The sequence below is a fragment of the Aegilops tauschii genome, chromosome 1 (assembly GCF_002575655.3).
Source record: "Aegilops tauschii subsp. strangulata cultivar AL8/78 chromosome 1, Aet v6.0, whole genome shotgun sequence".
NCBI lineage: Eukaryota > Viridiplantae > Streptophyta > Magnoliopsida > Poales > Poaceae > Aegilops > Aegilops tauschii.
In genome coordinates this window covers 204892292-204964380 of record NC_053035.3, presented here as the reverse complement: position 1 = coordinate 204964380, position 72089 = coordinate 204892292, and the positions used below count along the sequence as shown (strand labels likewise).

The 72089-nt window shown below is 45.3% G+C and overlaps 2 protein-coding genes across 3 annotated transcripts; one reads left to right on the top strand and one right to left on the bottom strand.

Moving 5' to 3' along the window:
* Positions 1 to 43939: 43939 nt before the first annotated feature.
* On the bottom strand, positions 43940 to 58949 carry LOC109763369 (uncharacterized). 2 transcript variants are annotated; one of them, XM_020322209.3, is made up of 14 exons: positions 58384 to 58949; positions 57847 to 57905; positions 56584 to 56692; positions 55853 to 55962; positions 54659 to 54727; positions 53854 to 54540; positions 52385 to 52902; positions 52169 to 52233; positions 50382 to 50461; positions 49475 to 49579; positions 45534 to 45673; positions 45324 to 45452; positions 44991 to 45143; positions 43940 to 44711 (listed from the first exon to the last, which is right to left on the bottom strand). In XM_020322209.3, exons 1-14 carry the CDS (start codon positions 58535 to 58537, stop codon positions 44570 to 44572), a joined length of 2520 nt encoding a protein of 839 aa, XP_020177798.1. In that variant the 5' UTR covers positions 58538 to 58949; the 3' UTR covers positions 43940 to 44569. The 2 variants fall into 2 exon arrangements, with proteins under 2 accessions (XP_020177798.1, XP_040257507.1); XM_040401573.3 differs by lacking the exons at positions 55853 to 55962; positions 56584 to 56692; positions 57847 to 57905; positions 58384 to 58949 and adding an exon at positions 55571 to 55805.
* Positions 58943 to 60805, top strand: LOC109763370 (rubisco accumulation factor 1, chloroplastic). The gene has a single exon (XM_020322212.4). The coding sequence runs from the start codon at positions 59151 to 59153 to the stop codon at positions 60570 to 60572; it is 1422 nt and encodes a 473-aa protein (XP_020177801.1). The 5' UTR covers positions 58943 to 59150; the 3' UTR covers positions 60573 to 60805.
* Positions 60806 to 72089: the final 11284 nt, after the last annotated feature.

The following is a 72089-nucleotide window of genomic DNA, read 5'->3' as shown; positions in this document are numbered from 1 at the left end:
GTTATATCTGGCACTTGGAAGGGTGTGTTTTATTAAGTATCCGGTTCTAGTTGTCATAAGGTCAAGGTACAGCTCCAAGTCGTCCTGTTAGAAGATCACGACTATTCGAATAGATAAACTTCCCTGCAGGGGTGCACCACATTACCCGACATGCTCGATCCCCTTTGGCCGGGCACACTGTCCTGGGTCATGCCCGGCCTTGGAAGATCAACATGTTGCAGCCCTACCTAGGCACAACAGAGAGGTCAGCACGTTGGTCTAAATCCTATGGCACAGGGGTCTGGGCCCATCGCCCATTGCACACCTGCATGTTGCGAGGGCGGCCGGAAGCAGACCTAGCCCCCTTAATACAAGCGCAGGCTTATGATCCAATCCGGCGCGCGCTGCTCAGTCGCTGACGTCACGAAGGCTTCGGCTGATACCACGACGCCGGTTGCCCATATCTTGTCCCACGTGGCGGTTAGTGCGGATAAGGTCAACGACCCAACTCAGATCAAATACCAAGATCTTGTTAAGCATGTTATTATGAAGTAACCGCGGACGCCGACCAGGGCCAGGCCCGCCTCTCTCCTAGGTGGTCTCAACCAGCCATGTCGCTCCGCCACAAAGTAACAGTCGGGGGCCTTCGGGAACCCAGGCCCACCTCTACCGGGATGGAGCCACCTGTCCTTCCAGCCCCCACATCGAAATCACATGCTGGTACTCAATGAGCCGACCCGACTTTAGTCACCACCTGTATAGTATGTATGTATATATATATATACCCGTGATCACCTCCCGAGTGATCACGGCCTGATAGTATAGCATGGCAGACGGACAAGAATGTAGGGCCACTGATGGATACTAGCATCCTATACTAAGCATTTAGGATTTCAGGTAAGAGTAACAACTGTAGCAACAATGACAGGCTATGCAGCAGAATAGGATTAACCGAAAGCAGTAACATGCTACACTACTCTAATGCAAGCAGTAAAGAGAAGGAATAGGCGATATCTGGTGATCAAGGGAGGGGGGCTTGCCTGGTTGCTCTGACAAGGAGGGGTCGTCAACAACATAGTCGATCGGGGCACCAGCAGCGGCGTCAGTCTCGTAGTCGACCGGAGAGAAGAGGGGGAAGAAACAATGAATACAATCCAAACAGATGCATAACGATGCATGACATGACAAGCAACGGTGCCAGGTGTGCCCTAATGCAGTAGGAGGTGATACCGGCGAAGGGGGGAAACATCCGGGAATGTATCCCCGGTTTTTCGCATTTTCGGACAGATGGACCGGAGGGGGAAAGTTGCGTGTTCGCTATGCTAGGGATGTGTGGCGGACGGACGGGCTGTGTATTCGGATTCGTCTCGTCGTTCTGAGCAACTTTCATGTACGAAGTATTTTCATCCGAGTTACGGATTACTTTATATTAATTTTTAAAGTTTTTAAAACATTTTTGGAATTAACAGAACTAATTTAATTCAAAATTCAGTTTATGACGTCATCATGACGTCAACATGACGTTAGCGATCAACTGTCTGTTGACTTGGTCAAACTGACGCGTGGGTCCTATATGTCATAGGCTTAGGTTAATTAAATTGGTTTAGTTAATTAAATAGGTGATTATGTTAACTAATTATGCTTAAATTAAGTTAATTAATTAATTATTATTTTGAATTATGTATTTTTTATCTCTTTTTTTAACATTCTGGAGGCGGGGCCCTCCTATCATTGACCCCAGGGGGCCTAGTGGATCGGGCGCTAGCGGGGCCACGGGCGCCAGCCCGTCTGGGCGATGGCGGGGACGCCCGTCGGGGCGGGATCGAGTGCCGGCCGCGGCCCCGAGCGACGCGCGCGGGCGCTGGGGAGGAGGGCTGCCGGCACCGGCGGCAACGGGAGGCGCCAGCAGCGGCGGCGCTGGAAGGCAGCAGACGGGCGCGGCGCGGAGCGTGGCAAGTCCGCGGCGGCAGAGGTGGCACGGGCGGAGGCAGGGCGCAACAGCGGCAGTGAGCGGCTGAGCTAGGCGAGGCTGTGGCCGGAGCTAGCGGGAGCGGCAGGCGCAGCCGGCGAGGTCAGAGGCGGAGCAGGGGCACGGCGCAGGGAGGGGGGTGCGCGCGCGGTGGAGGTCAGGGAGGCGGAGGAGGGCCGCGGCCGTAGGCGGGCACGCCGGCACGCGGTGAGCACGCGGGCGACGCGGGTAGCGGTGAGTGGGACGGGCAGGCGAGCGCGAGCGCGGGGGATCGACCACAGGGGCGCGAGAGAGCGCGGGCACGTCGCGGTGAGGGAGAGAGGAGGAGAGGGAGGGGCTCACTGGGGCCGTAGGGTAAGGGGCAGCGTTGCTCGGGGCGGAGGACGGGGACGAGGCCGTCGACGGAGAGGACGGCAAGGAGGAGGTTGACGGGGGCGCAGATCCGGCGAGGGGGTTGAGGTAGAAGAGCTCCGGTGGGGGGGGGGGGGTTGCCCCGGCGAACAACGACGGCAGGGTGGTCTTCTTTGCGGCGGCGGCGGGCGTCGAGCGAGGGGGATCGGGCTCCTCCCGATCCAGATCCAGAGCGAGGGGGAAGTGGTGGTCGGAGAGATTAGGGTTTCGGGGATGGGGGGGATAAGGGGAGTGGGGTGGCCGGTTGGGCCTTTTGGGCTGGTGGCCTGCTGGCTAGCTGGGCCATTAGGCCCAGGGGGAGGGGGGTTTCTTCCTTTTCTTTTTTTTGTTGGTTTTGTTTTCTGTTTTTGTATTTTCTTTTCTTCTATTTATTTCCCTTTTTTGTTTTATTTAATTTAGGGCATCTTAGCATTTTCTGAAATATGTGTTTTCTTCACAACAATTACCTATGTAATATTTGGCACTAACCGAACATTTTTGTTCTAATGTTTGAAAACTTTTGATGTTTGCCATATTTTTGAATTTGAAGTTTGAATCGGTTTCGAACTAACGCGAGATTAGCAACAGTAATCGAGGTGACGTGGCATCATTAGCAGAGGTTACCATAGCTTGATCATCCGGGCGTCACAATTCTCCTCCACTACAAGAATCTCGTCCCGAGATTTAAGAGGGGGTCTAAGGGGGGAAGGTTTGGTTATGAAATTCTAACGAATCTTCTCGGTCTTGGTTGCTCTTCTCGATGAGGTCGATCCATTACGTTGATGTCTTCATTTCTCTTCTTCAGGTCATCGTTATGAAGTCGGGTCCTTTCTTTGGGAACTCCATTGTACTTATGAAAGAATAAAGGGTGGATATTCCAGAAGAACGGACCTCTACAAGGTTGACTATCTGGTCGATAGCATCGAGGAAGGTGGCGGAAAGTAACTCTCGAATTGAAACTTAAGAAGATATCGAGAGCAAAGTAAGAAGGTACCATAAGAAGTTTCAAGCAGCCAGGCAATCATTCAATGCCTAGTCAGAAGGTGAAAGGGTTTCAGGGCAACGTGTATAAGTATTGCGTCTGATACCAGAATAGATCACTAGGAATGTGGCTCGTGAATTAAATACAAAGCCAAGCATGGGGAAAAACCATGAGAAACAGGGTTGTACAGGAGAGTCAGGTTTCGATCCTGTGGAACTGTGGGTTATGGGCCCACCATGTGAGTTAAAAGTAGGAAAGGCGGAGACGTCTTGCGTGATCATGCAAGCAAGGCATGTCAACGGGTAGCTTGTCGATTATGTCGGCAACAACGTCGGTACCAAGGGCGAGGGACAAAGAGAACCATTTTCCTGCTCGTTGAACGAGGCGGGCCAATAGGCAAAGTTCTCGTCCACCGGTGGCTACCGGAATGTCATCAACAATAGTAATAGGGTCTTGCTGACAGAATTGTACAATGAGGTGTTTACATAAGCAGGGAAATATTACTGCTTAGATCATATAGATCACAAGAAAGGTTGAACAAACCAATGGAAAGAAAGATGTGATCATCAGACTAAACAGAACAATGGAAAGGAAAATGTGTTTAAACACATATTTCAGGGTTATATCCTTCCCAAGGACAAGCAGAGCATGATATCCATGACATGATATAATATAGAAAAACCTTTAGGTAAGGGGATAGAAATTTCATGACATTACCCATACAACGGTGTTTGGATAATAGAGCAAGAAAACATTTAGCATTGGGCTTCAAATGTTCTTGTCGAAAATCGGAGTACCACAGACATGCTTCGAGATAGCATTGACATGGTCTTCAAGCAAAGGTCGGACTTTGGATACTCAATGGATTCATCAGGAATAACTTGTAGAATAAGTCTTATAATTTCCTCATGGAAGAATGGATAGCCTTGCTAACAAGGAAACTATAACAATAGGTCCTCCGGCCAGGTGTACTAGGCATGACACCATCTTACCGGGTCATATAACGACCAATGTTATAACTCTTGAAAATATGTTCCAACCATCATATCTGACCGAGATTCAGATCTGGTTGGTGTCAGGATAAATCAGACTCGGGATGCCTGAGAAGAAAGGTGCAACACAAATTGTCGAGATGACATTGTAATATTCTCGGGAATTGAACTATGGAAGTGAGTTCCGAAACAAGAGTTCATCATTAAATCAAGGAGAGGTGAGGAGGTGGCTGATGGACTCAGCGACAATTCCTCGAAATTTCCAAGAAGATGGAGTTCCACAATTATGTGAACAAGGAGATAACATTTGTCATATCAAATGATATAATGATGTATGCTTGAGGAGAACATCCACGAGCAAACACTGGTTGGAAGGTGCACCCAAAATATGGGCTTTAGGTAGCATGATCAATGTTAGTATGGTGATTTGATAACCAATACACAAAGAATGAAACTATCGACCATTCACTATAAAGCAAATGGGGCTGCTAGAAGTTTCGAATTCACACATCATAGTTCAATTGTCGGTATTCCGGGTAGAAACAACACGGGACCAAGAAATGAACAGAGATGGCGAGAAGTATTACTATTTCAAGAAATGATGGGTGGAGAAATTCTCACAACATCCTTGACATCAAAGATGGTAATACTCCAAGGTAGAAAGCAACAGAAGCTGAATAGCAAGGAACTCAAGGTACAACACAAAACATGAATAAGTTTGTGTCGGAGGGAAGGCAATAATGTTGTCGATGATAACACAAATCATCGAGGGGCAAGGAAGATATTTGTCATAATGAGTTCGATTGATATCCTGGAAGAGCTCAGAACGTTCATGATGATCACGACACATTTGTCGAGAGGTTTCATGAAGATATAATCGATCAGCAGCGACATCAAGCCAAACGGATGGTGAAGCGAAAAGTTGTCGAAACCACAGATAAGATTACAAGCTCAAAATCAAAATAGCCTTTTGAGACAAGGAACATAGTGTTGAAGGCTCGATTTAAGTTTAGTGTATTGATGTAATGGTGTTCCGGGGATGAAGGAGATAGATAGCATGGTCAAGCTTCAGCATGATGATACGTCCATTTTGCATCATGCTTTTATATCGATATTTATTGCATTATGGGCTGTTATTACACGTTATGTCACAATACTTATGCCTATTCTCTCTTATACAAGGTTTACATAAGGAGGGAGAATGCCGGCAGCTGGAATTCTGGGCTGGAAAAGGAGAAAATATTAGGGACCTATTCTGCACAACTCCAAAAGTCCTGAAACTCCACGAAAGTTATTTTTGGAAATAATAAAAAATATTGAGTGGAAGAAATACGTCAGGGGGGCCTCCACCTGTCCACGAGGGTGGGGGCGCGCCCTACCCCCTGGGCACGCCCCCTGCCTCGTAGGCCCCCTGTTAGCCCTCCGGTGCCCATCTTCTGCTATATGAAGTCTTTCGTCCGAAGAAAAATAATAAGCAAGCTTTCGGGACGAGACTCCGCTGCCACGAGGCGGAACCTTGGCGGAACCAATCTAGGGCTCCGGCAGAGCTGTTCTGCCGGGGACACTTCCCTCCGGGAGGGGGAAATCATCGCCATCGTCATCACCAACACTCCTCTCATCGGGAGAGGGCAATCTCCATCAACATCTTCACCAGCACCATCTCCTCCCAAACCCTAGTTCATCTCTTGTATCCAATTCTTGTCTCTAAGTCTGGGATTGGTACCTGTAGGTTGCTAGTAGTGTTGATTACTCCTTGTAGTTGATGCTAGTTGTTTTATTTGGTGGAAGATCATATGTTCAGATCCTATATGCATATTAATACCCCTCTAATTATGAACATGAATATGCTTCGTGAGTAGTTACATTTGTTCCTGAGGACATGGGAGAAGTCTTGCTATTAGTAGTCATGTGAATTTGGTATTCGTTCGATATTTTGATGAGATGTATGTTGTCTATCCTCTAGTGGTGTTATGTGAACGTCGACTACATAACACTTCACCATTATTTGGGCCTAGAGGAAGGCATTGGGAAGTAATAAGTAGATGATGGGTTGCTAGAGTGACAGAATCTTAAACCCTAGTTTATGTGTTGCTTCGTAAGGGGCTGATTTGGATCCATATGTTTCATGCTATGGTTAGGTATACCTTAATACTTTTGTTGTAGTTGCGGATGCTTGCAATAGAGGTTAATCATAAGTGGGATGCTTGTTCAAGTAAGGACAGCACCCAAGCACCGGTCCACCCATATATCAAATTATCAAAGTACCGAACGCGAATCATATGAACGTGATGAAAACTAGCTTGACGATAATTCCCATGTATCCTCGGGAGCGCTTTTCTCTATATAAGAGTTTGTCCAGGCTTGTCCTTTGCTACAAAAAGGATTGGGCCACCTTGCTGCACTTTATTTACTTTTGTTACTTGTTGCTCGTTACAAATTATCTTATCACAAAACTATCTGTTACCTATAATTTCAGTGCTTGCAGAGAATACCTTGCTGAAAACCGCTTATCATTTCCTTCTGCTCCTCGTTGGGTTCGACACTCTTACTTATCGAAAGGACTACGATAGATCCCCTATACTTGTGGGTCATCAAGACTCTTTTCTGGCGTCGTTGCTGGGGGTGAAGCGCCTTTGGTAGGTGGAATTTGGTAAGGAAAAATTTATATAGTGTGCTGAAATTTACTGTCACTTGTTACTATGGAAAGTAACCCTCTGAGGGGCTTGTTCGGGGTATCTTCACCCCGACCAGTAGAGCAAAGAGTTTCTCCTCAACCTACTGAACCTACTGAAAATGAAAATGTCCACTTTGAGATTCCTTCGGGTATGTTAGAAAAACTGCTAGCTAAACCTTTTGCAGGAGATGGAACAAAGCATCCTGATGAGCGCCTAATATATGTGGATGAAGTTTGTGGATTATTTAAGCTTGCAGGTATACCCGGTGATTTTATTAAGAAGAAGGTCTTCCCTTTATCTTTGAAGGGAGATGCATTGACATGGTATAGGCTAGGTGATGATACGGGATCATGGAACTACAAACGATTGAAATTGGAATTTCATCAGAAATTTTATCCTATGCATCTTGTTCATCATGATCGCAATTATATATATAATTTTTGGCCTCGTGAAGGAGAAAGCATCGCTCAAGCTTGGGGGAGGCTTAAATCAATGTTATATTCATACCCCAATCATGAGCTCCCAAGAGAAATAATTATTCCGAGTTTTTATGCTCGGCTTTCTCATAACAATCGCACCATGCTCGATACTTCTTGTGCTGGCTCTTTTATGATGAAGACTATTGAATTAAAACGGGATTTATTGGATAGAATTAAACGCAACTCTGAAGATTGGGATCTCGAAGAAGGTAAGGAGTCAGGTATGACACCTAAGTTTGATTGTGTTAAATCTTTTATGGATACCGATGTTTTCCGTAAATTTAGCACTAAATATGGACTTGACTCTGAGATAGTAGCCTCTTTCTGTGAATCTTTTGCTGCTTATGTTGATCTCCCTAAGGAGAAGTGGTTTAAATATCATCCTCCCATAGAAGTAAAAGTAGCTGCACCTATTAAAGTTGAAGAAAAGACTATCACTTATAATGATCCTATTGTTCCTACTTCTTATGTTGAGAAACCACCTTTCCCTGTTAGAATAAAGGATCATGCTAAAGCTTCAACTGTGGTTCCTAAAAGCAATATTAGAAATTATACACCTCCTGAGCAAATTAAAGTTGAACCTAATATTGCTATTGTTAAAGATCTCTTGTCTGATAACATTGATGGGCATGTTATTTATTTCTGTGATGAAACTGCTAGAATTGCTAAACCTTGTGCTAAAGATAAACATAGACCTGTGTAGGCATGCCTGTTATTTCTGTTAAAATAAGAGATCATTGTTATCATGGCTTATGCGATATGGGTGCCAGTGCTAGTGCTATACCTCATGACTTATACAAAGAAATTATGCATGATATTGCACCTGCGGAGATAGAAGATATTGATGTTACCAAGCTTGCCAATAGAGATACCATATCACCCATTGGAATTGTTAGAGATGTTGAAGTCTTGTGTGGGAAAACTAAATATCATGCTGATTTTCTTGTTCTTGGTTCCCCACAAGATAGCTTTTGTCCCATTATATTTGGTAGACCCTTCTTGAACACTGTTAATGCTAGGATAGACTGCGAAAAGGATATTGTTACTATTGGTTTGGGTGATATGTCTCATGAGTTTAATTTCTCTAAATTTAGTAAACAACACCGTGAAGAGGAATTGCCTAGTAAGGATGAAATAATTGGTCTTGCTTCTATTGCCGTACCTCCTAGTGATCCTTTAGAACAATATTTGCTAGACCATGAAAATGATATGTTTATGAATGAAAGAAGGGAAATAGATGAAGTATTCTTTAAACAGGAACCCATCCTGAAACACAATTTGCCTGTTGAAATCCTAGGGGATCCTCCTCCACCCAAGGGTGATCCCGTGTTTGAGCTTAAACCGTTGCCTGATACTCTTAAATATGCTTATCTTGATGAGAAAAAGATATATCCTGTTATTATTAGTGCTAACCTTTCAGAGCATGAAGAAGAGAGATTATTGAAAACTCTGAAGAAGCACCGTGCTGCTATTGGATATACTCTTGATGATCTTAAGGGCATTAGTCCCACTCTATGTCAACATAAAATAAATTTGGAGAAAGATGCCAAACCAGTTCGTGATCATCAAAGACGGCTGAATCCTAAAATGAAAGAAGTGGTAAGAAAGGAAATACTAAAGCTCCTTGAGGCAGGTATAATTTATCCCGTTGCTGATAGTCAGTGGGTAAGTCCTGTCCATTGTGTCCCTAAGAAGGGAGGTATTACTGTCGTTCCCAATGATAAAGATGAATTGACTCCGCAAAGAATTATTACAGGTTATAGGATGGTAATTGATTTCCGCAAATTAAATAAGGCCACTAAAAAAGATCATTACCCCTTACCTTTTATCGATCAAATGCTAGAAAGATTATCTAAACATACACATTTTTGCTTTCTAGATGGTTATTCTGGTTTCTCTCAAATACCTGTGTCAGCCGATGATCAATCCAAGACTACTTTTACTTGCACTTTCGGTACTTTTGCTTATAGACGTATGCCTTTTGGTTTATGTAATGCACCTGCTACCTTTCAAAGATGCATGACGGCTATATTCTCTGACTTTTGTGAAAAGATTTGTGAGGTTTTCATGGACGATTTTTCCGTTTATGGATCCTCTTTTGATGATTGCTTGAGCAACCTTGATCGAGTTTTGCAGAGATGTGAAGACACTAACCTTGTCTTGAACTGGGAAAAGTGCCACTTTATGGTTAATGAAGGTATTGTCTTGGGGCATAAAGTTTCTGAAAGAGGTATTGAAGTTGATAAAGCCAAGGTTGATGCTATTGAAAAGATGCCATGTCCCAAGGACATCAAAGGTATAAGAAGTTTCCTTGGTCACGCCGGTTTTTATAGGAGGTTCATTAAGGACTTCTCAAAAATTTATCGGCCTCTGACTAATTTATTACAAAAAGATATACCATTTGTCTTTGATGATGATTGTGTAGAAGCATTTGAAATACTTAAGAAAGCATAGATCTCTGCACCTATTGTTCAGCCACTTGATTGGAATTTACCCTTTGAAATTATGTGTGATGCTAGTGATTATGTTGTAGGTGTTGTTCTAGGGCAAAGAGTTGATAAGAAATTAAATGTTATCCAATATGCTAGCAAAAATCTAGACAATGCTCAAAGAAATTATGCTACTACTGAAAAAGAATTCTTAGCAGTTGTATTTGCTTGTGATAAGTTCAGACCTTATATTGTTGATTCTAAAGTAACTATTCACACTGATCATGCTGCTATTAAATATCTTATGGAAAAGGAAGATGCTAAACCTAGACTTATTAGATGGGTTCTCTTGCTACAAGAATTTGATTTTCATATTGTTGATAGAAAGGGTGCTGAGAACCCCGTTGCAGACAACTTGTCTAGGTTAGAAACTGTTCTTGATGACCCACTACCTATCGATGATAGCTTTCTGGATGAACAACTAAATGTCATAAATGCTTCTCGTACTGCTCCATGGTATGCTGATTATGCTAATTACATCGTTGCTAAATTCATACCACCTAGTTTCACATACCAGCAAAAGAAAAAGTTTTTCTATGATTTGAGACATTACTTTTGGGATGACCCACATCTTTATAAAGAAGGAGTAGATGGTGTTATTACACGTTGTGTACCTGAGCATGAACAGGAACAGATCCTACGCAAGTGTCACTCCGAGGCTTATGGAGGACACCATGCTGGAGATAGAACTGCACATAAGGTATTGCAATCCGGTTTTTATTGGCCTACTCTCTTCAAGGATGCCCGTAAGTTTGTCTTATCTTGTGACGAATGTCAAAGAATTGGTAATATTAGTAGACGTCAAGAAATGCCTATGAATTATTCACTTGTTATTAAACCATTTGATGTTTGGGGCTTTGATTATATGGGACATTTTCCTGCCTCTAATGGATATACACATATTTTAGTTGCTGTTGATTACGTTACTAAGTGGGTAGAAGCTATTCCAACTAGTAGTGCTGATCATAACGCTTCTATTAAGATGCTTAAAGAAGTTATTTTTCCGAGGTTTGGAGTCCCTAGATATTTAATGACTGATGGTGGTTCACATTTTATTCATGGTGCTTTTCGTAAAATGCTTGCTAAATATGATGTTAATCATAGAATTGCATCTCCTTATCACCCACAGTCTAGTGGTCAAGTAGAATTGAGTAATAGAGAGCTCAAATTAATTTTGCAAAAGACTGTCAATAGATCTAGAAAGAATTGGTCCAAGAAACTTGATGATGCATTATGGGCCTATAGAACTGCATATGAAAATCCTATGGGTATGTCTCCGTATAAAATGGTTTATGGAAAAGCATGTCACTTACCTCTCGAACTAGAACATAAGGCTTATTGGGCTATTAAAGAGCTCAATTATGATTTCAAACTTGCCGGTGAGAAGAGGTTATTTGACATTAGCTCACTTGATGAATGGAGAACCCAAGCTTATGAGAATGCCAAATTGTTTAAAGAAAAAGTTAAAAGATGGCATGACAAAAGAATACAAAAGCGTGAGTTTAATGTAGGTGATTATGTATTGCTATACAACTCTCGTTTAAGATTTTTTGCAGGAAAACTTCTCTCTAAATGGGAAGGCCCTTACGTTATCGAGGAGGTCTATCGTTCCGGTGCCATAAAAATCAACAACTTTGAAGGCACAAATCCGAAGGTGGTAAATGGTCAAAGAATCAAACACTATATCTCAGGTAATCCAATAAATGTTGAAACTAATGTTATTGAAACCGTAACCCCGGAGGAATACATAAGGGACACTTTCCGGAACGTTTCAGACTCCGAAAAGGAATAGGTATGTGGTACGGTAAGTAAACCGACTCCAAAACAGTTTTTATGGCAATATTTCTCCGTTCTGGAATATTTAGAAAAATTAGAAGCAGTCCGGGAAGGACACGAGGCCTCCACGAGGGTGGAGGGCGCGCCCTACCCTACTGGGCGCGCCCCCCTACCTCGTGGGCACCTCGTGTGCTCTCCGGACTCCGTTTTCTTGCACGATACATATTTTGGTCGGTAAAAAATCATTATATATTCTCCCGAAGGTTTTGACTCCCGTATCACGCAATTGTCTTCTGTTCTTGTTTCGAGTCGTTGCCGCTGCAGATTAGAGCAAGATGTCTTCTCAAGAGTCAGTCGGGGAGAGCCGGGTGTCTCATCCGGCATCGAGACCAAGGACAAACAACGATGCTGACCACTTTGGGCCAGCCATGGAGGAAGAGATGGAGGCTGATTTGATGAGGATAGATGCCATGGAGGAGGATCAAGAAGTCACTTCTCGCTTCCGGGCTGGATTCACGATGGGGGAACTACAGAGCTCAGCTATTCCAAACTCGGTTATCCCTTCCAATGTTAGATTTCTTTCTTATGAAAATATGAAGAAGAGTGTCACTTGTTCTCCCGCAGCTATGCAGCACCCTTGGGTGCAAGGAGCTTTAGCCATTACAGGAAAGCTTCGTAAGGAAATAATGGACCTCAAGCAGCAAGTCAATAAGCTCGAGGAGGAGAATCGTATCCTGAGGGGCATTATCGCCAAGAATATCACATCACCATCCCCGAAGAAGGAGACATAACCATATGGGTATGGGGACTCCCCTTGGCAACTGCCAAGCTTGGGGGAGATGCCCCGGTATCGTATCACAACCACATCTCCTATCTTTACCGTTTTTCTTAGTTCAATCCTATTTAGTAATATCTTGATCTAGTAGAATAAAGTTTTGGTATGATCTAGTTTTGAGTTTTGCTTTATGATCCCTCTATGTAATCGAGTCCGTGAGCTATATATAATAAAGATTAGTGTTGAGTCAAGGGCTTGATTATCTTGCTATGATCTTGAGGGAATAAAAGAAAAAGAAAAGAATAAAAAGAAATAAAGGGATCATATTGATCTTATTGAGAGTAATGACTTCACATAGAAAGAGTATGATGATTAAAAATTGTTGAGAGTTGAGAAACATAGCCTTGGTCATCGTTGCAATTAATAGAAAGTAATAAAGAAAGAGAGGTTTCACATATAAATATACTATCTTGGACATCTTTTATGATTGGGAGCACTCATTAAAATATGACATGCTAAAGAGTTGATGTTGGAAAAGGAAGACAACGTAATGGGTTATGTTTTCTTATATCTGAGATAAAGTATATTGTCATGGATCATCCAACATGTTGAGCTTGCCTTTCCCCCTCATGCTAGCCAAATTCTTTGCACCAAGTAGAGATACTACTTGTGCTTCCAAAAACCCTTAAACCAGTTTTGCCATGAGAGTCCACCATATCTACCTATGGATTGAGTAAGATCCTTCAAGTAAGTTGTCATCGGTGCAAGCAATAAAAATTGCTCTCTAAATATGTGTGATTGATTGGTGTGGAGGAAATAAGCTTTATACGATCTTGTGATGTGGAAGAAATAAAAGCGACGGACTGCATAATAAAGGTTCATATCACAAGTGGCAATATAAAGTGACGTTCTTTCGCATTAAGATTTTGTGCATCCAACCCTGAAAGCGCATGGCATCCTCTGCTTCCCTCTGCGAAGGGCCTATCTTTTATTATTACCTTCTATTTTATGCAAGAGTCATGGTGATCTTCACCTTTCCTTTTTATATTTTATCCTTTGGCAAGCATAGTGTGTTGGAAAGATCCTGATAGATATATCTAATTGGATGTGGGTTAGCATGAACTATTGTTGTTGACATTACCCTTGAGGTAAAAGGTTGGGAGGCGAAGCTATAAGCCCCTATCTTTCTCTGTGTCCGATTAAAACTCCGTAACCACAAGTATTGCGTGAGTGTTGGCAATTATGAAAGACTAAATGATAGTTGAGTATGTGGACTTGCTAAAAAGCTCTGACATAGACTCTTTCTGATGTTATGATAAATTGCAATTGCTTCAATGACTGAGATTATAGTTTGTTAGTCCTCAATAAAGTTTCTGATTCATACTTTGCATTGTGAATAGATTATTACTTGAGCATAAGAAATCATATGACAATATCTATGTATGTGGCTGTTATGAGAATAATCATGATGCCCTCATGTCCGTATTTTATTTTATCGACACCTCTACTTCTAAACATGTGGACATATTTATCGTTATCGGCTTTCGCTTGAGGACAAGCGAGGTCTAAGCTTGGGGGAGTTGATACGTCCATTTTGCATCATGCTTTTATATCGATATTTATTGCATTATGGGCTGTTATTACACGTTATGTCACAATACTTATGCCTATTCTCTCTTATTTTACAAGGTTTACATAAGGAGGGAGAATGCCGGCAGCTGGAATTCTGGGCTGGAAAAGGAGCAAATGTTAGAGACCTATTCTGCACAACTCCAAAAGTCCTGAAACTCCACGAAAGTTATTTTTGGAAATAATAAAAAATATTGAGCGAAAGAAATACGTCAGGGGGGCCTCCACCTGTCCACGAGGGTGGGGGGCGCGCCCCCTGCCTCGTGGGCCCCCTGTTGGCCCTCCGGTGCCCATCTTCTGCTATATGAAGTCTTTCGTCCGAAAAAAATCATAAGCAAGCTTTCGGGACGAGACTCCGCCGCCACGAGGCAGAACTTGGCGGAACCAATCTAGGGCTCCGGCAGAGCTGTTCTGCCGGGGACACTTCCCACCGGGAGGGGGAAATCATCGCCATCGTCATCACCAACGCTCCTCTCATCGGGAGAGGGCAATCTCCATCAACATCTTCACCAGCACCATATCCTCCCAAACCCTAGTTCATCTCTTGTATCCAATTCTTGTCTCTAAGTCTGGGATTGGTACCTGTAGGTTGCTAGTAGTGTTGATTACTCCTTGTAGTTGATGCTAGTTGGTTTATTTGGTGGAAGATCATATGTTCAGATCCTATATGCATATTAATACCCCTCTTATTATGAACATGAACATGCTTTGTGAATAGTTACGTTTGTTCCTGAGGACATGGGAGAAGTCTTGCTATTAGTAGTCATGTGAATTTGGTATTCGTTCGATATTTTGATGAGATGTATGTTGTCTATCCTCTAGTGGTGTTATGTGAACGTCGACTACATAACACTTCACCATTATTTGGGCCTAGAGGAAGGCATTGGGAAGTAATAAGTAGATGATGGGTTGCTAGAGTGACAGAAGCTTAAACCCTAGTTTATGCGTTGCTTCGTAAGGGGCTGATTTGGATCCATATGTTTCATGCTATGGTTAGGTTTACCTTAATACTTTTGTTGTAGTTGCGGATGCTTGCAATAGAGGTTAATCATAAGTGGGATGCTTGTTCAAGTAAGGACAGCACCCAAGCACCGGTCCACCCACATATCAAATTATCAAAGTACCGAACACGAACCATATGAACGTGATGAAAACTAGCTTGACGATAATTCCCATGTGTCCTCGGGAGCGCTTTTCTCTATATAAGAGTTTGTCCAGGCTTGTCCTTTGCTACAAAAAGGATTGGGACACCTTGCTGCACTTTATTTACTTTTGTTACTTGTTGCTCGTTACAAATTATCTTATCACAAAACTATCTGTTACCTATAATTTCAGTGCTTGCAGAGAATACCTTGCTGAAAACCACTTATCATTTCCTTCTGCTCCTCGTTGGGTTCGACACTCTTACTTATCGAAAGGACTATGATAGATCCCCTATACTTGTGGGTCATCACATGACGATGATGGTTTAGACAATCGACTGAGAATGACATGATCGAGTACAAAATCATAAGCAACAAAGATTACTAAGAGTTGTTAAATCGTAGTGAGGTCTCGATTCACTTATCGATGTCCTCGAGTGATTTACCACTCAGAACCCCGGGGAAAATTGGAATCGTTAAGAATTAATAGTTGATGAACTCATAAGAAGTTATGTAGTTCTGTGATATTCTCGAGATACCGAGGGTAATACTCGAAGGCATATCAGAATAGAGGTTGAAGTGGCGTATTTATCCGCAGAAGGCAAGTACTTCAACTTGTCCGAGAATAGGATAAAAATGGTCAATCATGTTCGGAACCACGGTTGCAAAGGCCCAACTTAGATACAAGATGAACTTATAACAAGGGGACCATTATTAATACAAGAAACTTCCATGATAGATTCCACATCGGATCCATGGGCATGAACACAAAGTTCAAGGTCGACTCCCACTTCTCCAAAGCACAACCTTACATTCACTTCTCGTTTTGATAAGGGCATTAGTGTTGAAAGTTTTACCTGGTGGAATACCAGATGAGTATGGCCCGTGAAATCTGTCGGGATCACATAGATTAGGTAAGGCATTGGTTCAACCCATCGAGGCATCTTAGGAACATATACCACAAATTTTAGGAGTAATTAACACAAGCTCGAAAGTAGAGCGTGGTTGTCAAAGCAGAGGATACAATTTACCAAAGGCATTATGTATCATGGAAAGAACTCACAAGATTTTAATGTGAATGATACCATCGGATAACAACCCAGCAATGGGTTTGGCGGTCCATAACGGAGCTGACGTGAGTATCGGTACTCAATCAGAGGAAGAAAGAATGCAAGGGCATCAGATTATGGGAATAACTAACTAATTCAAATCTCAAATGCAAAGGAATTGTGATTTCCAATTCAAGGGATCAGAAGAAAACGCTCTGATTAAGGATGGATAGGTTGAGTAGACTTAGGGGTACAACCGACGGCAATTTGGTTGGTCGAGAACCAGTTCATGTTTAAAAAGACGTCTGATCCGGAAGGATGAATTCTAGCATTTCGACTGAGGATTGCGAGCATTCACCACATCTCAAATCAAAGGCTGAAAATGACGATGACAAGGGATACTAATGAATATTGCTACACATATGGAACGCAACCATAATGCAAGCAGACAAGTATTTGCACAGCAACAGCTGGCAGAGAATTACCGGAAGACTGGATAGTATATCAATGTACCTTGTGGATCATATGATCAACTAGTACTGAACAGTTCCTCGATCAGGGTGAAGAATTATTCGTAGGGGTGTCAAAACCGGCGGATCTCGGGTAGGGGGTCCCGAACTGTGCGTCTAAGGCGGATGGTAACAGGAGGCGGGGGACACGATGTTTACCCAAGTTCGGGCCCTCTCGATGGAGGTAATACCCTACTTCCTGCTTGATTGATCTTGATGATATGAGTATTACAAGAGTTGATCTACCACGAGATCGTAGAGGCTAAACCCTAGAAGCTAGCCTATGGTATGATTGTTGTTGTCCTACGGACTAAACCCTCCGGTTTATATAGACACCGGAGGGGGCTAGGGTTACACAGAGTCGGTTACAAGGGAGGAGAATCTACATATCTGTATTGCCAAGCTTGCCTTCCATGCCAAGGAGAGTCCCATCCGGACACGGGTCGAAGTCTTCAATCTTGTATCTTCATAGTCCAACAGTCCGGCCAAAGGATATAGTCCGGCTGTCCGAGGACCCCCTAATCCAGGACTCCCTCAGTAGCCCCTGAACCAGGCTTCAATGACGATGAGTCCGGCGCGTAGATTGTCTTCGGCATTGCAAGGCGGGTTCCTCCTCCGAATACTCCATAGAAGATTTTGAACACAAGAATAGTGTCCGGCTCTGCAAAACAAATTCCACATACCACCATAGAGAGAATAATATTTCCACAAATCCAATCTGCTGACACATTCTGTAGCGTGACATCACACCACAGCCCGGTCATTATTCGAACCTTTTTCACAACCAGCCACGGCACATATCGCGAGGTGGTTTTCTTGGCACGTCTTGTCGAAGCAGAGATCGTGTCCCCTTATCACGGGATTCTCATCAATATCTATCAGCCCTAAATTCCTTAGCCATACGACTCTTCCTTAGTTTCCTAATGCTGGTGGCCTATAAGAATCAGAAGAACAATCCACACTAATGTAACCATAAATGGGTGTGGGTAACCCAACCGCGCCATCAATTACGGCGCTTGGGGAATAAGCGAGTTTACCAGGTAGGTGGGGAGGCGCATAGCTTCTTCCGCCCTTATAAAGGGACAAGGATTCACCCTTTTCACCCACGCCTTCTTCCTCCTTGCTCATCCATTCTTGCGCACTCGAGCTCCAGCACCCAAGTTCGCGTTTTTCTCCTCAAACCACTCCAAGCATGTCTGGAGCGGGAGGCAAGTGGATGGTCTCCTCCGTTACGGAGGAGAACATCACAAAGCTGCGGGGAGCTGGATATCTGGCCGCGGATATCGCACACCGGCTGCCAGATGCGGGGCAGATCATCCCTACTCCAGAACCCCATGAGAGGGTGGTTTTCCTTACCCACTTCATCCGCGGACTGGGATTTCCCCTCCACCCGTTTGTCCGCGGGCTCATGTTTTACTACGGGCTGGACTTTCACGATCTGGCCCCCAATTTCATCCTCAACATCTCAGCGTTTATCGTCGTGTGCGAGGCCTTCCTCCGCATCAAGCCCCACTTCGGCCTGTGGCTGAAGACCTTCAATGTTAAACCGAAGGTGGTGGTCGGCCAGCAAGCGGAGTGCGGAGGCGCCATGGTGGGCAAAATGCCCAACGTCACCTGGCTCGAAGGCTCCTATGTGGAGACCATAAAGGGGTGGCAATCGGGGTGGTTCTACATCACCGAGCCGCGTGACACCAACTGGGTGGCGGCCCCCGAATTTTGATCCGGAATCCCCATGCGGCTCACCTCCTGGAAAGAGAAGGGCATGTCCTGGGGTTCCCTGGTAGAGCTGACCGGACTCCAGACATGCATCAAAAACATGATGAGCAAGAAAATCAAGCTCGTCAACGTGGTCCAAGTCATGCTCTTCCGCTGGATCCTCCCGTGTCAAAGACGGGCATTCAATTTGTGGGAGTTCGACCCGGCCGAGCACCAGACGCTGCGAGAGCTCTTCGACACGACGCACAAGGACGTCTGGAAGGTGCTGTTCAAGGGCGCCGAGGTACCTCCTCCCCTTACCGAGGACCGCGGACTCAGCGCAAAGCGCCCTGCCAATCCGGTAAGTCTTTGATATTTCATAAGATGTTCATTTTCCCCAGTTTAACCATGCGCAGGATATAAGCCTCCACACTATTTAATAGGACTGGGTAGAGACAGCGGAGCAGATCGATTGTCCAGCCCCCCTGCCTGAAGATCCAGCAGATGCTCTCCTAATGGAGATGCTGGTTCCGGCGCCTTATGAGGTGCCGGCGAAGAAGTCCAAGAAGAAGGCCACGGGGACCAGGAAGGGTCTCCGGCGCAAGGTTATATCGGACTCATCATCCGAAAGCACCGAGGCGCACTCCTCCCATGAGAACGAGGAGGAGGAATAGGAAAGCCCCCCCCCCCCCCCCGCTGGGGGAGACAAGAAAAGGAAGGCCGCCCCATCCGAGGAGGCCGAAGGGTCCAAGAAGGGAAGGACCCTCCTCCCGGACTGCTCCACGACGGCCGCCTATAGCGACGACGAGTGGTTGCCCAGGGACAAGCCTCTGGCGAAGTCGTAAGTATCCGGATACCATAATAATTCTTGCTACGTCTTATTGTACTGTTTCTTATCACGCTGCACGCGATTATGCAGCCCCTCCCGAGCCCACATCGACGTATCTTCGTCGGATGATTCTTTGGGCCCGTCAGACCTGAACAGCGATTCACTTCCGACCGCCTCCTCCCCTCGCCCTATGGACAACGTCGAGGTGTTTTCTCAAAGGGCACCGAACCGAGGGGAGGTAGTCCTCGAGGCGCCTCAAGGCGATATCCCGGACACTGGGCGCAAGGGGAGCAAGACTCCCATGGGCTCCGATGACGGGGGCAGCAAATTCGGCCCCCAGCCGAATACTGCGCCGGAACCTCCAGTGGTTCCGGACTCTGTCGGGCGACCCCTTGCTAAGAGGGGCAAGCCGCCTATGCCGATGGCCTCTGTCCATCCAGAGGCATCGGACAACTTGCTGGAAGTGCTTCGCGGCGCTTCCATCGACGAAGAGCACCGCACTATCATGAGTGCGGTGATCGAGAAGGTTCAGTCCGCCAAGAGCAGACTGACTGAAGCCTGTACCAGCCTCCTAACAGGCTTTGAGGTAAGTAACCAGATTATAAGGGAATATTACCGCATAGACAGTAGCCCCTGATGCTCTGTTTGGCGTTCAGAAGAAAGGACGAATAAAGGATCAAATAATAACCGCAGGAGTCTAATTGGAATATGTCTATGTGCATATGAAGGCTTCGCTGCTCACCGCTGCCGCACGTACTGCGGAGGTCGCCGCACTGAAGCAGGACCTTAAGCGGTCCAAGGAAGAGCTCGGCCTTACCAAGAGGCAGCTCGAAGAGAACAAAGGTAAGTGATACCCCGTCTGTATATTATAAAGAAAAATTTGGTTTTGGAATAATAGGATCGCCATGAATTGTGCTAGGTGCCACGACCGAAGTGACGGCCCTGTAGAATGCGCTATCCGAGGCCGAAGACAAAGCGGCCAAGGAGCGCATCGAGCGAGAAAAGCAAGAAGCCCGAGTAGGCGAGGTGCGGCAAGAGCTCCAGGTTCTCGCCAAAAAACACGAGTCCTTGGAGCGTGACTCTAAGACGCAAGGGTCCGAGCTTGCGAAGGCCCTCGAAAGCGCACAACACACCAAGGCCGAAGCCCAAAAGGCCCTCCGAGAAATTGAGGCGGTTAAGAAGATAGCGGCGGGTAAGGCATTCATTATGCAAAGCAAGCATGTGAAGGAAACTTTCTTTTTACTTACCCGAGTTCGGAGCTCTCCAGGAGCGTTCGCAGATCTGCCCCGCAGTGTGTCGGATGCCGCGGAGTTCTACCGGGCTGAGGAGGGGAGCTTGATGGAGAAGTTGTTCTGGTCTCAGTATACTGGGACCGAACACCCAATGCCCTTGAGCGACCAGCTGAAGCAACTGGTCGAGCTCCACAAGGCGGCCGAACAGGCCATGAAGGGTCTTATAGTCCGGATGTGGCCTGGCGAGCCCCTGCCTGATAGCTACTTCGGTCTGGTGAGGCGGCTTGTGAACGCCTGCCCACGGCTTGAAGTCATAAAGTGGTCCGTCTGCATCGAGGGTGCACGCAGGGCTTTTGCCTGGGCGAAGGTGCACTGGGCGAAACTGGACGCCGAAAAGCTGGTGAAGGAGGGGCCGCCGGAAGGCAAGGAGCATCGCCACCCCGAAATGTATTATAATAGTGTCCTGAAGGGTGCTCGCCTTGTGGCGGAGGAGTGTGCTAAGGATGTAATATTCGAATGAATGTACTCATGTGATCCTGTAACGTGAAACGAGTTCATTTGCGCTATGCAACACTTGTTAATTTAAAATATTACCTTCTGTGCGGCCGTTTATGAAATCTGAGAGTTGGCCAGTCGTCGGCTTCTGCCCCCATGTGACTAGTACTGGGGTGTTCGGGATAAACCTGAGCACTCTTTATCCCAATTTTGGGTCCTTCAAAGGAGGTGTTCAGCACAGCGAACCAGGCAATCGGACTATAAGGCTTTATCACTCTCACTTAGCCATAGAAGTCTACAATTTTAAATTTTGGTGAAGCCCCTAGTATTCGGAAGGCCGAATTTGGGGCGCTATATACGCCTAAGTCGGGCAAGGCCGACTCCTCGCCCAAAGCAGAAAAAGTCTTTAAGGACTTGAGACCTCTCGAACAGCGACCAGCTCTCGCCTCATCATGACAGTCAGTTTTCGGCTTTCTCTACTGAGGTGCTCGTCCGGAAGAACCGGGACACAATCGCAGTAGTTCTCCCAGCGCTACCTTAGCCGATATTGTGGAACGTAAGGTACCAAAACATGGGAGCCGGGCAAACCCAACTATTGACCCAAGACATGATTCGGAGCTGATGCATATAATGTTATAAGTTCGGGGTGCCGCACTGTCGAAAGTGTTCGGACTTCTCACGCCGTGTTATGGGTTATACTGAATCCCCTGGCGTACTGGTCATACCAGAATGTACGGGTGTAATTTGTCGTAAATAAGAAGACAAGGGAAAAAAGTGTAATGCGATAATAGACTAACGCTATGCATTGTTATTAAATAATACGTCAAAGCGTATGGATACAAGTAGTGCAATAAGCAAAAAATAGGACTATTTGACATGTCCTATCCAAGGGCAAGCTGCGTATGGGTATTTAAAATAGGTATTTCGATCGTTATCAGAGACCACCTGGGGATTCCCTTGTACGTCTTAGCTTCTTGCCTCCTTGGTATTTCCTTCCCGTAATGCGTCTAGCAATCAGACTGCCGAAAAGGGCTTCCAGAGAGTAAGGTCCTGAAAGAGAGAAAATTATAAAGGTATACAACCCCTGGGGCTGTTGAGCCGCATTGTGGGGCGTGTCATGGCCGTGCCCCCGCCTATTCCCATGGTATTTTTAGTGCGTAATTATGTACGCGCGGCACGGATTTCGTCGCTTGACTGGGACTAGGACGGAGGCCGAATTGCTAAGCGAGCTCTGAACGTGCCAGGCGATCCTGTTGTAGGTTACTCCGGACTCGCTTGAAGGTGTCCGGGGGCTTTGTCGCCGAATTGGCATTTTGCCTTAAAAGGCTGCTTTGTGCTTCTGCTGCAAGGGCCGCAGTGTGCTCCTCCGTGCGGAGCGAGCGTTCTGTGTTTCCATTGACTGTTATAACCCCACAAGGTCCTGGCATTTTGAGTTTGAGGTATGCATAATGCGGCACCGCATTGAATCTGGCAAATGCGGTTCGTCCGAGCAGTGCGTGATAGCCACTGCGGAACGGGACGATATCGAAGATTAACTCCTCGCTTCGGAAGTTGTCGGAGATCCGAAGACCACTTCCAGTGTGATTGAGCCCATGCAACGGGCCTCTACACCTGGGATGACACCTTTAAAGGTGGTTTTAGTGGGTTTGATCCTCGAAGGGTCTATTCCCATTTTGCGCACTGTATCCTGATAAAGCAGGTTCAGGCTGCTGCCGCCGTCCATAAGGACTCGGGTGAGGTGAAATCCGTCAATGATGGGATCAAGGACCAATGTGGCAGAACTGCCATGACGGATACTAGTGGGGTGGTCCCTACGATCGAAAGTGATCGGACAAGAAGACAATGGGTTGAACTTTGGGGCGACTGGCTCCATCGCATAGACGTCCCTTAGTGCACGCTTCCGTTCCCTCTTGGGAATATGGGTTGCGTATATCATGTTCACCGTTTTCACTTGGGGAGGAAATTTCTTCTGTCCTCCTGTGTTTGGTGGTCGGGGCTCCTCCTCATCGTCGCTATGCAGCCCCTTTTCCTTGTTTTTGGTATTCAACTTGCCGGCCTGCTTGAACACCCAGCATTCTCTGTTGGTGTGATTGGCTGGCTTATCGGGGGTGCCGTGAATTTGATACGAGCGATCGAGTATGCGGTCCAAACTGGACGGGCCCGGATTGCTTCTTTTGAACGGCTTCTTCCGCTGACCGGATTTAGAGCCACTGAATCCGGCATTAACTGCCGTGTCTTCGGTGTTGTCACCGTTGTTGCGGCGCTTGTGTCTGTTGCGACGTGGTCTGCCGTTACTATCTTTGGCATCTGAATTGCCATGACTTCTTGATGTGTTGTTGCTGCGAGCCAGCCAGCTGTCCTCGCCCGCGCAAAAGCGGGTCATGAGTGTCGTGAGGGCTGCCATAGACTTCGGCTTCTCCTGGCCGAGGTGCCGGGGGAGCCACTCATCACGGATGTTATGCTTAAATGCCGCTAAGGCCTCTGCATCCGGACAGTCGACAATTTGGTTTTTCTTAGTTAGGAACTGGGTCCAGAATTTCCTGGCCGATTCCCCTGGCTGCTGAGTTATATGGCTCAAGTCATCAGCATCCGGTGGTCGCACATAAGTGCCCTGGAAGTTGTCAAGGAATGCATCTTCCAAATCCTCCCAACTGTCGATGGAGTCTGCTGGCAAGCTATTCAGCCAATGCCGAGCTGGTCCTTTGAGTTTTAGTGGGAGGTACTTGATAGCATGTAGATCATCGCCGCGAGCCATGTGGATGTGGAGGAGGAAATCCTCCATCCATACCGCGGGTCTGTTGTACCATCATATGATTCAATATTTACTTCATCGGTGAAGCATAGGGGGTGTGCGGCGCCTCTGTGCCGGGCTATATCGCGACGCAGTTCATACGAGTCTTGTCTGCTATATTCGGCCCAGCCGGATTTGCTTTTAGCGTGTCCGGCGTGACGGTCATCGTCCCGCGTTTGGGCGCGCCCCCGTGATCCGTAGATCGATCTTGCATGTTTTGCTTTGTTTTCCAATACGTCTCGCAGGTCCCGCGTGTTGCCCCTGGCCTTGGTATTTTTGTTTCAATGGTGCCGGGGTGCGGGCTGGACTTCGGGCTGATATGCCTCTCTGTCTCGGCCACGAGGTGGCCGATCAGCCGCATCATACGCTGGTGATGTAGGTTTTAATGCTTCCTCCTCGAGTTGGGGTAGCAACCTGCGCTTTGGGTAACTCTTGGTTGGGCGCTCGAGTTCGTATTCCTCGGCTGCCAGGACTTCAGTCCATCTATCCGCTAGCAGATCTTGATCAGCTCAAAGCTGTTGTTGCTTTTTCTTCAGGCTGTTTGCTGTGGCTATAAGCCGGCGCTTGAAGCGCTCCTGCTCGACGGGATCCTCAGGCACGATAAATTCTTCATCGCCGAGGCTCACTTCGTCTTCGGAGAGAGGCATGTAATTGTCATCCTCTGATTCTCCGTTTGCTGCCTGTTCCGGAGGGCTAGCTTGTTCATCCTCCCGCTCAAGGTCTGGCTGGAGGGGATTGTCGTCATCTGCGACACTATCTGGAGCGTTATTGTCTCTTGTACCGGTTCGCTGCATTTGCTATGGCGGGACTTAGAGCGGCGCCGCTGATGTCGGTGCTTGGATTGCTTCTTGGAGGGATTATCCTCCGTTGTCTTATCGCCATCGCCTTCTTTGGGGGTGTCCACCATGTATATATCATACGATGAGGTGGCAGTCCAGCGCCCTGTGGGCGGTGGTTCTTGTTCGTCTCCTGCATCGTCGTCCATACCGTCGATGTCTTCGGAGCCGAAGTCAAGCATGTCAGTTAAATCGTCGACAGTGGCTACTAAGTGGGTGGTGGGTGGGGAGCGAATTTCTTCGTCGTCCGCATCCCATTCTAGCCGAACATAGTTCGGCCAAGGGTCTCCTGACAGGGAGAGAGACCTCAACGAGTTTAGCACATCGCCAAAGGGCGAGTGCTGAAAGATATCCATGGAGGTAAACCCCATGATCGGTGCCCAATCGGATTCGATAGGCACGGACGCAGGTGGCTCAGAGCCCATGGCCGGGGACGAATCCAACGGTTCGGCAACACGGGTCTCGTAGGAGGTGAAGTCAGTATTCGGCTCTATCGCCACTGAGTGTGCGGCCTCCGTGGCGGGGTCCATCCACCCGTCCTTGGATGGCGCAATTTGTTCCGGATTAAGGGCCGGAGTAGTTGCAGGTGTGATCTCCCAAACACTGTCCGACGGTAGAGCTAAGTCATGCTCATCGTGATTGTGCGGCGCACCTGACATGGGCTCGAAACCGTCGAAGATCAAGTCTCCGCGGATGTCGGCAGTATAGTTCAAGTTTCCAAACCTGACCTGATGGCCAGGGGCGTAGCTCTCGATCTGCTCCAGATGGCCAAGCGAGTTGGCCCGCAGTGCAAAGCCGCCGAATACGAAGATCTGTCCGGGGAGGAAAACCTCACCCTGGATCGCATCGTTGCCGATGATTGAAGGAGCCATCTAGCCTTACGGTGACGGCACAGTGGAACTCTCAATGAAAGCACCAATGTCGGTGTCAAAACCGGCAGATCTCGGGTAGGGGGTCCCGAACTGTGCGTCTAAGGCGGATGGTAACAGGAGGCGGGGGACACGATGTTTACCCAGGTTCGGGCCCTCCCGATGGAGGTAATACCCTACTTCCTGCTTGATTGATCTTGATGATATGAGTATTACAAGAGTTGATCTACCACGAGATCGTAGAGGCTAAACCCTAGAAGCTAGCCTATGGTATGATTGTTGTTGTCCTATGGACTAAACCCTCCGGTTTATATAGACACCGGAGGGGGCTAGGGTTACACAGAGTCGGTTACAAGGGAGGACATCTACATATCCGTATTGCCAAGCTTGCCTTCCACGCCAAGGAGAGTCCCATCCGGACACGAGTTGAAGTCTTCAATCTTGTATCTTCATAGTCCAACAGTCCAGCCAAAGGATATAGTCCGGCTGTCCAAGGACCCCCTAATCCAGGACTCCCTCAGTAGTAAGCATAAAGGATGCTTGGAACATCGAAGAGTATTTGAGGGCATCTTGTAATAACAAGGGCAACTGGGGATGAAGGTATGAATGACAAAAGTAGGTAGTTATCATAAAGATTTATCGGTGGTAGGGATCGCAACGGCGAAGGGCACAAGGGTCTCGGAAAAGCATCAAAGAGTGTCTTCAGAATCTTCTGGTGCAGCAGGCGATCATCTGGCCTGAAGGGGCTCTCCGGGAGGAAGTATTTTCGAGAACCTAAAGTTAGATTTTAGCAAAAAAACCATTTAACCCGAATAGAAGAGAGTTCAGAGTCCCAGAGTAAAGATCGAGGAGTAAAAGATCCTAGTACCACCCAATGGTGACGTGGGCCCGTAAGACACACAGCCATGTTAGTAAAAAGTTTTGCAATGTCTAGACTCGACTTCGGCCAAGGAGTGTGGAAGGGGGATTCCTACAGGCAGTCGGCTCTGATACCAACTTGTGACGCCCCTGATTCAATCATACACTAATCATACACGCAAACATGTACGATCAAGATCAGGGACTCACGGGAAGATATCACAACACAACTCTAAAAATAAAATAAGTCATACAAGCATCATAATACAATATCGGTGGACTGAACTGCAAAATGCCAGAATAAAAGGGGGATAGCTAGTCCTGTCGAAGACTACGCTTCTGGCAGCCTCCATCTTGCAGCATGTAGAAGAGAGTAGATGGTAAGTTCACCAAGTAGCATCGTATAGCATAATCCTACCCGGCGATCCTCTCCTCGTCGCCCTGTGTGAAAGCGATCACCGGGTTATATCTGGCACTTGGAAGGGTGTGTTTTATTAAGTATCCGGTTCTAGTTGTCATAAGATCAAGCTACAACTCCAAGTCGTCCAGTTAGAAGATCACGGCTATTCGAATAGATAAACTTCCCTGCAGGGGTGTACCACATTACCCGACACGCTCGATCCCCTTTGGCCGGACACACTTTCCTCGGTCATGCCTGGCCTTGGAAGATCAACACGTCGTAGCCCTACCTAGGCACAACAGAGAGGTCAGCACGTCGGTCTAAATCCTATGGCGCAGGGGTCTGGGCCCATCGCCCATTGCACACCTGCATGTTGCAAGGGCGGTCGGAAGCAGACCTAGCCCCCTTAATACAAGCGCAGGCTTACGGTCCAATCCGGCGCGCACCGCTCAGTCGCTGACGTCACGAAGGCTTCGGCTGATACCACGACGCTGATTGCCCATATCTTGTCCCATGTGGCGGTTAGTGCGTATAAGGTCAACGACCCAACTCAGATCAAATACCAAGATCTCGTTAAGCATGTTATTATGAAGTAACCGCGGACGCCGACCAGGGCCAGGCCCACCTCTCTCCTAGGTGGTCTCAACCTGCCCTGTCGCTCCGCCACAAAGTAACAGTCGGGGGCCTTCGGGAACCCAGGCCCACCTCTACCGGGATGGAGCCACCTGTCTTCTAGCCCCCACATCGGAATCACATGCGGGTACTCAACGAGCCGATCCGACTTTAGTCACCACCTGTATAGTATGTATGTATATATGTATATACCCGTGATCACCTCCCGAGTGATCATGACCTGATAGTATAGCATGGTAGACGGACAAGAATGTAGGGCCACTGATGGATACTAGCATCCTATACTAAGCATTTAGGATTTCAGGTAAGGGTAACAACTGTAGCAACAATGACAGGCTATGCAACAGAATAGGATTAACCGAAAGCAGTAACATGCTACACTACTCTAATGCAAGCAGTAAAGAGAAGGAATAGGCTATATTTGGTGATCAAGGGGGGGCTTTCCTGGTTGCTCTGGCAAGGAGGGGTCGTCAACAACGTAGTCGACCGGGGCACCAGCAGCGGCGTCGGTCTCGTAGTCTACCGGAGAGAAGAGGGGGAAGAAACAATGAATACAATCCAAACAGATGCATAACGATGCATGACATGACAAGCAACGGTACCAGGTGTGCCCTAACGCAGTAGGAGGTGATACCGGCGATGGGGGAAAACATCCGGGAAAGTATCCCCGGTGTTTCGCGTTTTCGGACAGATGGGCCGAAGGGGAAATTTGCGTGTTCGCTATGCTAGGGATGTGTGGCGGATAGACGGGCTGTGTATTCGGATTCGTCTCGTCGTTCTGAGCAACTTTCATGTACGAAGTATTTTCATCCGAGTTACGGATTATTTTATACTAATTTTTAAAGTTTTTAAAACATTTTTGGAATTAATAGAACTAATTTAATTCAAAATTCAGTTTATGACGTCAGCATGACGTCGGCGGTCAACAGTCAGTTGACTTAGTCAAACTGACGCGTGGGTCCTGTTGGGAATCGTAGCATAATTTTAAAATTTTCCTACGCTCACCAAGATGCATCTATGGATTCTACTAGCAACGAGGGGAAGGGAGTGCATCTACATACCGTTGTAGATCGCGAGCGGAAGCGTTCCAATGAACGTGGATGACGGAGTCGTACTCGCCGTGATCCAAATCACCGATGACCGAGTGCCGAACGTACAGCACCTCCGCGTTCAACACACGTACGGTGCAGCGACGTCTCCTCCTTTATTGATCCAGCAAGGGGGGAGGAGAGGTTGATGGAGATCCAACAGCACGACGGCGTGGTGGTGGATGTAGCGGCTCTCCGGCAGGGCTTCGCCGAGCTTCTGCGAGAGAGAGAGAGGTGTTGCAGGGGAGGAGGGAGGCGCCAAAGGCTGTAGTGTACTGCCCTCCCTCCCCCCCTTTATATAGGCCCCCTGGGGGGGTGCGCCAGCACTAGGAGATGGGATCTCCAAGGGGGGGCGGCGGCCAAGGGGGGGAAGGGGTTGCCTTGCCCCCCAAGGCAAGGGGGAACTCCCCCCCCCCCTAGGGTTCCCAACCCTAGGCGCATGGGGGAGGCCCAAGGGGGGCGCCCCAGCCCACTAGGGGCTGGTTCCCTTCCACTTTCAGCCCATGGGGCCCTCCGGGACAGGTGGCCCCACCCGGTGGACCCCCGGGACCCTTCCGGTGGTCCCGGTACAATACCGATAACCCCCGAAACTTTCCCGGTGGCCGAAACTGGACTTCCTATATATAATTCTTCACCTCCGGACCATTCCGGAACCTCTCGTGATGTCCGGGATCTCATCCGGGACTCCGAACAACTTTCGGGTTTCCGCATACATATATCTCTACAACCCTAGCGTCACCGGACCTTAAGTGTGTAGACCCTACGGGTTCGGGAGACATGCAGACATGACTGAGACGCCTCTCCGGTCAATAACCAACAGCGGGATCTGGATACCCATGTTGGCTCCCACATGTTCCACGATGATATCATCGGGTGAACCACGGTGTCGAGGATTCAATCAATCCGTATGCAATTCCCTTTGTCAATCGGTATGTTACTTGCCCGAGATTCGATCGTCGGTATCCCAATACCTAGTTCAATCTCGTTACCGGCAAGTCTCTTTACTCGTACCGCAATGCATGATCCTGTGACTAACGCCTTAGTCACATTGAGCTCATTATGATGATGCATTACCGAGTGGGCCCAGAGATACCTCTCCGTCACACGGAGTGACAAATCCTAGTCTCGATCCGTGCCAACCCAACAGACACTTTCAGAGATACCCGTAATGCACCTTTATAGTCACCCAGTTACGTTGTGACGTTTGGCACACCCAAAGCACTCCTACGGTATCCGGGAGTTGCACGATCTCATGGTCTAAGGAAAAGATACTTGACATTTGAAAAGCTCTAGCAAACGAAACTACACGATCTTTTATGCTATGCTTAAGTTGGGTCTTGTCCATCACATCATTCTCCTAATGATGTGATCCCGTTATTAATGACATCCTATGTCCATAGTCAGGAAACCATGACTATCTGTTGATCAACGAGCTAGTCAACTAGAGGCTTACTAGGGACAGGTTGTGGTCTATGTATTCACACATGTATTACGATTTCCGGACAATACACTTATAGCATGAATAATAGACTATTATCATGAACACAGAAATATAATAATAACTATTTATTATTGCCTCTAGGGCATATTTCCAACAGTCTCCCACTTGCACTAGAGTCAATAATCTAGTTACATTGTGATGAATCGAACACCCATTGCGTCCTGGTGTTGATCATGTTTTGCCCTAGGGAGAGGTTTAGTCAACGGATCTGCTACATTCAGGTCCGTGTGTACTTTACAAATATCTATGTCTCCATTTTGAACACTTTCACGAATGGAGTTGAAGCGACGCTTGATATGCCTGGTCTTCCTGTGAAACCTGGGCTCCTTCGCAAGGGCAATAGCTCCAGTGTTGTCACAGAAGAGAGTCATCGGGCCCGACGCATTGGGAATCACCCCTAGGTCGGTAATGAACTCCTTCATCCAGACTGCTTCCTGTGCTGCCTCCGAGGCTGCCATGTATTCCGCTTCACATGTAGATCCCGCCACAACGCTTTGCTTGCAACTGCACCAGCTTACTGCTCCTCTATTTAAAATATACACGTATCCGGTCTGTGACTTCGAGTCATCCGGATCTGTGTCGAAACTAGCGTCGACGTAACCCTTTACGACGAGCTCTTCGTCACCTCCATAAACGAGAAACATATCCTTAGTCCTCTTCAGGTACTTCAGGATATTCTTGACCGCTGTCCAGTGTTCCTTGCCAGGATTACTTTGGTACCTTCCTACCAAACTTACGGCAAGGTTTACATCAGGTCTGGTACACAGCATGGCATACATAATAGACCCTATGGCCGAGGCATAGGGGATGACACTCATCTCTTCTATATCTTCTGCCGTGGTCGGGCATTGAGCCGTGCTCAATTGCACACCTTGCAATACAGGCAAGAACCCCTTCTTGGACTGATCCATACTGAACTTCTTCAATATCTTGTCAAGATATGTACTCTGTGAAAGACCAATGAGGCGTCTTGATCTATCTCTATAGATCTTGATGCCTAATATATAAGCAGCTTCTCCAAGGTCCTTCATTGAAAAACACTTATTCAAATAGGCCTTTATACTTTCCAAGAATTCTATATCATTTCCCATCAATAATATGTCATCCACATATAATATGAGAAATGCTACAGAGCTCCCACTCACTTTCTTGTAAACACAGGCTTCTCCATAAGTCTGTGTAAACCCAAACGCTTTGATCATCTCATCAAAGCGAATGTTCCAACTCCGAGATGCTTGCACCAGCCCATAGATTGAGCGCTGGAGCTTGCACACTTTGTTAGCATTCTTAGGATCGACAAAACCTTCCGGCTGCATCATATACAACTCTTCCTTAAGGAAGCCGTTAAGGAATGCCGTTTTGACGTCCATCTGCCATATCTCATAATCATAGTATGCGGCAATTGCTAACATTATTCGGACGGACTTCAGCTTCGCTACGGGTGAGAAAGTCTCATCGTAGTCAACCCCTTGAACTTGTCAATAACCCTTAGCGACAAGTCGAGCTTTGTAGATGGTCACATTACCATCCGCGTCCGTCTTCTTCTTAAAGATCCATTTGTTTTCTATGGCTCGCCGCTCATCGGGCAAGTCAGTCAAAGTCCATACTTTGTTTTCATACATGGATTCTATCTCGGATTTCATGGCTTCTAGCCATTTGTCGGAATCCGGGCCCGCCATCGCTTCTTCATAGTTTGAAGGTTCACCGTTGTCTAACAACATGATTTCCAGGACAGGGTTGCCGTACCACTCTGGTGCGGAACGTGTCCTTGTGGACCTACGAAGTTCAGTGGCAACTTGATCCAAAGCTTCATGATCATCATCATTAACTTCCTCTCCAGTCGGTGTAGGCACCACATGAACATTTTCCCACGCTGCGCTACTTTCCGGTTCGGAAGGGGTGACTATCACCTCATCAAATTCCACTTTCCTCCCGCTCAATTCTTTCGAGAGAAACTCCTTCTCCAGAAAGGACCCGTTCTTGGCAACGAAGATCTTGCCTTCGGATCTGAGGTAGAAGGTATACCCAATAGTTTCCTTAGGGTATCCTATGAAGACGCATTTTTCCGATTTGGGTTCGAGCTTTTCAGGTTGAAGTTTCTTGACATAAGCATCGCATCCCCAAACTTTTAGAAACGACAGCTTAGGTTTCTTCCCAAACAATAATTCATACGGTGTCGTTTCAACGGATTTCGACGGAGCCCTATTTAAAGTGAATGCGGCAGTCTCTAAAGCATAACCCCAAAATGAGAGCGGTAAATCGGTAAGAGACATCATAGATCGCACCATATCCAATAGAGTGCGATTACGACGTTCGGACACACCATTTCTCTAAGGTGTTCCAGGCGGCGTGAGTTGTGAAACTATTCCACATTTCCTAAGTGTGTACCAAATTCGTGACTTAAATATTCTCCACCACGATCTGATCGTAGGAATTTTATTCTCCTGTCACGTTGATTCTCAACCTACTCTGAAATTCCTTGAACTTTTCAAAGGTTTCAGACTTGTGTTTCATCAGGTAGACATATCCATATCTACTTAAATCATCAGTGAGAGTGAGAACATAACGATATCCTCCGCGAGCCTCAACACTCATTGGACCACACACATCGGTATGTATGATTTCCAATAAGTTGGTTGCTCGCTCCATTGTTCCGGAGAACGGAGTCTTGGTCATCTTACCCATGAGGCATGGTTCGCACGTGTCAAATGATTCGTAATAAAGAGACTCCAAAAGTCCATCTGCATGGAGCTTCTTCATGCGCTTGACACCAATGTGACCAAGGCGGCAGTGCCACAAGTATGTGGGACTATCGTTATCAACTTTACATCTTTTGGTATTCACACTATGAACATGTGTAACATCACGTTCGAGATTCATCAAAAATAAACCATTGACCAGCGGGGCATGACCATAAAACATCTCTCTCAAATAAATAGAACAACCATTATTCTCGGATTTAAATGAGTAGCCATCTCGAATTAAACGAGATCCAGACACAATGTTCATGCTCAAAGCTGGCACTAAATAACAATTATTGAGGTTTATAACTAATCCCGTGGGTAGATGCAGAGGTAGCGTGCCGACGGCGATCACATCGACCTTGGAACCATTCCCGACGCGCATCGTCACCTCGTCCTTTGCCAGTCTCCGTTTATTCCGTAGTTCCTGTTTTGAGTTACAAATATGAGCAACCGCACCGTTATCAAATACCCAGGAGCTACTACGAGTACTGGTAAGGTACACATCAATTACTTGTATATCACATATACCTTGGGTGTTGCCGGCCTTCTTCTTGTCCGCTAAATATTTGGGGCAGTTCCGCTTCCAGTGACCACTTCCCTTGCAATAAAAGCACTCAGTCCCGGGCTTGGGTCCATTCTTTGACTTCTTCCCAGTAACTGGTTTACCGGGCGCGGCAACTCCCTTGCCGTCCTTCTTGAAGTTCTTCTTACCCTTGCCCTTCTTGAACTTGGTGGTTTTATTCACCATCAACACTTGATGTTCTTTTCTGATCTCCCCTTCCGCTGATTTCAGCATTGAATATACCTCGGGAATGGTCTTTTCCATCCCCTGCATATTGTAGTTCATCACAAAGCTCTTGTAGCTTGGTGGAAGCGACTGGAGGATTCTGTCAATGACCGCGTCATCCGGGAGATTAACTCCCAGCTGAGACAAGCGGTTGTGCAACCCAGATATTCTGAGTATGTGCTCACTAACAGAACTGTTCTCCTCCATTTTACAGCTGAAGAATTTGTCGGAGACATCATATCTCTCGACCCGGGCATGAGCTTGAAAAACTAGTTTCAGCTCCTCGAACATCTCATATGCTCCATGTTTCTCAAAAGCTTTTGGAGACCCGGTTCTAGGCTGTAAAGCATGCCGCACTGAAGGAGGGAGTAATCATCAGCACGTGATTGCCAAGCGTTCATAACGTCTTGGTTCTGTGGGATTGGTGCATCACCTAGCGGTGCTTCTAAGACATAATCTTTCTTGGCTACTATAAGGATGAGCCTCAGGTTCCGGACCCAGTCCGTATAGTTGCTGCCATCATCTTTCAGCTTGGTTTTCTCTAGGAACGCGTTGAAATTGAGGACAATGTTGGCCATTTGATCTACAAGACATAGTGTAAAGATTTTAGACTAAATTCATGATAATTGAGTTCATCTAATCAAATTATTAATGAACTCCCACTCAGACAGACATCCCTCTAGTCATCTAAGTGAAACATGATCCGAGCTCAACTAGGTCGTGTCCGATCATCACGTGAGACGGACTAGTCAAGATCGGTGAACATCTCCATGTTGATCGTATCTTCTATACGACTCATGCTCGACCTTTCGGTCCTCCGTGTTCCGAGGCCATGTCTGTACATGCTAGGCTCGTCAAGTCAACCTAAGTGTATTGCGTGTGTTCCAAGGCCATGTCTGTACATGCTAGGCTCGTCAACACCCGTTGTATGCGAACGTAAGAATCTATCACACCCGATCATCACGTGGTGCTTCGAAACGATGAACCTTCGCAACGGTGCACAGTTAGGGTGAACACTTTCTTGAAATTATTATAAGGGATCATCCTACTTGCTACCGTCGTTCTAAGCAAATAAGATGCAAAAACATGATAAACATCACATGCAATCAAATAGTGACATGATATGGCCAATATCATCATGCTCCTTTGATCTCCATCTTCGGGGCACCATGATCATCTTTGTCACCGGCATGACACCATGATCTCCATCATCATGATCTCCATCATTGTGTCTTCATGAAGTCGTCACGCCAACGATTACTTCTACTTCTATGGCTAACGTGTTTAGCAATAAAGTAAAGTAAATTACATGGCGTTATTCAATGACACGCAGGTCATACAAAATAATAAAGACAACTCCTATGGCTCCTGCCGGTTGTCATACTCATCGACATGCAAGTCGTGATTCCTATTACAAGAATATGATCAATCTCATACATCACATATATCATTCATCACATCTTCTGGCCATATCACATCACATAGCACTTGCTGCAAAAACAAGTTAGACGTCCTCTAATTGTTGTTGCAAGTTTTTACGTGGTTTGTAGGTTTCTAGCAAGAACGTTTCTTACCTACGTATGACCACAACGTGATTTGCCAATTTCTATTTACCCTTCATAAGGACCCTTTTCATCGAATCTGTTCCGACTAAAGTAGGAGAGACAGACACCCGCTAGCCACCTTATGCATCTTGTGCATGTTAGTCGGTGGAACCTGTCTCACGTAAGAGTACGTGTAAGGTCGGTCTGGGCCGCTTCATCCTACAATGCCGCCGAAACAAGAAAAGACTAGTAGCGGAAAGAAGAATTGGCAAACTCAACGCCCACAACTACTTTGTGTTCTACTCGTGCATAGTAACTACGCATAGACCTGGCTCATGATGCCACTGTTGGGAATCGTAGCATAATTTTAAAATTTTCCTACGCTCACCAAGATGCATCTATGGAGTCTACTAGCAACGAGGGGAAGGGAGTGCATCTACATACCATTGTAGATCGCGAGCGGAAGCGTTCCAATGAACGTGGATGACGGAGTCGTACTCGCCGTGATCCAAATCACCGATGACCGAGTGCCGAACGTACAGCACCTCCGCGTTCAACACACGTACGGTGCAGCGACGTCTCCTCCTTTCCTGATCCAGCAAGGGGGGAGGAGAGGTTGATGGAGATCCAACAGCACGACGGCGTGGTGGTGGATGTAGCGGCTCTCCGGCAGGGCTTCGCCGAGCTTCTGCGAGAGAGAGAGAGGTGTTGCAGGGGAGGAGGGAGGCGCCAAAGGCTGTAGTGTACTGCCCTCCCTCCCCCCCTTTATATAGGCCCCCTGGGGGGGTGCGCTAGCCCTAGGAGATGGGATCTCCAAGGGGGGGCGGCGGCCAAGGGGGGGAAGGGGTTGCCTTACCCCCCAAGGCAAGGAGTAACTCCCCCCCCCCTAGGGTTCCCAACCCTAGGCGCATGGGGGGAGGCCCAAGGGGGGCGCCCCAGCCCACTAGGGGCTGGTTCCCTTCCACTTTCAGCCCATGGGGCCCTCCGGGACAGGTGGCCCCACCCGGTGGACCCCCGGGACCCTTCCGGTGGTCCCGGTACAATACCGATAACCCCCGAAACTTTCCCGGTGGCCGAAACTGGACTTCCTATATATAATTCTTCACCTCGGACCATTCCGGAACCTCTCGTGACGTCCGGGATCTCATCCGGGACTCCGAACAACTTTCGGGTTTCCGCATACATATATCTCTACAACCCTAGCGTCACCGGACCTTAAGTGTGTAGACCCTACGGGTTCGGGAGACATGCAGACATGACCGAGACGCCTCTCCGGTCAATAACCAACAGCGGGATCTGGATACCCATGTTGGCTCCCACATGTTCCACGATGATATCATCGGGTGAACCACGGTGTCAAGGATTCAATCAATCCGTATGCAATTCCCTTTGTCAATCGGTATGTTACTTGCCCGAGATTCGATCGTCGGTATCCCAATACCTAGTTCAATCTCGTTACCGGCAAGTCTCTTTACTCGTACTGCAATGCATGATCCCGTGACTAACGCCTTAGTCACATTGAGCTCATTATGATGATGCATTACCGAGTGGGCCCAGAGATACCTCTCCGTCACACGGAGTGACAAATCCCAGTCTCGATCCGTGCCAACCCAACAGACACTTTCGGAGATACCCGTAATGCACCTTTATAGTCACCCAGTTACGTTGTGACGTTTGGCACACCCAAAGCACTCCTACGGTATCCGGGAGTTGCACGATCTCATGGTCTAAGGAAAAGATACTTGACATTGGAAAAGCTCTAGCAAACGAAACTACACGATCTTTTATGCTATGCTTAAGTTGGGTCTTGTCCATCACATCATTCTCCTAATGATGTGATCCCGTTATCAATGACATCCTATGTCCATAGTCGGGAAACCATGACTATCTGTTGATCAACGAGCTAGTCAACTAGAGGCTTACTAGGGACAGGTTGTGGTCTATGTATTCACACATGTATTACGATTTCCGGACAATACACTTATAGCATGAATAATAGACTATTATCATGAACACAGAAATATAATAATAACTATTTATTATTGCCTCTAGGGCATATTTCCAACAGGTCCTATATGTCATAGGCTTACGTTAACTAAATTGGTTTAGTTAATTAAATAGGTGATTATGTTTACTAATTATGCTTAAATTAAGTTAATTAATTAAGCATTAATTAATTAATTATTGTTTTTAATTATGTATTTTTTATCTCTTTTTTTAACGTTCTGGAGGCGGGGCCCTCTTGTCATTGACCCCAGGGGGCCTAGTGGATCGGGCGCTAGCAGGGCCACGGGCGCCAGCCCGTCTGGGCGCTGGCGGGGACGCCCGTCGGGGCGGGATCGAGCGCCGGCGGCGGCCATGGCGGGGCACGGCCCCGAGCGACGCGCGCGGGCGCTGGGGAGGAGGGCTGCCGGCACTGGCGGCAACAGGAGGGGCCAGCAGCGGCGGCACTGGAAGGCAGCAGACGGGCGCGGCGCGGAGCGGGGCAAGGCCGCGACGGCAGAGGTGGCACGGGCGGAGGCAGGGCGCAACAGCGGCATTGAGCGGCTGCGCTAGGCGAGGCCGTGGCCGGAGCTAGCGGGAGCGGCAGGCGCAGCTAGCGAGGTCAGAGGCGGAGCAAGGGCACGGCGCAGGAAGGGGGGTGCGCGCGGTGGAGGTCAGGGAGGCGGAGGAGGGCCGCGGCCGTAGGCGGGCGCGCAGGCACGCGGTGAGCACGCGGGCGACGCGGGTAGCGGCTAGTGGGACGGGCAGGCGAGCGCGAGCGTGGGGGATCGACCACAGGGGCGCGCGAGAGCACTGACGGGCGCGGGCACGTCGCGGTGAGGGAGAGAGGAGGAGAGGGTGGGGCTCACTGGGGCCATAGGGTAAGGGGCAGCGTTGCTCGGGGCGGAGGACGGGGACGAGGCCGTCGACGGAGAGGACGGCGAGGATGAGGTTGACGGGGGCGCAGATCCGGCGAGGGGGTTGAGGTAGAAGAGCTCCGGTGGGGGGGTTGCCCCGGCGAACGACGACGGCAGGGTGGTCCTCCTTGTGGCGGCGCTGGGCGGCGTCGGGCGTCGAGTGAGGGGGATTCGGGCTCCTCCCGATCCAGATCCAGAATGAGGGGGAAGTGGTGGTCGGGGAGATTAGAGTTTCGGGGATGGGGGGATAAGGGGAGTGGGGTGGCCGGTTGGGCCTTTTGGGCTGGTGGCCTGCTGGCTAGCTGGGCCATTAGGCCCTAGGGGAGGGGGGTTTCTTCCTTTTTTGTTGGTTTTGTTTTCTGTTTTTGTATTTTCTTTTCTTTTATTTATTTTCCTTTTCTGTTTTATTTAATTTAGGGTGTCTTAGCATTTTCTGAAATATGTGTTTTCCTCACAGCAATTGCCTATGTAATATTTGGCACTAACCGAACATTTTTGTTCTAATGTTTGAAAACTTTTGATGTTTGCCATATTTTTGAATTTGAATTTTGAATCGGTTTCGAACTAACGCAAGATTAGCAACAGTAATCGAGGTGACATGGCATTATTAGCAGAGGTTACTGTAGCTTGATTATCTGGGCGTCACAACCGTATCACGTAAATATCCTCTGTTTTTGTTTCGAGCTGTTTTCTGTTAGAGTCGTGAAGGCCAGGCATCATGTCGTCGCCCTCCTCCAACAATCAAGGCAACGATGCTTGGCTAATGAAGATAGAGCTGAAGAGAGAAGAACCCGGGGAGATCAACAAGGATGATGGGATCAAGAAGGCCATGGAGGATCAGGCTCCAGCAGCAGAAGAAGAAGTAGTCCTTCCACCTCTCTTTACCCAACTGAGATTGAAGCTTTCAAGATGATTGAGTTAGCTCGTATACAAAACAAATATCTCATACGTGAAAATATTTTGTTGAAGGAGCATATCGTCGCACTCAAGGGCATTATCCGTAAGCTGGAAGATCTGCTACGCTCGATGTGCGACTATCCATCATCACCACCATCTCCTTCACCAGCAAAAGAGACATAATCACATGGGTTTGGGCACTCCCCTTGGCAACTGCCAAGCTTGGGGGAGGTGCCCCGGTATTGTATCACCATCACACTCCTATCTTTACCGTTTTTCCTAGTTCGATCCTTTTGGTAATATCTTGATCCAGCAGAATAAAGTTTTAGTGTGATTTAGTTTTGAGTTTTGCCTTATGATCCTTCTATATAATCGAGTCCGCGAGATATATATAATAAAGATTAGTGTTGAGTCAAGGGCTTGATTATCTTGCTATGATCTTGAGGGAATAAAATAAAAAGAAAGAATAAAAAGAAACAAAGAGATCATATTGATCTTATGGAGAGTAATGACTTCACATATAAAGAGTATGATGAATAAAAGTTGTTGAGAGTTGACAAACATAGTTTTGGTCATCGTTGCAATTAATAGGAAGTAATAAAGAAAGAGGGGTTTTCACATATAAATATACTATCTTGGACATCTTTTATGATTGTGAGCACTCAGTAAAATATGACATGCTAAAGAGTTGACGTTGGACAAGGAAGACAACGTAATGGGTTATGTTTTCTTATATCCGAAATAAAGCATATTGTCATGGATCATCCAACATGTTGAGCTTGCCTTTCCCCCTCATGCTAGCCAAATTCTTTGCACCAAGTAGAGATACTACATGTGCTTCCGAATACCCTCAAAACCAGTTTTGCCATGAGTGTCCACCATATCTACCTATGGATTGAGTAAGATCCTTCAAGTAAGTTGACATTGGTGCAAGCAATAAAAATTGCTCTCTAAATATGTATGATTTATTAGTGTGGAGAAAATAAGCTTTATACGATCTTGTGATGCGGAAGAAATAAAAGCGACGGACTGCATAATAAAGGTCCATATCACAAGTGGCAATATAAAGTGGCGTTCTTTTACATTAAGATTTCGTGCATCCAACCATGAAAGCGCATGACAACCTCTGCTTCCCTCTACGAAGGACCTATCTTTTACTTTTACCTTATGCAAGAGTCATGATGATCTTCACCTTTACTTTTTACATTTTATCCTTTGGCAAGCACCTTGTGTTGGAAAGATCCTGATATATATATATATCCAATTGGATGTAAGTTGGCATGAACTATTATTGTTGACGTTACCGTTGAGGTAAAAGGTTGGGAGGCGAAACTATAAGCCCCTATCTTTCTCTGTGTCCGATTAAAACTCCATAACCACAAGTATTGCGTGAGTGTTAGCAATTGTAAGTATATGCCTCGCATAGCCATTGAGATTGGGCCACATGGTTTGAAGTATATGCCTCGCATAGCCATCAAATCCCAAGCACTTGTGGACTTCATAAATGATTGGACAGAGCTGCAGACGCCTAAGGAGAAGCCGGATAGCACATATTGGACTATTCACTTCGATGGATCCAGGCAGTTGGAAGGCTCGGGGGCTGGAGTTATCTTGACTTCACCATGAGGTGATAAATTTTGTTATGTTCTAAGGTTGATGTTCCCTTGTACTAACAATGCAGCTGAGTATGAGGCCCTACTCCATGGTCTTCGGATGGCTAAGGAGATGAACTTAAGCCGGGTGAGGTGTTTTGGTGACTCAGATTTGGTAGCTCAGCAAGTTTCAGGCACTTGGGATTCTAAAGACCCACTCATGGCGGCTTATCGCCGAGAGTTGATGCTATTGCTGGTCATTTCAAGGGCTATCAAGTAGAGCATGTTGATCGAAGGAAAAACGAGGTGGCTGATGCTTTAAGCCGGCTGGGGTCCCAGCGTAAGCCGGTGCCAGCTAATATTTTCCTTGATATTCTGCATAATCCTTTAGTCAAATTGCCTACAGAGGAAGATCTTGTTGTCCCTGACCCGGAAGCACAGCTGGTGGCAGCTCTTCATGCTATTCCTGATTGGACAGTTCCATATTTGGCGTATATGACCCGGGGCGAATTATCTGAGGATGAAACTTTAGCCAGACAGATAACCTGGTGGTCTAAGTCAATGACTATCGTCAACGGAGAGTTGCATCATCGCAGTGTCACAGGGGCGTTTCAACGTTGTGTTTCTCCTGAGGAAGGCTGTGAGATCTTACGAGAGATTCATGAAGGAGATTGTGGTCATCATGCCGGCTCTAAGTCTGTCGTAGCCAAGGCTTTCCGTCATGGATTTTATTGGCTGACGGCTCATGCTGATGCAGAGGATTTGGTCAGTAAATGTGATGGTTGTCAGAAATTCTCACGACGAGCTCATGTGCCGGCTCAAGAATTGAGGATGATTCCAATTGCTTGGTCGTTTGCAGTCTGGGGGCTTGATAGGGTTGGACCTTTCAAAAGGTCCAAAGATAAAAAGACCCATCTTTTGGTGGCGGTTGACAAATTTACAAAGTGGGTTGAAGCAGAGCCGGTTAGTAAGTGTGATGCGGGGACGGCGGTTCAATTCATCAAAAAGGTGATTTTCCATTTTGGCTTTCCCCACAGCATTATAACTGATAATGGCACTAATCTGTCCAAGGGTGCTATGAAAGAGTTTTGTCAACGAGAGCATATTCGACTTGATGTATCATCAGTGGCTCACCCCCAGTCCAATGGTCAAGCTGAGAGAGCCAATCAAAAATTTCTGAGAGGCATCAAGCCCCGGCTTATGGTCCGTTTGCAGAGGACGCCGGGTTGTTGGGTGGAGGAGTTACCCTCAGTTTTATGGAGTATCAATACTACCCCCAACAGATCGACCGGTTACACGCCTTTCTTCATGGTTTACGGAGCAAAGACGGTTCTCCCTAGTGACATCTGTCACGACTCGCCCCGAGTGGCGGCTTATGTTGAAGCTGATAATGAAAAAGCACGTCAGGATGCACTTGACCTGTTGGACGAGGAGCGTGACCTTGCGGCGGCTCGTTCGGCGATTTACCAGCAAGATTTGCGTCATTACCATAGCCGCCGGGTTAAAACCAAGACCTTTCAAGAAGGCGATTTCATGCTCCGGCCTATCCAGGATCAAACTGATATGCACAAGCTATCCCCACCTTGGGAAGGGCGTTTTGTGGTCAGCAAGAATCTAAACAATGGGTCATACTACCTTATCGATGTTCGAGACCATAAGGACTCACGCACATCGGAGGAGGAGACCCACCGGCCATGGAATATTGCTCATCTTCGGCCTTATTGCACTTGAGCCATTGGCACTTGTGATGTACATATTTATATCAGTGTATATATTATGATGAATATAATAAAGCCGGCATCCCTGATAATTCAGGGCCTCTGTCGTTTCATTTCTCAAAATGTGAGTCTTTATTGTCACTTCATATGATTACTTGGAGGCTTAACGCCCGGTTTAAAGGGACCAAAGAGAGTCTGCTACACAACACAGCTCAAATATATCAAGTTGAATATGCTCTCGGTCCCTGTCCACAGAACATAGCTTTGATAACCCCTTCTTGGCTTGAAACGCTAGGTGTATAACACCAAAGTATTTCAGTTGATCCTGCCTTGTACGTCTGCCACTCCGCCTAAGTAATTCTGGAATGACCCACCGAACTCTTGACAGTCAATCTTATTAAGACCCTGAACTTGTCAAGGTTAAAACGACGGTTGATCATGTGAGGTCCGACTTACAAAGTTTGAAGGATTAGCTCGTAGCTGTGCAAGCCCATGAAAAGCACTTGGGTTTTAGGCCTGGCCGCCTATGAAAGCCTTGTTTTCTGGTTTTTTTATTTGAAGGTTCTTTTCTAAGGTTTTTCTCTTGTGACATGTTGATACATGATTGGAAACTGATGACGGCTATCATGCCTTATGGTTCATATTATGAATCTCAACACATGAGCAGGTGGTTCTCTCTCAGAAAATGAATGGTGAAAGTTGTGTTTCGTTCTGATGGCTCTCTCTTGAGAGTGAGTGGTGATGGAGGGGTATAAATAGGCAACACAAAAAATCCAACAGTTACAAGTCTTTGACCTAACTCGGTGGCACCGATATGAAAATCTCGGTGAGACCAACTAGTGCAAAAGACTTGACCGTTAGCGTTTTTGGTGAGATTGATTATACCATCTTGGTGAGATTGAAGTGGCTAGGGTAGAGTCGCGCTTCGGTAATTCTGATTGTTTTGCCTCGGTGATTCCGAAACAAAGCGACTTCATCACAGAAACTTGGCAAGGCCTTCTCGGTGAGACCGAGAACCAATTCGGCCAGACCTAAATGTTAGGGTTTTGGCTGTGGCAGTAGAATGATTATATCGGTGAGTCGAGGGTAGATAGTATCAGTGAGACCGAAATGATGATTTAGGGTTTGAACATATGTGATTGTGCGAAAGTGATTGAGGATTTTTGGAGCAATATCACTGAGCACTTTGAGTAACAACCTCATCAACACTACCTCATCCCCTTTTAATAATATTGGCTTTTTCAAGGGACTCAATGTGATCTTAGATCACTAAACAAAAAATGTAGAGTCTTGGGGTATCCACATCTTGTTCTTCACACTTTGAGGGGTCCACATCCATTAGTCCATGCCATGCCAATCATTGATCTTTTTCGAAATCTATTATCAATGTTCATTAGATCAATGATATATATGTTGTTATTAATTACCAAAACCATTCGAGGATTAGTTGCACTTTCACTTTCCTTCTCGTTGCTAGCATCTTCATAGATCAGATCTTAGGTGTTTCATAGGAATTTTTGTTTTCCATACAACATTCCCATAATGTGTCATGCTTGTCAACTTATATACTCCCTTCGCCCCGAATTAATTGCCTTAGATTTGTCAGATACGGATAGTGTTAGGTACATCCATGTCTACACAAATCCAAGACAATTAATTTGGGGCGGTCTAACATTATATTATTTGTCTTGAAAATACAAACAAAAATTCAAATTTTATGCTTTCTACTTTACATTACAACTCTTTAACCAAATACAGGAGCAAAACCAACCCATTATACTTTTTGCCTACTACCAAACACTAGAATGAAACCGACCCGGTCCACTAGAATGGAACCATTTCATTACATTGCATTTGGTTCGCCAATCAAAGACACCCCAAGATCATCCCTGTACTTTGTACACCCCACCCATCAATACAATCAAGCACGAAGGAGTTTTACATCCACCGAGAGTGCATGAACCTGGGTACCCTTGCCTACTTGTTTTCCACCCATATCATCCGACTAGCTGTGACACCCAATCGAGTGATCTGCCTAGTTCCTAATCAATGTTTTCCCTGCACCATGCTATCTACAATTATTATGTGATGCAGGTGACAACCAATTTACATGTAGTCCCAATATCCCTCAAATAATTGTTACATCCCAAATTGCACGGAAGCCATATATGTACGTACAAATTTACGGTATAATGAGGCTTGCACATGCATATCCTGCCAGAAAGAATCTGGTATCAAGCTCTTCGCTGTAGTAAGATAAGACCTTTGTCCATAGATCTCTAGTTTGCCACCAGAAGGTATGGAGCACAGTTCTCCCGATACTCCTTAGGTCTGACTTGACTCTGTCGTTGGCAAGGTATCTTGCCTCGTCAACTCATAGGTTGTCTCCGGACTATGATTCGTAGTGTTGACACGCATTGAACATAAGAAGAAGAATGAAGATGTGTAGATAGTTATGTGCCACATACTGCAGAGAAAACAATTTTCACCTTAGTTCGTTCATAGTAAGGATAAGAATATACATCAAATGTGCTGGTACAAAAGCAGACTTTCTTCAACTGAGTGTGTTCGCTCTATATTCAAAATGCATTTTTTGTGCTTCAAGATGATATACATCATGCTACAAAATGTGCTCTAGCAAAACTTAGTACTCCCACCGATCCATATTACTTGTCGCAGCTTTAGTACAACTTGTACAAAAAATACATGATGTAGCATTTTCAATACTGAAGAAATGATTCCATACCTGTGCCAAATCCAATAGCTACTATTTGATTCTAGCTTCCAGCTTAAAGCTGCAAAAGATAATGTAATGAGACCAAAAAGTAAATACAGCCAACGGAACCGCTTGTTCAGCATCTCCAGAGTATTCCAGAACAAAGCCGCGAGGTTTGGCCATCTGTAAGAAAGAACAGCAATGGGAAAAATGCATCAGCCAACCAAAGGAAATAATGGAGACACGATTGCTATAACCTAAACACAACAGTGTTAGCATGATGTGTGCATGTGAAATTAAGATACAGAGGATACAAAAATTAGCTGCTGACATATATTCATGAAACTATGAATGCAAGCACACCTATGGGGCACATTGAGGTTAATTCGCCACGAGCAGCATACAAATCTTCGTGCGGTAGAGAATTCCAATATCCATCCAATAAGCAGGCCAAATGAACCAATAGCAATGACGATACCAATATTGGCAGATCTGAGATGGTAACTATCATACATTGATGCACCCAGTGTCCATGATACTCGATCAAAGAAAACTAAGCAGTGACTTCCATACCTGGTGGCACCAGTTGCAGCTAAAATAGCTGTCAGAATAAACACAGCAGTATGCATTGCTCGCTTTGAAGCTTCTTTAATTGTAGCCATATATATGAATGTACCAACAACAGCCATGAATGAAAGCCAGAAGTCCAAAAACTGAAGCAAGACAGTCCAGTGGTCATGGCCAATGATGTATCAGAAGTATTTCAAACAGGCAAAACTTATTATGCGACACACATTTTGTCGGCTTTAGCTCAAACATCGCAAGAACGTTATTTTGCTGATAAGGCCCACAATTGTGATGGCCGTAAACACTATTAAGAGGTCATGGAGGGTGGGCCAGGGAGATTTTACAGTGTACGGGCTGAACAGAGAAAACAGCCAAAGGACATGATTTCACAGGCCAAAGTCCTGACTGGAAACAAATACCATCCAACCAAGACATTGCATTCCCAGTTTTCCTCTACTCTAAATCTACTTAATCCATCTGTACTAGAATACACGGCCTGTTAGAGAACTGCGTAAGTTATGCTTTATGAATATATCAATCATGACATCAAGATTCCCAAAGGGTACTATAAAGGTTAACTCAACAGATGGAGCACATGAGGTCGCATATAATTGTTCTGTGGTGAGAACTTTCTCAACCACTCGTAAGTAGGTTTGTACTGGACTTTCGGCATGTGAAGGTCAGATGGGCATGGGCCCTGTGGCCGGCTGGAACAACATTTATGCCCATTTAGGATGGCGTGTGATAGAGATGAGTTAGTTTATGGACACCACTAACCAGCAAACGTCAGTTTTTTAAGCAATCCCAGCGAACGCCCTTAGGACCCGCAGATACCGATCGAACGCATGTCAATTACTCTGTGCAGTGTGGCAATTTTTGTATTTTTTGTACTAAACGGCAATTTTTGCTTTAGAGCATGGCAAATCCCTTGCAACATCATGGCAATTTTATCTGTTTTCGCATGGCAATTCTGGGCGTTCGCTGGAAAATCTTAAGAATCTGGTGTCAGTTTTTAAGCATTTCTGTAGTTCATTAACTACTTGGATACAGCTGTAGCTCTTAAGCTCCGTTTGGAAGTCCGGTATTGGGACCAAACTGGGCGTAAAATACAACACCAAACAAATTATTGTCCTAGCTGCAAAATGGAAAGTTCTAAAAAAAATGCAAAATGGAAGACACAATGACAGTGAAAATTGTTACTAAGAATTTGTACATCTGATTGAATTTCTAAAATTTGTTCTCCTGGTTATGATATTCGGGCGAGTGTTGACTGCTGTGCTGCAGCCTGTATATCATTTCCATGTTAATTAACAGCATGCAGTTCTTCGTGTGCTTAATTACTTAATTATCTAATGAAAGGAGATTTCAACAGTTTTGTTCTTAGATGTCGCAGTTGTAGCAAATCTTGGTAAAAAAAAATTTTGTTCTTTTTGTAAAAGATCATATATTTTTCATCTCAGATGCTGCATATATTTTCTACTTATGTTTTTGTTCTGAGCTTTTTGGGTTTAGCCTTGTGTCTTCACAGGGAACATACATTTAAAATGGAAAGTGCTAATCTGGATCCTTAAATTTGGTATAGACTAATGTTTCTTGAATTGTTTTTTCAAACTAAAATTAAGGAATACACATATATACCATACCTTATTTGCCTCAGTTTATTCAATGGCAGACGCCTCTCTTGCAAATGTTGTTTTCATTTTTTTTAGAAAAGGAGGATCACCCCCGGCCTCTGCATCAGAGTGATGCATCAGAGTGATGCATCATGCATGCAGCTCCGCAAATGTTGTTTTCATGGTGCCAAATGTTGTTAAATATGTCAATGAACTCTAATTTTGTTTGTGTATGTGTCAATGGATGGTTTGGTTCAGCATTTTCTGTCTTTTTCTCTCTCCTTCAATTTGTTGATCCTTTAACTGACACTGATGTTATTGCTCTGCGGATGATCACTAATCGACATTGATTTTTCAGTTTTCTCATGGGCGGTATTGGGTCAAAGAGCACAATGGATGATGCCTACATTTGCTGTGACAACTTGTTGCAAGATTTGGACTTGAAAGTTGTGAAAGACACTCATTTTATGGGGCTGTTTTTATTTCTAATGTATCAGGATCCGATACTTGATGCTTGGAATATTTATTAACTAGTTTTAGCAAATTCATGATTGGAGAAACAATGTCATGAGAGTTTGTATTCAGAGAGGCATTTCATGTGTTTATCAAGTTTGTACTGAGAGACATTTCCTGTGTACTTGTGTGATCTCTTGATGTTGCTCCTCCCAGCAAGGAGGTTTTACTGTCCACTGAAACACCATCTCACAATGGAAAAAAAATCCACTGTATACAGCGGATTGTAGTGCACAATAACTTAGAAGGGTATCTTGCTTACAGCGTCTACAAGATTGTGGGTTTCCCAAAGGGGTTCTTTGGATATGACTGGTGGTACATAGTTGCAGTAGTATAGCTGCATATGATGTACACGGACATGGAAATCTGCTAGATCAGGAGAGACCTTAGGTCTGAATTATCTTTGCAACATGTGGATCAAGTTAGTCATCCTACATGGACTAGTGTGCTACAGTTTTTATTAATCAATCAATCAAAAATCAAAAGATTCCAATAAGCCTCAAAGCCTCTCTTCCACAACAGGTACAAGCCCTGCCTCTGGAATGAATAGGGCAAGTGCCCTATCCTTGGTCTTCGGACCTTAATTCTTCTCAAATCCCCCTGTTCTGGACCAAGGTCCATAACAGTACTTCCAATTTCATCCATCAGCTTTCAATTTATTAGGATTGCATTAAATAAAAAAATTGCGTATCAAAAGGTTTTAGACTTAGTAGAGCTAAAACCGAGTACATGAGGTGCGGTTTTAGTACTACTAGGCACGAAGAGGAGGAGGTTAGCCTTGATGGGCAGGTGGTGCCTCAGAAGGACACCTTTCGATACTTGGGGTCAATGCTGCAGAAGGATGGAGATAACAATGAAGATGCGAACCATCGAATCAAAGCCGGATGGATGAAGTGGCGCCAAGCTTCTGTCACAAGAGAGTGCCACAAAAGCTAAAAGGCAGGTTCTATAGGACGGCGATTCGACCCGCAATGTTGTCTGGCGCTGAGTGTTGCCGACTAAAAGGAGACATGTTCAACAGTTAGGTGTCGAGGAGATGCGCATGTCGAGATGGATGTGTGGCCACAGAAGGAAGGACTGGGTCCGGAATGAAAAATACGAGATATGGGTAGCACCGATTGAAGAGAAGATTGTCCAACATCGTCTTAGATGGTTTGGGCATATTCAGCGCAGGCCTCCAGAAGCTCCAGTGCATAGCGGACGACTAAAGTGTGTTGATAATGCCAAGAGAGGTCGGGGTAGACCGAACTTGACATAGGAGGAGTCTGTAAAGAGAGATCTTAAGGACTAGAGTATCACCAAAGAACTAGCCATGGACAGGGGTGCGTGGGAACTTGCTATCCATGTGCCAGAACCATGAGTTGGTTGCGAGATCTTATGGGTTTCACCTCTAGCCTACCCCAACTTGTTTGGGACTGAAGGCTTTGTTGTTGTTGTTGTTGTTGTTGTTGTTGTTGTTGTTGTTGTTGTTGCTGCTGTTGTTGTTGTTGTTGTTGTATCGATGTTATTATGATACAGTAGAAGCCTATACGTTAGGATACATCAATGTTATTATGTAAACTAATTAGGTATACATGATTGCACGAGTTCATGCACCGAGGGCCTGCATGCTAAAAATATATATTCATTGGATGCAACTACATGTAAACTTGTAAATTATGCTCGTGTTCCTCTTGGGCCTTTTCCTAAACTGAGTTGACTGTCAACCAGAAGGTGCAAGGTGGTCTACCTCGTATTAGAATAATAATACACATGGCCATGATACTTGGTCCAATAAATGTCAATGATATGTAAACTAGCAGTATGTGATGAGCATCTTACCTGTAATACACGAAAAGATAGTATGCACCAGGTGCCCACATCACATGAATGGTACAAAGCACTAGAAATTCCACTAGACGTGTAAAGAATCCATTCGGCGAACGCCTAGGTGGCAATGGGAAAAAGGTTACCATGTTATTGAGCAAATTTACTCCGTTTATATAAAAATAAAACTCAAATTTAGATTTTTGAATGTGGAGAACATTTTGAAATATCAAGATATAATAATATGGAACTAGTTTAGGCACGGTTTTGCAGTAAGACAATCTAGCAGCTTATCAGTCATTTCTCATTTGGGACCTACTAATGTTTCATCCCTCCGAACTCAACACCTGCCATACCGATAGGATCTATTTGAGTTAACAATCATGTTATTCTCCCTAACTCTATAACTTGCAGAATGTTTTGCCTCATAGTTCAACATGAAACTTTTATACTTTACTCGTGTAGTCGTGTATATATTCCTATTGGATCATAAGATGCTTGTTTTGGAAATGTCAAATGAGATGAAGACAACTGACCGCACAAAGGCCTTCATTCAAATCTGACAGGTCTTTCAACAATTTTATGTTCAACCAGAGATAGCACTTCTGTGTAATGACTAATGAACTACAAATAATCCCCAAATGATAAGACAGTTTCCTTACACCAGCTGATAGATGTAAATAAAATAGTAAATTGCAATGAGGATCCATAAAATTGCAAAGTACATATCTAGGTCATCAAATTTAAGTAAATGGTTTAACGAATGTCCAGAAGTTTTTCCCTATTTTCCAAAAAGGCACATTTTTTGTTGGCTAATCCCCCCTCACTGAAGAAAGGGAAGAACCGCGGACCAGTAGGCAAAATATCATACTTATTAAGGTTTTTTTTTCAGTCCATCATGCTAGTAGAAGCACAAGTATACCTTTTGCCGGAGGGCCCAGAAGGCAGGTAAAATTGCTGCAGCATTTGATGCGATTAGAAAGACAGACTGCCTGATGTGCCCTGCATTTAGATATAACCAATATTATACAGAAATTTAATAATTTATTGCATAGATGTAAAATGATGCATCACAACTTGTCAAAAGGGTGATATTCATTGCATAAAGTAACACATTCTCCTTGAAAATAACCTGCAGCCTGCATTGATATGTTACAACTAGGCACATGCTGGTTCATTATTTCTTGCATTTTGATCCTCAAATGAAGTTTACTTAACACAGTTTATCAACATGCGAGTCCATTGTAGAATCAGATAAAAGAAAATGGATTAGACTTACTGGCCAAGATAATTACAGTCTGAATAGTCAGCTATACAACTGGACCTTGCGCAATGACTGCGTCGTCAATGGCACCGCACCTGATTGCTCAGCTTTAATTGACTTGATCCTGTGTGAAGCCAAGCTGTGGATGCTCGCTGGAGCTAAACCAACTCTCCCGTGTTCAGCTCACCCTCTCTACCTCGAGTCTGGTTCTAACAGTTTAGAGGTTTTGGGTTTACTTCTTTCTTTTGCTTCGCCTAGGTTGCCTTTTTGCGTTTTGCTTTTGGTTTCAATTTGTAAACCTTATGACGCCTTCTTCTACAAAATGAAACTCAGCCATATGTGTGCTCGAGAAAAAAAAACTTTACATCTGGCAAGTTTTCATTTTGTTGCCATCAACTTATGAGTATTCTGTGGACAGCGTTCAGAACTAGAGTGAGGCACATAATAAGAATCTACTCGTTACATCAAACCGTTTCTTCATTGGATGATATATTATGGGGCTGTATGGATGGGAGCCATGAGCTGCCCTTCCAAAATATTGGTCGTTGACCAGACATTGCTGCACGTTTGGTTGGGCACCAATTATTTGGTATGTCCAGCCCACCTCACTCCCTCCAGTTCATTTTTTTCCAAATCGTTGGCGCGTCGTGGGCGGAGGATTCCTCCACTGATTATTTGGCTTGCCCATAGATTGGCAGGGCTGGCTGTAGCGCAATGCAAACAGCCCCTATATATCCTACCACCCAGTGGTAGTTACCCTCACGTCTCATATACTACCATGTGGTAGTATATACACTACTTTATCATTCTAGGTATGTTCATATACTATATCTAAGATTTTTCAAAGCGAGCTATATGAAAATACTGCATGTTAATCCATAGTTTTTACTCATATTTCAAAAATACCTTCATATTTGTATGTATAAAATCATATACAAAAATACCTTCATGCGAGTTTGTATATATACTGCCAAAACATTCTTACATACTACATACTACACGTACATACTATCTGGTTTGACAGATTCTACATACAATATACAAAACTCACATGAAGGTAACTGCCACTGAATGGTAGGAAACATTTGGCCTACTTGCTTACTTGTACATGTTATTTCAGTACATTACACTACTATATGGCTACTTGCTTACTTGTACATGTTATTTTATTGAATGCAAACTTCCTAAGAATCAGTTACCTTAGAGTGCCCAAACATAGCACATGTTAATGTTTAAATGATCGAAGAATTTCATACGCACATTTGCAACGTTTCTCTTGATAAATATAAAATGCACTGCCGAGGAAATGAGTCAAAAGACTACATCAATAATTGACTACTAACAGTAGTAGCTGGTTGAAGTATTGTCATCATTTATATGGAGAAGAATCTTCTACTGTAAAATCACTGGCACACTGAAATTTCAAAACTAAACATGAGACTTACCATTAGGTGAAACTAATTCATCACTGCAATCGAACCCACCATGATCACGATCACAAGTGCAGAAGCTGTTGAATGAGAAGAAACAAATCTTTAAGAATTATCACAGTAGCTAGAAACAATTACTTTTTTTTGTTGAGTACTGTATCAAACATTATATACAGGGCATACAAATGCAAATGATCCAAATAGCAGGGGAAACCTTGAGGATTTATTTACCTGTAGAATGTTAACCCGCTTTCATCAACTGAAGCATGACAAACACCTTTCTGATTACAGTTTCTATGGCATCCCTGAAGAGATATAGACATATATGTCTGAGAATTTGAAGTATAATTTGGATGCTTGACTCCGAAGCACCAAGTTCCCTCCTTGGCATAGAAAATAGATAGATCCATGTCTGAATCCGTGGAATTCTGTAGCGAATAGAATACTGAACTGTTACTGCTGCTTGTCCTGCTTGCGTAATAATCCCAACTATCATTTGATGGTAGACCACCATATTTTGAGTACAGCTCATAATTCAATTCTTTATCTGACTTTAGCTGGACATGAATAAGTGCACCTGCTGAACCTTGGGGAACATCCAAAAAGAAATAAGTCCATGCAAATTGCTCAAAGGATGAGTTGGTTAAGAACTTTTCGAGCGAGAAGTGACTATATTCCAGCAATGCCCTCTCATCAGTAGGAACATAATATGACTCAAAAGGAACAGAAGGATTTCTTTTAGGAACTCTCTGCATGTAAACAATATGTAAATAATAAAGACGCCAAGTGAAGTTCATAGAAACAAAGAGTGCACATACCACTCTCAAAAGTCTTAAATTGCAGTAATAACTAAAATTAAGAGATCAATCTAGTGTCCCGCCTTGGGTGGCAACATGCTGGCTTTATCTCAACAGGAGATGTTGAGAATTGCAGCACCATAATAAATAAAATCTACTTTGCAAAAAATAAATGCAAGCACATGAGATTATTGGATAACGTCCAGGATGTATATCCAGTACTCCTTGCATTAAAAAATATATGACATTTTCGAATTCAACATTAATCTGATATTTGCAAGATTGCACAGCATTAGAGAAAAATATTAGAACCCCGACAATAGCAGTGAGATTCATAACATTGGCTAATCCCACAAATGTCGGTGATAAGTAACTATTTTGCTCTTGTTTAGCTTCTCAAACTAATCATTCTGCCTTGATTCATTTATTGTATAATTTTCATGACCAAAAGACAGGAATTACCATGAAAGTAACACATCAGCCTGCACGACAGTAATTAAACAGATTCTAGGCAAACTAAAAATTTCATTTATTTCAAAGATGCTGTAACAGGAGAGAAAGAGGTAAACCCACTATACTTTTAAAGAAGGTAGGCACCATTATTTAGTTGCCACTACACCGTTAACTGGCCAACACAAAGATCGACCCAGTCTTTGCCACGGCTATGTGTATCTTTCTTGTTAGTTAGGTACAAGGCTAAAAGGGCAGCCCGGTGCACGTCATGCAGCCTTTCCCTACATTTCTGCAAGAGGCTGTTTCCAGGACTCGAACCCATGACTTCATGGTCACAAGGCAACAGCTTTACCGCTGCGCCAAGGCTCCCCTTCAGACATCCAGTTAAAAGATGGAAGTGTATGCACTAAAAATCATACAGAATGCATCTCTGTCAATTACTCAACCTACCTGTAGCACATATGCTTCCCATAAACAGTCGGTTCCAGTTTTTCCATTCAGACATCCAGTTACTTGCCAATCAAATGAGAAACAAATTGTATCCAGCATAGGTGCGGTTGTATTTCTCATCTGTGTCTTGTTCAGAATCTCAATTGCGATATACCATCGTCCAATATTTGGCAGCTTTATAACCAAGGGAGCACTGCTAATATCACCTGAATAATCGTGCAAATCTCTCTGAGGTAAGGCGTTGCAGCGCAGATAACAGATTAAGGATGCACTTTGGGATAATCTAAAATTTGCAGCTGTAATTTCAAATTGCAGTGCTTGGTTGACTATATCCAAGAAGTAAAACTTTATATCGCCTTGCCTGAGGCATAGTGAGTCATTTGAAATGGCACAAGTGATCAAATTCTCCACTCCCACTACGCTAGTACTGTTGGACTCGAGTTGATGTCCTATTGGATGGTTCGACCTTGATAAGAAGCTGGTACGTCTAGTATTTTCTTTAGTTTTCAATATTTTCCGGGTGTTGATAGTCAGACCTAGAAGATCTCTTGAGTTGTTATATCTTGAAAACTGAGAACAACCAATAGTTTCAATAGTTTGGTTGCAGTAGGGTCCCCATAGTGCTGAAGTAGGACAACCTTCTACCGTAATGCTAGTGCTCACTGATAGTGCTCTCCCTCGGCTAATCTGAAAAGGTATAATTATCAAGATTCAAGTTGTGTATTACGTAATTATGCCACATGGCGGAATTATAAAGTTAATAATTATGCAGCACAGGGCATGCCCTAATCTGGACTGAACGTACCATCTTTGATTGTGTGCGAGCAGGTCCAAGGCCATTAAAGTAACCAATGTACCAAATCCCTGGCGATATCTGCACATACCGAAGGCCAGTACATTAGAAGTCCACATAATTTCTTAATATGGTGTATAGCTAATACATCAGAAGATAACGTAAATCCCTTGCACTTAAGATTAGGATACTCGGTGCTACACCAGCTTAAGCCTATTGCTGAATAATGTGCAAGTAACGCCAAAGGAGTAACCCATGCTAAGGTTAAACCTTTTGGGCAAAGCAAGGATAGAAACCAAAAGTTAAGATGTATTTGGACCCTGCAGTGTTACACGAGATTACAGATTACCGGTCCATGGTATTAAGCTTCATGCACCAAGCAGTTCAGTCAAAAGCTTAAGCCATTAGGGAAAGGTGAGCATACTTCGACATCCCCCCTCAGTGGAGGCTCCACATGCCTATGCTGTGGACTTGACGGGGGCTGCAATTTATGATCTTAAATTTGCACAAACTAGGTCTCAAAGTCAGAGGACTTAATGGTTCTAATATGCCATATGCCATAATGAGCCAAATGCACCAAGCAGGTAAAAAGCTTTAATCTGTTGTTGGGTAATACTTCAAGTCTTCAATAAATGGAAGCATGCAAGAAACTATCTACATTTCTATTTAAGATTATGTTCTACATTGAGTAATCATACTAGACTCAGTTCTAGTTCCCCAACGGACTACCAGTGTGTCTAGGAGGTGAATATTTCTAGAAAATAAAGCAATTTTGAGAATTTTTCATACAATGCTAATGGATAACACAAGTAAATATTAAATATGGTGTCAACAGGCGATTATTGAAACTTGACTTGAAAAAGCACAGGACCGCTAGCACATAGCATGGCTGGATTCAACAAGAATGGCAGGAGCAGGCATTACTTGGTGGTACTGAAACTTGAATTGGATCAAGTGCCATTAAATCCTACTGAAAATTCGCATTCCTCATTATTTAACCTGTTTCTGTACTAGGAGAGGTGAACATCCAAATGTCACCATTAGTTTACATGTGATGTGATATATATATAATAGTACAAGTAACCCGACATGAACTACCGATCCTACATCTTTGGTAGCATTGCTGCAGTTGTTGTGCTACTACAAACAAGGGCCTACGACATATTGCTTTGCAAGTCAGACTGTCAGAGCATCAGGATAAATAACCTGGCCATTTGTTAACACTATCGTTGTGTTCTTCTGAAATGGTATGCACTGAACCAGATTTGATTGGTTATTCGTATTGCCAAAAGATCCAACAGCAAGAAAGTTTGATACTGCAATAAAGAACCTTCCTGTCAAAATTAGTTTAATCAGAAAGTTAAGTGAACACGAAATATTAGGCTAGGATCAAAAGAACATATAAAGCTAACTTGCTAGAAGAATGCTTACAAATCAGTGTCTTTTTGACAAATATACTACTCATCTAGAAGAAACAAGTGGCATGCTACTGTTTCAGAAAAACTACAGACTAGATGGCAGCACAAATATGCTCCTCTTATTTTTTCTCCCTGAGAAAAATGGCAGCACAGGATATAGCTATCCAGATGGAAGAAAAATACACACCACTTTATTAGCATCTTAGCTACTTCAGACTTCACCTTTCATAACTGCAGTATCTTGGAATTTTTATCTATCTGTTACATCATTGTTTTAATTTTCTCACTCATTGCAATAAATTCGTGATGGACTTTCAAGCAAAATAATAGCATCAAATGTGATTGGCTTCACAATAGTTTAGTACAAGTTAGATCTCTTTCAGTTTGAAGACTATGGTCATGAACCGTATATAGCACGTCTTTAACTAGTTCACCGCAATTGTGTAGGTATACAAGATTGTTAAAATAGATAAAGTAGTAAAGTATGTCATCACATGAGAAAATGTATATGGCACTCACATAAATTGTCCAAATAATAATCAGATGTATCAGGAATAGGAGGGTTGGCAATCATCAAACAGATGATAGCAAGATCACTTTTCGGAAGATCTCTTAAGTGCTCCCTGGGCTGCATTATTTAAAGAAACATTGAATAAGCTGTGCATAAGTCGGTTTGCACCTATGCTCAAAAATAGGGAATAAACAAGTAATGCTGTTAAAATTTAAAAGGTTCAAAAAACAGAATCTTTCAGCTCACAGTGTCATGCATGAATGCATCACTACCTAGCTTTATTTGAAGCATAGAAGTGTTTTTGTTTCATTCGATCACCACCGCACATACAAAACATCCAGCTACAGTGTTTTTCTACCATTCAGGTTCTACTAACTATCAAATGTAAAACTAAACCAAACCAGTAATTATTTTATGGAAAACTGTAGGACCTATTTGAAATTGATGTAATATTTGTGTGTCCATCGGTATTTCGTACAAATTTGAACTAAATACCGATGCCCACACAAATATTACGTCCATTCCAGACAGGCCAGTATGGAAGACTTAGGCGGTGTATAAATATTTAATGGTGTACAAAATATTTACGATGCTATACAGGGAAGGGGGGGTGTTAAAAACATATCGATCACCCTTCCATCATCGCATTGTCTTGAAAGCATGATATAAACAAGATTGGACTATGTACAAATTGTAGATGGACACTTAAGGCATCTTTCAACTATAGAAATTTTGGAGGATTGGAATGGTGTAGGAAATTTTAATTTAGAACAAAGGAATGAGCATGCAGGAATCTAGTGAAATACCTACAGAATGGCTCAATCCATAGGAATTTTGGAGGGATTTTAACTCGAACATAGACCTCATGGAAAGAATCTTACGTCTAGCATATTTCTAAATAACCATATTTGTAAATTTATGTGTTTGCGTTTCTGCAGCATTCAACAAGCCATTATATCTCAAACCTGTGTTATTCATATCTCTGCATTCCAAAGGCCCTTTATACATAAGCGGTCTCAACATCTTGAAATACGTATGTATAACGTGAACTAGGACGAGCATGAAAAGAACATAATGTCTTTGATTGTTCAGCTAGTATTGCTGTCTGCTAGTGATGAAGCACTTTTTAAGTCACCAACATTGCCACTCCACTCTGAGAAGACAAGCCAGCATAGCTCACCCACACATAAACAAATTACAGTACTATTTTTGTGAGAGAAAAAAAGTACAGTAATATAACTCACAGAAGAAGACCAGAGTCTTTCACTTACAATATCTCTGTCGGTTGCAAAGTTCATGGTGATAGAAGAAAATGATGCCGGCAAGTCAACTGCTAGTAGGGAAAACAAAGATAAAAAAAATCAAACCACGTGGGACAAATTCAGGTATAGTTACTAGATACATGAGACAAATACGAATTATATGCGTCAATTGTTCCTCAATGGGAAAGAAATACGTATTTAACAAGCAAACACTCAGTGGAGCAGGCAAAGTAAAACCAGAGGCATAGGCGTTGAATTTCGAAATTCAAGTAACCCAAACACGGGGCACGTTGAGAAAGAACCCACAACATGTGGTGGCACATGAAAATTCTCCCAGCCCAAGGGTCGGGGCGCGAGGCAATGGTAAACCACACAGAATCTGGTAACAAACGAGCATTTAATCTCCGGAGAAGGATAAAACGAAGAAGAGAGGGATTCGGCGACACAGATCGGTCGCACTATTTTAATACAGTAATATACGAGTAGTAGTATATAGTAACAATAACTTAAACCCAAGCAGGCAGCAGCAGCGACTCAATCTCTCACCGCGCAGGTAGGTCCAGTCGTAGGGCCTGAGCGAGAGCTTGGGCTGGGCGTAGCTGGCCAGCACCACCGGCTGCGCGGCGCAGCCTCGGGGTCCCGCCGCCAACCCCACGACGCCTAGCGTCACCAGCGCCGCCGCCCACCACGGCGCCGCCATGGGAGTGGGATGGCGCACTGCACGCGACCAGGCCCGCAAGTCCACAACCACCTGCCACCGCAGCACAGTGCACAACAACAAGGCGTGAACCCTACGAGCTCTAAACCCTCGCGACTGCTGCGGAGATCGGGAGACTGGAGGAGGAAGAGATGAGAGGAGGAGAGGGTTGGGCTTTCAGTGTCTAGTATTTTTTTTTTCCACAAGGCCTTTATTCTTCTTGTACCGCTACCGCGTGGGGAAAAGGAGGTGGGGGAAAGCGACGGCGAGGGAGTACCACTAGTGGCACACTACACTAAGTCTCGGTCGCGCTAGTTTATACGGATTTAATCCCTTTCTAGGCGGATGTTCGTGACCCTAAACCCGGTGTTTATGGCGGTAATCAGCTCCGTTCCGATAGTATTTTTTTTCTCTTTGAAGGTAAGCACAGGCACGGGCTGGGAACGAGTGGACATGGCGCCGTTCTGGTGGTTAGATGGTGCCGCGCTTGAATTTGGCGGGCCGAATCAACGACTTAACAGAACCCCGTTCCTCTTTCGTCCCCTCCCCGAGACGAGAGCAGATGAGATAAGCTCCCCTGCTTCCGCTGCGCTCCTCCCTTCACCTTATCACCACCATGCTCTCCGTCTCCCACCCCCACCCGGCGGCCTCTACCGGCCCGCGCCACCGCAAGCCCCTCTCCACCGCCCACCACCGCCGGCGTCGATGCACCTACACCATCGCCGCACTCATCCTCCCCGGAGGCGGCGGGCCCCGGGGCAGCCCCCCGAACGGCGGCAAGCTCATCCTCCCCGGCAGCGGAGGCGGCGGCGGGGGCCGCGGAGGGGGAGGCGGCGGTGGAATGCTCCCCCGCACCCCGCCACCGACGGCCCCGCCGGGCCAGCTGTACCAGCCCTTCCACCCGCCGCCTAACCCCCTGCCCGAGACTTACCGCAACCTCGACCTCACTGAGCGCCTCGCCGTGCTCCGCGACCGCATGGGCCGCTGGTACGAGTACGCGCCCCTCATCTCCTCCCTCTCCCGCGAGGGCTTCACCCCGGCCTCCATCGAGGAGGCCACCGGCATGTCCGGCGTCGAGCAAAACCGCCTCGTCGTCGCCTCCCAGGTCCGCGACTCCCTCATCTCCGACGACTTCCCCGACGATCTCCTACACTACTTCGACTCCTACGGCGGGCCCGACCTCCTGTACGAGCTCCGCTTCCTCAACGCCCGCCAGCGCATCGTCGCCACCAAGCACACCATCGAGAGGCGCCTCGAGTCCAAGGGCGTGCGCGAGCTCGCGCGCTCCATGAAGGACTTCCCGCAGCGCCGCGGCGACGAAGGATGGGACGCCTTCGACAGGCACTCCGCCGGCGACTGCCTCGCGTACGCGCGCTTCCGGCTGTCGCGGGAGGCCATCGCCAACGAGGACCGCATCCCCGAGCTGGAGCGCTCGCTCGACGTGGTCGAGACCGAGTCGGCCAGGGCGCGGGTGGAGCTCGAGATTGAGAGGGCCATCAAGAAGGCCGCCGGAGAGGAAGTGGAGGAGCTCGAGGCCGAAATCGACGCACGGCCCGCGGTGCCGGTGGTGCGGCTCATGTACGGCGAGATCTCCGAGGCGTCCATCGTGCTGCTGCTGCCGGTGGTAAAAGAAACAGACGGCGTCAAGGCCGTGGACCTCGCGCCGAGGAGGAGCCAGACGGACGCGGACCTCGGCATCGTGGAGGTGGACAAGGGGTGGGCGCGCTGGGCGGTGCTGCCGGGCTGGGCCCCCGTCATGGCGGTGGCCGACGAGGCGGTGGTGATCGAGTTGGCGGACGGGCGGGTGCTGCCGTGGCGGTCGGCGGAGAACGAGAGAGTGCTGGTGGTGGCCGACCGGAAACGGAAGGAGGTGGTGGACGAGGGGATATACGTGCTGGAGAAGGGAGGGAAGCTAGTGGTGGAGAGGGGCAAGAAGTTGTTGGAGGAAGGCATTAGCCAGGCCGCCGCGGAGGTGGTGACCGTCGTCCGGCCACCCAAAGACGAGGAAGATATCATCGTCGGCGACGAGTGGGACTAAAGAGTTTTAGAGAGGGTTTTTGGCACATGCTTTCGTTTTCGTTTTCGTTTGGTAAAAAAGTTTCCCCGCTTCTCTTCACAGCAGTACATGAATAACAGAATGCAATTTTCCTTCTTTGTTCTCCAAGTCATAGGAAAATTGGCAGGTGCAGTGCTTTAGTATTAAACAGGTGCAGTGCTTTAGATGCTGCTACTGCTGTCAGTGCTTATATTTGCTGAAATCAGCTGGTTAGATACACCCATATTATTCACAAAACACGATTTATCAATTGCGTACCTCCATCTTATGTACCCGGACGAGTATTTGAGTCCCCGAGTCTGAATCAAAGATAAGACGGCGCAACAATGATATTACTCATATTAAGGAGGCCGAATGGATTCAGCGGTTCAGGCCCACATGCCACTCCTTAATGTTAGCTCTAAGATTTTCATCAAAGTGGCTACGAGTAGGTTAAACTCGATAGCTGACCATGTTGTCCGTCCTCTCAAACGGCCTTCATGCAAGAACAGAATATACTAGATGGCATAATAATCCTGCATGAGACCGTCCACGAGATGCATAAAAAAAATGAGTGGAGTGATATTTAAAATTGACTTTGAAAAAGCCTATGACAAGATTAGGTGGTCTTTCCTTCAACAGACCCTAAGGATGAAAAGTTTCTCCCATAAATGGCACCAGTGGATCCACAATTTTGTAACTGAAGGTAGTGTGACCATCAAAGTCAATGATGATGTAGGCCATTAGTCTCACACAACAAAAGAACTACGGCAGGATGACCCCATGTCTCCCATGTTATTTAACACCGTTGCTGACTGTTAGCTATTCTAATTGAGCGCGCCAAGCAGGACGGCCAGATTGCAGGAGTAGTGCCACACCTTATGGAAGTAGATGGTGGCCTCTCTATTTTACAATACGCTAATGGCACAATTCTTTTTATGAACATGATCTGGACAAGGCTCGAAACCCGAAACTCTTGCTTTCAGCGTTTGAGCAAATGTCGCGTCTCAAAATAAACTTTCATAAAAGCGAATTATTCTGCTTTGGAGAAGCCTTGAGGCAGAGGCTGGTTATGCTAACCTTGGTTGCACACATGGCCAATTCCTGATTAAATATCTGGGAATACCGATTCATTACCGACGCCTCACCATTGCAGAGTGGAAGCATGTAGAGGAGTGTCTAGATAAATAGTTGAGCAGTTGGAAAGGTAAACTGCTCTTAGTTGGAGGATGGTTGGTTTTGATTAACTCTGTCCTCACAAATATGATTCTCTACATGCTTTCTTTCTTCCAACTCTCAAAAGGGCTCCTACAAAGACTGGATTGTTTTAGATCCAGATTCTTTTGGCAAGAGGCGGTGAAAAGAAAAAATACAGGTTGGCCAAATGAAGCGTGGTTTCTAGGCCGAAAGACCAAGGTGGCCTTGGAATTCATGACCTGCTGGTCAAAAATGAGGCTCTACTCAGTAAATGGTTGTTCAAACTTTTTACTAAGGATGGTGTTTCGCAAGCCATGTTGCACAACAAGTATCTGGGCCAAAAGGCGGTGTCCCGGGCATTTTGGAAACCTGACGACTCGCACTTTCGGGATGGCCTAATGGCGGCAAAGAAACGTCTCTTTCGCTTTGGGTCTTTCATGATAAAGGACGGGTCGGAGGTTCATTTTTGGGAAGACATCTGGCTAGGAAATGCCAGTCTCCGAGAACAATATCCAGGCTTATACAACATTGCTCGCAATAAGAATAATACTATTGCACAGGTGCTCAGTTCGTCCCCGTCGAATATTTCGTTTAGGCGGGATTTGATTAGGCCCCAACATGTGTCATGGCATAATCTTTTATCTCAACTAGATTCGATTAACCTGACACAAAGTCGGAATGTGTTTCGCTGGAACCTTACTGCATCAGGGTCTTTCAGTGTAGACTCTATGTACCGTGCCCTCACACATTCTTAGGTACCAGAGAGTAATAACAAGAAAATTTGGAAGTCCAAGATTCCACTAAAAGTGAAAATCTTCATGTGGTATCTTCGTAGGGGAGTTGTTTTAACCAAAGACAACCTCGCACGAACACAACTAGCAAGGTAGTAAGAAGTCTTATTTTTTTGCTCATGACGAGACAATCGAACACCTCTTTTTCCAATGCAAGTTTGCATGTAATATGTGGTTAGTCATCCAAATAGCATCAAATTTGTATTCGCCCACAAGTGTTGTCAGTATTTTTGGTCATTGGTTGGACGGTATTCCAAATAGGTTCAAAATGCTAATAAGGGTGGGAGCGTATGCCTTAATTTGGACTCTGGCTATGTAGAAATGATTTATTTTTTAATGAAAAAATGCTTCTCCTCTGCAGGTTATTTTTTGGTGTACGCACTCGCTATGTACGTGGTCTATGTTACAACGACCGGAGTACCAACCGTTGTTCAAGGTGGTGTGTATGCGATTGGAGCAGGTCGCTATAGAGGTTTCCCCAACATGGGTGGCAACATAACCTTCGGGTCGATCCACCACCTCCTTCGACATAGGCATAGTGTCGACCTATAGGACTCTACTATTGCCGATTTGTCGGTTCTATTTCATGAATTTTTGTCAGATTTTCAGATTGGGCCGTGTGCATCCTAGTTATGCAGAGGTTGGCTGTTACCCATGATGCTTTGTATCCGCTTGATGCTACTCCATCCGTTCCAAAATAGATGACCTAACTTTATACTAACTTTAGTACAAAGTTGAGTCATCTATTTTGGAACGGAGGGAGTACATTTTGAGATAATAAAATCGCCCTTTATTGGAAAAGAGTAATGGAGTACCAACCTCCTTGGGGCAACGCGGGTGAGAGTGCCCTTCGCACTGTCCGTTTTGTGGTGGCATACCGCGGGGGCCTCTCGGGGGCTTTCTGTGCCATTCGATCTGCCTGGACGGCGTGCATCCGGGTTACCCACCTCGGGGGTCCATGATAGTGGACCGTGGTCGCGCCTGGGGCCATCATCATCGGGCGTTTTTTATCGTGGTTGTGGTAGCCCTCTCGTGCATTGTCTCGCGCGCGATTGGACAGTTGGACCCATGTGTCGGCGTCCTTGGCCCCCGTCGGGCTGGTTCGTTCGCACCAAGCGAAAGTCCGTCACGGTCACAACGCCGGCTCATGCGTGGCCTATTTTGAGATGTTTCGTTGTCCCCATGATAGGGTCTCGCTCTCTTGATCTATTCCTTCTCCAGATAGTGGCGATTACAGAGGAATTACACATGATTAGCTATGTTGTTCTTGGTAAGGAAGAAAGGGCAAAGGTAGGTATGTAGTCGCCGATCCAATTCGTTGTTTGATCCACAGGATACCGTAGCTACATGCCTCGCTCGCCTTAAGTACTTGTGATAGCTGGGTTGGGCTTGCTCTTCCAATCTAGGCCAAAGAAGCTAGGGTTGTCGTGGTGAGCATGGTTGGGTCTTACTGGCAGGTGGGGTAGGGGAGTCAAGGGCTCTAACATCCCCCACTTGCGAAGAGGTGATGGAAATATGCCCTAGGCAATAATATTGTATTATTACGTTTCCATGTTTATAATTAAGAGTTTATATTCTATGCTATAACTGTTATGATCCTGGAATATGCGATTTAGTGGAAAACTCGTATGCACATGTGGAATGATAAATGGTAAAATATAATTCATAGTCTCGCCTCTAGGACTAGCTCAAGTGTTGTTGGTGATCACATTTTCTGGACCTTAGGATATCGCTAAATGTAAAGATAGTCCTAAAAACAATATTGAGAATATCACTACAAAAAAAACACTTCCGTGATGACACGTGTTTGTCACAGTAGGTCACATTTTCTGTCATGCATGTACATCCATGACGATTTTATGATAGAATCAAGATAGTCATACCTGTGTTGTTGTAGAAGTATTCCATGCCAATACTCAAATTATCATCACGGAAGTGTCCACTTCCATGACGATAAATAGCGCGTCATGGAAGTTCTTTCGTCAAGGATAACTAACACGTGGCATCCACCGTAACGGGTCGTCATTAAGCTATCAGGTCTGGTTTTGGATCCGATAACCCGTTAACAGCCACGACCAATGGCAATTTTTCATGTGTAAAATTCTCATTAGCTGAAGGAACCACGTGTCAGCTCCGCGTTGGGACAGATGTCAACCGTCCAATGGATAGGAGGCACCTATGATACGTCGAAACGTGGCACGGCCCAACAGTGTCCATTTAGGTTAAAAAGGTCGGCCCATTTCACTTGGTCAAAAGAATGAGTCGGCCCATGGAAAGCCAACCTTGAAAGCCTCAACTACGGGTACATCACTTTGATCCCCAAATCTAGAGCCCCGGAATCTGTCAATGATTTTCGCCCAATAACTTTACTGAATTGCTGCCTTAAGTTAATCACCAAAATCCTAGCCAATAGACTGCAACGTGTTATTCTGAGAATTGTTCATAAAAACCAATATGGGTTCTTAAAAGGACGTTCAATCCACGACTGTCTTGCATGGGCCTTTGAGTATATACACCAATGCCAAGCTTCGAAACACGAAATTGTTCTCCTTAAACTAGACTTCGCTAAAGCATTTGATACGGTTGAGCATGCGGCCATCATTCAGATCATGAAAAGCATGGGGTTTAACGATCGCTGGATTTCTTGGTTCCAATGCATTTCCTCTTCTGGCAAATCTTCGGTGCTGCTCAATGGTGTACGAGGGAGACAATTCTGGTGCAAGTGTGGAGTTAGGCAGGGAGACCCTCTCTCCCCTCTCATCTTTGTTCTGGCAGCGGACCTTCTTCAAACTGCAATCAATGCTGCCCTCGCCGACAATCTGTTGCAATTACCAATCCCCTCAGCAGAGCCTTCTAATTATCCGGTCATTCAGTACGCAGACGACACGATAATTCTCTTGCCAGCATGTTTGCCTCAAGCGATACGTTTGAAAAAAATTCTCATAGACTATGCTGATTCGGTGGGTCTCCACATCAATTTCTCCAAATCTACTTTGATCCCTATAAATACCCCTGCTGACAAATGTGGTCATATTGCAAATATCTTTGGCTGTACCACTGCTAAGATGCCGTTCACCTACCTTGGTCTCCCCCTTGGAACTACGAAGCCCTCTATCTCAGACATGACCCCCTGGATCTGCAAAGCCGAGTGCAAAATCACGGCCGCCATGTCGCTCATGTCTTACGCTGGCAAATTGGCTTTGATGAACTCGCTTGTCACGTCCCTGGCTATCTACCCCATGGGTGTTCTCCGTCTCCCTCGAAAAATTATTGAACAATTAGACAAGATACGGCGACATTGCCTATGGATCAAGAAAATGGATGATGGTGACAAGTGTAACTCTTTGGCTGCATGGGACATGGTTTGTCGTCCTAAGGAGAAAGGTGGTCTGGGTGTTCTCAACCTCAAAGTCCAAAATGATGCCTTGCTGCTCAAACTACTACACAAATTCTACAATCAACTGGACATCCCTTGGGTTCGTTTGATTTGGAAAACCTATTACGTGGACAATATACCGCATGCCTCCCCACCCTGTGGCTCTCATTGGTGGCAGGAACTGATCAAGCTCATGCCCACGTACCGAGGTGTGACCAAGATCCAAATTCGTAGTGGGAAGACAGCCCTCTTTTGGAAAGATGACTGGTGTAATCGTATCCTCGAGGAGCAATTACCTAGGGCTTTCTCATATACCTTACGAGAAGATGCATCGGTCTGCAATATGCTTACTGTACCCGAAATCGGTGAAGCCTTTCATCTACCTCTCTCAACTCAAGCCCATGATGAACTCAGAAGGATCCAAAATGTGGCATCCTCCACTGAACTATCGGATGAAAGAGATATTTGGACTTGCACCTGGGGCTCATCCACATTTAAAACCACGGCGTACTACAAATTTTGTTTCCGAGAGCTTCAAGTCCACGAGGCGTTTCATTGGCTTTGGAAAGCTAAATGTGTCCCCAAAATCAAAGTCTTTGGTTGGTTTATCCTAGTGGATCGTCTCAACACGCGTAATATGCTCAGCAGAAGACACTATAACATTGGGACCAACCTAGACTGTCTCCTTTGTGGCGAACACGTGGAAGAAACCCTTGAGCATCTCTTCTTTCGCTGCACGTTTAGCACACGATGCTGGCTCAAGCTCAATATCACCTGGCCTGCTACTGGAGATCGGCTACATCTGTTGAAACACCTGAAGACCGGGAATCAACGTAAAATGCTCATGGACACTTTCCTAGTTGCTGCTTGGAGTCTGTGGAAGGAAAGGAACAATAACTATTTTCGACATGTGACCCCTTCGGTTGACAGCTGGCTAACCAGGTTTAGGAACGATTTTGCCAACATTGTTCATAGACTCCCTGTAGATAAGAGACACCTCATCCCTGCTATCCTAGCTTCTATCCACTAACTATATTAACCTACTGGTTCTCTGACTATCCTTTGTAATTGCTTGAGACATCCCCCTCCCCTTGTACATTTGTAACTTACTCACCCTTTTGGGTCTTTAATATATACATGCAGTAGGACGTGGTCCTACTGTCCAACCCTCGAAAAAAACGGCATGTTCGCGTATAGCCCATTTACGACCTGTTAACTCATAGCCCGTTATGGCCTTTTCGAATTCGGTCCAGTAGCGTCATGTGGGCCGTCCAATATCATTCCAGCCCGTTGTCACTTTCGGCTCGTGTATGGCCCATGACATCTTTCGACCCATATGAGGCCTTTTGTATCTTTGGGCCCTTTTAACGGCCTGTGGTGACTCTGGCCCATAATAAACAGTAAATTGCTTTATACCCATTACAGGCCCATGATTCAGTTGGGCCGTTTCCAGACCGTATTATTTTTCGGCTTCTAAGGCCCATATAATCTCGGGCCCATTTCTGGCCCTCGGTTACTTATGGTTCGTTACTGGCATATTCCGCTAATGGGCCAAATTCGGCGCATGGTTACAGTCGGCCCATCTGTGGCCCGTTAACCCTTTGAGCCTTATTCATCCTGTCATGCATTATGGCCCATTAGCGACATGTTATGCCTATTGATAGAATTAATCATGCACTGTCTTACGGACTGTTAACGACCCATTATGGCCTGAGCCCATAAACAAACGGTTCTGATTTTGGCTCGTTTATGGCCCAAATTGCGTTCCGACTTTGGTCCACGGTAGGTACGGCCCATGGATCCTACGTTCCGTAAGAGGCCCATGGATCGTAAGTCCCATACGTGTCCCATGGATCGTAAGGACCGTAGGAGACCATAGATAGTATGGCCCGTAGGAGGGCCATGGATCGTACGGCCTGTAGGAGGCCCATGGATCGTACGGCTCGTTGGAGGGCCATGGTTACAATGGCCCATATGTGGACCATTGTTATTGCGGCCACTAGGAAACCGAGGAAAAAGAACTGCAGTACTACAAGCAAACAAATAAACAAGACTATAAGAAAATAAATAAGCAAGAAACTAATGGTAGGATATCGCGGCGATTACACAGATTACATCCACTGGGCATCAAAGTTCGCCACCTGTGGAAATATAAGGAACGAAAGGCAACATACACTGGGCGTCAAAGTTGGCCACCATTGCAAATAAACGTCGCAACAAAACAAGTCCAGAACTGAAACCACTTCAGAAGAGCTCAAGAAATAATATCATGGGTACCCACCATGCTGGGAAGAAGCTTAGCAAGCTTATTAGCTTTCTCTTGTTTGGCACTTAAATCCTCCAACTCTTGCCGTTGCACCAGAAAGTATGCATCTGAATTCTGCAGGGACTTCCTCGGTCCTTCGGCTTCTTGTCACAGCACAGCTAATAGATGTCTTTCAACTTGTAGTCGAGACTCAAGAAGTCGAACTGATTCAGGCAGCCAGTTCGAAGAGCTTGTGCCAGCAGTAGTGGTCAGTAACTTGAACACTACATCAAGATAGGACTTTGGGGTTGTCTCACTATCTTCAAGATAGTTTTATCAGCTTGCTTGGAGACCAACAGGGATGTCTCACTATCTTGAACCTTATCTGCATTACTTCTTTTACCATTGCATAATGGGGGTACTCTTCTCCAATATTCTGTTGACATTCTAAAAGAGAAACAAGCAGACACATCACAGGTTTAGCATGTTGTATATGAAACTCATTTTGGTAAACTAGTTCAGTAGTAAAGTGGAGAGGATAACAGCATGAAATAAACATATATCTATGTATTATGATCACTGTATGGTCTATACCATTCTAGTTTATGTTGTCAAATCAAGATAGAGACATAGTTCAAATCATATCTGTTTAAGACAAAGAAGCATAGACAGAATATAAGTGTGGGAAACTACATGGCACTAAAAACACTTGTAATGTGCATGACATGAGAACATAACTGTTTATACAGTTGAAGCTGAAATCAACATAGAGCAAGTTACAACGACAAACCAGTTAAATAAACAGGTTTAAAACATACCTGTTGCACCATTGGAGTTTCAGTTGGATCCTTCAAATTTGTAATTAGTTGATATGAGTAAATACAGTGCTGCAAGAGCAAATGAGTATGAACCATAGCTACGGAACCTGACCTGAGAACAATTCTTCTTCTGCTTAAAGAGTTGAGTTGGGGTTCGGAGTGGTGGTCCTCGTGCTTTGGGCACTGCAGTTGCCTTACTAACTGCTTGTGTTTGGGTGCTCTGTGGTGGAAATGGGGTCGTGTCAATTGGAACTGGGTTACTATCTGCTGGGGTTGGGGTTAGAAGGGGTGTAGCTGGTTCTCTGTTCAACTGGGTAGGGGTACAATCTGCAAGAGTCTGGGTTATGTGTGGTGGGGCTAGTTCTTGGGCAAGTACAACCATGGTTCTATCTGCATCGACGGGTAGCACTGTCTTTCCTGAAGACCGTGTTTTTACTCCCTTAGATACTGCCATCACCCCCTCCAATTCTGTAGGATCGAAAGTAGGTCTAGAGGGGGTGATTAGACTACTTAACCAAATAAAAATCTAGCCTTTTCCCAATTTGAAGTCTTGGTAGATTTTAACAACTTAGCACAAGTCAAGCGATCAACCTACACATGCAATTCTAAGAGTATAGCAGCGGAATGTAAATCATTGCATATGAAGGTAAAGGGAGGGGTTTGGATTAGCAAACACAATGTAGACATGGAGATTCTTGGCGTGGTTCTGATAGGTGGTGCTAACGTACATCCACGTTGGTGGAGACTTCAACCCACGAAGGGTAATGGTTGCACGAGTCCACGGAGGGCTCCACCCACGAAGGGTTGCTACCTCTTGAGCACTGCGTTCGTTTTCCCTTGAAGAGGAAAGGGTGATGCAGCAAACTAGCGTAAGTATTTCCCTCAGTTTTTGAGAACCAAGGTATCAATCCAGTAGGAGGCTACGCGCGAGTCCCTCGTACCTGCACAATACAAATAAATCCTCGCAACCAACGCGATAAGGGGTTGTCAATCCCTTCACGGACATTTACGAGAGTGAGATCTGATAGATATGATAGGATAATATTTTTGGTATTTTTTGTGATAAAGATGCATGGTAAAATAAAACCAAAGTAAAAAGCAAAGGAAATAACTAAGTGTTGGAAGATTAATATGATGAAGATAGACCCGGGGGCCATAGGTTTCACTAGTGGCTTCTCTCAAGAGCATAAATATTTTACGGTGGGTGAACGAATTACTGTTGAGCAATTGACAGAATTGAGCATAGTTATGAGAATATCTAGATATGATCATGTATATAGGCATCACGTCCGAGACAAGTAGACCGACTCCTGCCTGCATCTACTACTATTACTCCACTCATCGACCGCTATCCAGCATGCATCTAGAGTATTAAGTTCATGAAAACAGAGTAACGCCTTAAGCAAGATGACATGATGTAGAGGGATAAATTCATGCAATATGATAAAAACCCCATCTTGTTATCCTCAATGGCAACAATACAATACGTGCCTTGCTGCCCCTACTGTCACTGGGAAAGGACACCGCAAGATTGAACCTAAAGCTAAGCACTTCTCCCATTGCAAGAAAGATCAATCTAGTAGGCCAAACCAAACTGATAATTCGAAGATACTTGCAAAGATAACCAATCATACATAAAAGAATTCAGAGAAGATTCAAATATTGTTCATAGATAATCTTGATCATAAACCCACAATTCATCGGTCTCAACAAACACACCGCAAAAAGAAGATTACATCGAATAGATCTCCACGAGAGAGGGGGAGAACATTGTATTGAGATCCAAAAAGAGAGAAGAAGCCATCTAGCTACTAACTATGGACCCGAAGGTCTGAGGTAAACTACTCACACTTCATCGGAGAGGCTATGGTGTTGATGTAGAAGCCCTCCGTAATGGATGTCCCCTCCGGCGGAGCTCCGGAACAGGCCCCAAGATGGGATCTCATGGGTACAGAAGGTTGCGACGGTGGAATTAGGTTTTTGGCTCCGTATCTGATCGTTTGGGGGTACGTAGGTATATATAGGAGGAAGGAGTACGTCGGTGGAGCAACAGGGGGCCCACGAGGGTGGATGGCGCGCCCCCCTACCTCGTGGCCTCCTCTTTTGTTTCTTGACGTAGGGTCCAAGTCTCCCGGATCATAATCTTCCTAAAAATCACGTTCCCGAAGGTTTCATTCCGTTTGGACTCCGTTTGATATTCCTTTTCTGCGAAACTCTGAAATAGGCAAAAAACAGCAATTCTGGGCTGGGCCTCCGGTTAATAGGTTAGTCCCAAAAATAATATAAAAGTGAATAATAAAGCCCAATAATGTCCAAAATAGTAGATAATATAGCATGGAGCAATCAAAAATTATAGATACGTTGGAGACGTATCAAGCATCCCCAAGCTTAATTCCTGCTCGTCCTCGAGTAGGTAAATGATAAAAAGGATAATTTTTGATGTGGAGTGCTACTTGGCATAATTTCAATGTAATTCTTCTTAATTGTGGTATGAATATTCAGATCCGAAAGATTCAAGATAAAAGTTCATATTGACATAAAAAAAATAATACTTCAAGCATACTAACTAAGCAATTATGTCTTCTCAAAATAACATGGCCAAAGAAAGTTCATCCCTACAAAATCATATAGTTTAGTCATGCTCCATTTTTGTCACACAAGAATGCTCTCATCATGCACAACCCCGATGACAAGCCAAGCAATTGTTTCATACTTTAGAAATCTCAAACCCATAAACTTTCACGCAATATATGAGCGCGAGCCATGGACATAGTACTATGGGTGGAATAGAATATGATGATGGGGGTTATGTGGAGAAGACAAAAAAGGAGAAAGTCTCACATCAACGAGGCTAATCAATGAGCTATGGAGATGCCCATCGATTGATGTTAATGCAAGGAGTAGGGATTGCCATGCAACGGATGCACTAGAGCTATAAATGTATGAAAGCTCAACAAAAGAAACTACGTGGGTGTGCATCCAACTTGCTTGCTCACGAAGACCTAGGGCACTTGAGGAGGCCCATTGTTGGAATATAAAAGCCAAGTTCTACAATGAAAAATTCCCACTAGTATATGAAAGTGACAAAACAAG

Bases quoted from the DNA above. Each gene is read 5' to 3' on its own strand.
- LOC109763370 (XM_020322212.4), top strand. From the start codon at position 59,151: ATGCTCTCCGTCTCCCACCCCCACCCGGCGGCCTCTACCGGCCCGCGC.
- LOC109763369 (XM_020322209.3), bottom strand. From the start codon at position 58,537: ATGGCGGCGCCGTGGTGGGCGGCGGCGCTGGTGACGCTAGGCGTCGTG. The intron at 55,963-56,583 runs GTGAGTGCCATA...TCTTTATTGCAG, and splicing joins TTATTATTTGGACAATTTAT to TATCAAACTTTCTTGCTGTT. The intron at 52,234-52,384 runs GTAAATAAATCC...CTCATTCAACAG, and splicing joins AGCGGGTTAACATTCTACAG to CTTCTGCACTTGTGATCGTG.